This window comes from Apodemus sylvaticus, chromosome 11 (genome assembly GCF_947179515.1).
Source record: "Apodemus sylvaticus chromosome 11, mApoSyl1.1, whole genome shotgun sequence".
In the NCBI taxonomy this organism is placed as follows: domain Eukaryota; kingdom Metazoa; phylum Chordata; class Mammalia; order Rodentia; family Muridae; genus Apodemus; species Apodemus sylvaticus.
In genome coordinates, this window is record NC_067482.1 from 47,372,437 (window position 1) to 47,444,525 (window position 72,089).

A 72,089-nucleotide genomic window follows, 5' to 3' on the forward strand; every position below is an offset into this window, starting at 1 on the left:
GAATCGCCCTCATACAGGAAGAATTAAATACAAAAGCTTCCAGCTTCTCGATAAATTTTGGCTTTGCTGGATGGCAGTACTTCAGAAAGCAATGTGGAAGATCCCAGGGTGAGTTTGGAAGGTTACAGACAAGTGTTGAATAAATCCAGAAAGAAGTAGGCGCACTCCAATGCGTGAATCAATCTATGTTAATGCTGGGACTTCAAGAAGCAGGTCTGTCTTCATCAATGTAGAAGGTTAATGATTGAAGACTCGAAGGTGATGCAGATTAAATGAGATCTGAGTTCATATAGGTGTGGCAGCTATTTTGACCTTTGGCTTGTGCTTCAATCCACATTCTGGATTTCTTTTAATTCTCTACATACTATGGACATTTCCCCCTATCTAAGTGCTTTCTATCTCTTATAAAACAGAAGGGAACCATAAGGTTCTTTTTGCCTGTGTTTTCAATTATTCATTCTTATAACAATTACATGACAACATTTGTTAAATTAATAAATTGTCCTTGAGGTTTTAAAAATAGCTTAAATCTGTTAATTTAATATAGAAGATAACCTGCTACCATGAAGAGAGCCAAGAATAGAAAATTAAATTAACAGTTGAAATGTGTATTGCTTAAGTTCCCTATTCCAATTGAAAGAACATTTTTATTGAAGGTTCCAGAATATGCCTTTAACTTGGAACTGATACTATCATATAGAAGGAATGTAGTGAGGCATCAAGGACCTCTGGGTTACCATCATTTATGAGTGTGTTTGTGAGTCCACACAGCTGAAATAACACCCCTGCCCAGCATCAGGCCCATTTGATGATGATCATACTGCTGACTAAAGAGATCTTTAATGTTTGAATTTACATTTTCTATTTTTTCCAGGTAGTCAATGCCACAGAACTCAGCAGACTATTGTATAAATAGGTAATGGCAGAGGCATTTCAAATACTATGGAATCTTATTAATACAAAATGAATGAAATACATTACATTAAGAAACACTGAGTGTATCTAAGTGGCCTCAGCATTTCAGCATACCAATGTATGCTACGTTGTAAGTCATAGTCTATGTGACTTCTTTTTATTCATTTATAAAGTGCTCATAAAATACAAATTAGTTATATGTATATGTAGTTACATGTACATTTGGAGGTCAAATTGATTATTCCTTGATTGCAGCTATATCAATAATTTTGTGTCATAATATCTACTTATGTTAATCTGTTCAATAACGATAATAAACATAGCAAGATATAGAAAAAAGAATCAATGTAACATTTTCTATCATTTTTAGTTTAATGTTAACCTTCATAGGTTATTAACCTAAAAACCCCAATTTTTAAGAATCTGAAAAGGCTTATGTTGACTGTTACTTTGACTTTCCTATAAAGTATGTGAATTTTCAATCATATATGCTACATTTTGTGAAGAAAAATGATGGAAAAAGTATCCTTATACATTAAGACAATCTGACTTACATTAATAAATAGTCTGTTAGTTGATTACAAGTAGGTAAAATCAAACAGATGAAAGAGGCCAAGTGTGAAATAGGGAGCCAGAGTCACTTTCCTAGACAATGTTATATATGAGAATCTGGCCTTGATTTCCTATGTGTGAGCAATCTAAATGAAACAGAATGTCTGGACAAGAAGTGAAAAGCCACAGATCTCTGTGGAGTAGTGAACAATTCTGTTTCGCAGGGAATTTGCTGAAATCTGTGGAATGAAACTGAGCTTTGGAGCACAAACTTTTTGAAAGAATCTATACAGAATAGAGTCTATACAGAATAGAGAATGTGTTTACACTTTATCCTTTGGTATGTTGTTAAAGAAAGTATGTGATCATAGAGATGCACTTAGTAAAGTTGTTAAAGAAGTGTAAAGATTAATTTCTCAACATAGCGTGAGATGTATAGAGATTACACATAGTGGAAGTCACATTGCAATAATACCCACGGCACATATCCCACAGCATGCTCAACCAGTGTGGTGTACACAAGCAGATGAATGGAAGATGTTAGGTAGCTGAATCCTAGACAGATGATTAGATGGGAAAATGATAGAGGTAGGCCCTAAGACAACTGTGAGAGGTTATAATGCTAACTATGTTGGAAGGATCAGGAGGCTGAAAACCCAAGACAGATTCTTAAGTAAGTGATTCAAGCAGCAGTGGCTTGGAGTCGAAAACCAAATGATTCTCCCTCTCAGTAAAGACATCAATCTCTGTTAATCTTCCTTGAGGGGTGGGGCCTCTGAGATGTTTTCTCCTTTCATGTCCTGTGGTTTGTCATTAAGTAGGTACTATTTAGGTGACAGAGAAAAAAATAAAGAGAATTGTAGAAGAAACAGGATTTAGCATTTACAGACATGGCTCTTTGGTTAAGCACACTTACTGCTCTTGCAGAGGACCTGAGTGCAATCGGCAGTACTCCCATTGTAGCCCACAACAGTCAGTAATTCAAGTTCCATGGGCTCCTACACACATAGAGTACACATACATAAACTCAGCAAATACATATACATATTAAATAATAATTGTTATATTTATAACTAAAAGTAATATTTTAATATGACAGTGGATATGTTTTGCTTCTATCGTAGGCTCTAGGTTTTTAACAATGCTCGCAATTTATTTAGAGAGAGAGAGAGAGAAAGTCTTTGACATGATGAGGCAAATTGTATTTGACCCACTGTGACCAAGCTTTATTTTTTAGCTCTATAGTACAGAAAACATAAACTACACACATATCTAAAAAAAAAAGAAAATGAATAGCATATGGCAATGTTTTCAAGAGACATTGAGAAGTAAAGAATCTGGCTGAAGTGATATATGAAGTATCTATAATAGAAACCTTCACTTCAGAGAAGCAGAGAGTGTGGGGGTGTTAAAGAAATCAAGATATATATATAATATATAATAAGATGTAATATATATAACAAATATAATATATAGAAAAGAATTGGATATATATCATCATAAGATATATATCATATCATATCATATCATATCATATCATATCATATCATATCATATCATATCATATATATTGGACCACACAAACAAGGAGGAGGAAAGAACAACTCAGTGCCACATCAAGATTTTGGAGAAATATTTATTTCTGTCTTTGTGGTTCAGAGAAACCTAGACCAATTTGCAAGCTACATTAAATGGTACAAAGAGAACAGAATCAATAGATGTACACACTAAAAGTACAAGAAATAGAGAAAGGGAATCAATATAAAACTTAAAGGGACTCTTTCTAATATCATCTTTTATGTGAAAATACGTACCCAGTGCTCTCTCTCTGAGGGGGAAAGCCACTTCTGTTTTTGTCATATTCATATTTTTGGTGTTCAATCTAGATTATACCTGACATCCACTTTCTTGTGGTTTACTAATGAATTTGCTTTTGAAAACATATCTCACTGTATAGCTTTAGGATGGCCTAAGACTATTGTGTAGCCCAAGTGATAATGGAACTTAGGATCCTCCTCCCTCAGCTTCAATGTGTCCCACTTAGTTTTTAGCATTCTTCAAGAAATAAACAGTATCTCAATGAATAGATGGATAGTTGACCTTAGAAAGAATGAAAACCACGCGGTGATGTTAAAGTTAGTATAAAATGGGAAAAGCTTTTCAAGAACGTCACTTGAGAATGTAAAACTATTCTGTGGGGATTTTTGTGGTTTTGACCCCTTCTACAATCCTCTTTTCTCCTCTTCCACAGGATTCCCTGAGTGCTGCCTAATGTTTGGCTGTGGGGGTCTGCCTTTTTTCCAATCAGTTGCTGGATGAAGCATCTTTGACCATTGTTATGCTAGGCACCTGTATACAAGTATAACAGAGTGTCATTAGGAACCATTTCATTGAAAAGCCCACAGAATCCACTAAACTGTGTTCCTATAGGCTTGCAGAGGGGAGCCTACATGGGCCTAACCTAGGCCCTCTGCATGTATGTTTTGGTTGTGTAGTTTGATTTTCTTGTGGAACTCCTAAGAGTGGGATCAGAGGCCTGCTCTGACTCTTTTGGTTCCTTTTTAAGACCCTTTGCCTCCTACTTGATTGCCAGATCCAGCCTTAATATAAGTGGATCTGCCTAGTATTACTAAAACTTGATATGACTTATTTGATATCCATGGGAGTCCTACCCTTTTTTGAAGGGAAACTTAGGAGGAGTGGATTTTGGGAATAGAGGAGTTGATGAAGAGGGATTTGGAGGAGAGGAGGGAGAGCAAACTCTGGTCCAGCTCTAATATATGAGATAAGAAGAAATAAAAAACATTTACAGAATAAATAATATAAAACTAGTGGCATTTCTAATTTACCTCTATTGTGGTCTTTCATTTTGTTGTTGTTTTGATTTGTTTTTGTTCTTGTGATGGGTAAATGAATAAAACTTTAATTGACAGTGAAAATCTAAAGTCCAAATCAAAGTTCCACAACTTCAAAATACTTGCTGTGGTAATTTCAATGAGAATGGATCCTATATTCCTGTATATTTACATGTTTGGTCTTTGGTTTTCAGAACTTTTTATAAAATATTAGGAGGTATGGCTTATTGGAGGAGGTGGATCATGGGCACTGGCTTTGAGCTTTCAACAGTCCATGCCATCCCTAGTTAACTCTCTGTCCTATGCTTGGGTATCAAGATGTAAACTCTCACCTACGGCACCAGTGCCAACTCCACTGGAGTGATTTTCAACTCCAACTCTCAGAAAGTGTAAGACCCCAATAAACATTATATTTTATAATTCACTTTGGTCATGGTACCTTATCAAAACAATAAAATAGTAACAAATATAGATATTGCATAGAAGTTCTTTTACTGCTTAAAATTGTCACGTCCTCGCTAAAATGATCAGTACATGCATGATTGCATTTATTTATTTGAGACAAGGTTTCACTTTGTAGTTTGTAAAAATTACTCTTTCTATCTCTCCTTCTCTCCCTCCTTTCTATCCCCACCATGTGTGTATAGCTAGGTGCAGGCACATGTGTGTGAGTGTCATGCCCACATGTGTAGAAGCAAGAGGACAAGGTTGAATGTAATATATCACTTGCCAGCTTGTTAGAGATTATTGGATCCTCTTGCTGTTGTTTGCAAGGGTATCTCCCCCTAGAGTTTCTAGAGCTTTTTCTGTCTTGACTCCATCTGACTGTAGGAGTTCAGGCATTACAAAATCATTCTCCTGTGTCTGGCTTTACATGGGATCTGAGAACCCAAGTCTTTTTTTTTTCTTTTTTTTTTAATTTTTTTATTCAATATAATTTATTTACATTTCAAATGATTTCCCCTTTTCTAGCCCCCCCCTCCCCGAAAGTCCCGTAAGCCCCCTTCTCTTCCCCTGTCCTCCCTCCCACCCCTTCCCACTTCCCCGTTCTGGTTTTGCCGAATACTGTTTCACTGAGTCTTTCCAGAACCAGGAGCCACTCCTCCTTTCTTCTTGTATCTCATTTGATGTGTGGATTATGTTTTGGGTATTCCAGTTTTCTAGGTTAATAACCACTTATTAGTGAGTGCATACCATGATTCACCTTTTGAGTCGGGGTTACCTCACTTAGTATGATGTTCTCTAGCTCCATCCATTTGCCTAAGAATTTCATGAATTCATTGTTTCTAATGGCTGAATAGTACTCCATTGTGTAGATATACCACATTTTTTGCATCCACTCTTCTGTTGAGGGATACCTGGGTTCTTTCCAGCATCTGGCAATTATAAATAGGGCTGCTATGAACATAGTAGAGCATGTATCCTTATTACATGGTGGGGAATCCTCTGGATATATGCCCAGGAGTGGTATAGCAGGATCTTCTGGAAGTGAGGTGCCCAGTTTTCGGAGGAACCGCCAGACTGATTTCCAGAGTGGTTGTACCAATTTGCAACCCCACCAGCAGTGGAGGAGTGTTCCTCTTTCTCCACACCCTCTCCAACACCTGCTTTCTCCTGAATTTTTAATCTTAGCCATTCTGACTGGTGTAAGATGAAATCTTAGGGTTGTTTTGATTTGCATTTCCCTAATGACTAATGAAGTTGAGCATTTTTTAAGATGCTTCTCCGCCATCCGAAGTTCTTCAGGTGAGAATTCTTTGTTTAACTCTGTACCCCATCTTGTGCTTGTGTGGCAAGCACTTTGCCCAGTAATCTTTTTCCCATAGCCAGTAACTTAATATCTTAAGCCTGGCTTTCTGTCTGAGAGTATTTGGTGATCTGAGGGCTTATACTAGCTATTTTCTTTGGCTCAAGTTGGACAGAAGCAAAGATCTTGTGTCTCATCACAACTGTACCTGACCCTTGGTTCTTGCTATAGACCCTTTGGGGCTTTTGTTCTGTATCACCATATTCTTGAAGAGATTAGACATATCTTGCTGTCACAAAGTGGGATGTTTTCTCTATGTTAATATAATATGTGTCATAAGATTGTAACAATCATTCACACAAAGCTTTTCTAATTTCCATGTGTCCTTCTGCAAAGTGTAGATACCCCTGTTTGGAGGAACACTGACTTGATGAGGGTCAAAAGTTTCACAGACATGCCTCTAAATAAGCCAAATGGAGTTATCAATGAAAATAGGAGCGATGGGAGAAACCATGTGAATTAACAAGAAATGCAGCATAAAACTCAGAATTAGACATGATAAGATGATAGTATCTTTACAAAAGCAAAACAAACAAGCAACCAAACAAAACAAAACAAAAATGGAAGAACCATGAAGTGAACTAAAGTAAAAGCATTTTTAAATTTCTGACTACACATAAGAACATACAACATGGAACTACACCAAGGGACAAGATAGAGCATGACGTTCACTTCGCAAACCTTCCAAAGTCTGCTCTATAGTCATTTTCTTTTTTTTAATTTTTTATTTATTTTCTATATTCTTTGTTTACATTCTAAAAACTTTCCCCTTTCCCAGTCCTCCCCCCACCCAATATGTCCCATAAGTCCTCTCCATCCATTCTCTTATCTTTCCCCCTCCCTTTTCTCTGTCCTGGTACTCTCCTACAATGCTGGATCAAGTCTTTCCAGGATTAGGGCCCTCTTCTTCCTTCTTCATGGGAATCATTTGATATGCTAATTGTATCTTCAGTGTTCAGAGCTTCAGGGCTAATTAATATCCACATATCAATGATTGCATTCCATGTGTATTCTTTGTGATTGTGTTACCTCACTTAGGATGATATTTTCCAGTTCCATGCTGGTGGGATTGTAAGATGGTACAACCACTCTGGAAATCAGTCTGGCGGTTCCTAAGAAAACTGGGCATGACACTTCTGGAGGACCCTGCTATACCTCTCCTGGGCATATACCCAGAGGATTCCCTAGCATGCAATAAGGACACATGCTCCACTATGTTCATAGCAGCCTTATTTATAATAGCCAGAAGCTGGAAAGAACCCAGATCCCTCAATGGATCTGGGAGGAATGGATACAGAAAATGTGGTATATATACACAATGAAGTACTATTCGGCAATTAAAAACAATGAATTCATGAATTTTTTAGGCAAATCTATAGTCATTTTCTTTTTTTTTGATTTTTTAATATTTTTATTTTCTATATTCTTTGTTTACATTCCAAATGATTTCTCCTTTCCCAGATCTCCCCTCCCCATATGTCCCATAAACCTTCTTCTCTCCATCCCTTCTCCACTCACCTCCCTTCTTTTTCTCTGTCCTTATATTCCCCTCCAATGCTAGATCAATCCTTTCCAGGATCAGGACCCTCTCCATACTTCTTCATGGGTGTCATTTGTTATGCGATTTGTGCCTTGGGTATTCAGGGCTTCTGGGCAAATTAATATCCACTTATCAGACTTATAGTCATTTTCAATGCAAGCAATCATTTAGATAATATTCTTATCACAGGTTCATTTAGAACTTCATATAAATGGATTTGTGTAGTTTTGTCTTTTTTGGTTATCTTATTCAGTATTGTGTTTATAATTTTATATGTAGTTTGCTATGCTTTAACAATTTGTTCTGTTTTAGTAGTGAGTAACCTCAATTTTGTATGGTTAGAATTGAGCTTCCCAAATGATAACTGTGGCCTAGTGTAGAATCTGGGAATGTTAGTTACCTTATATTCAAAGGGACATTAAGCTATGAATGAAGTTAAGGATTCCGGAATGAGAATTCATTTTCAATTATCATTGCAGATCCAGTAAAACTGAAATAATCCTGTAAGGATAATCGATAGGTAAAAAGAAAGCAGAAAACAATCTAAGAGCGAAAAAGGAAAGATGACTGCAAAAGTCAAGGAGGCTAGAAAAAACAAGATAATGAATATTTCCCCAGGATGTCCAGACAGAACCAGGTCCAAGAATGACTGGATTTTAGCTCCCTAAAACTTAATCCAGTCCTCCACTCTTACAGAACTATACAAAAAAATGTTTAATGTTGCCTTAATTTACTGAGGTCATGGTACATTTTTAAGGAATAATCTAGTACTAATACATATTTGTGGCTCTGCTGATGGACATTAAAGCCATTTCTAGATTGGAACAATTATAAGAAACATTTCTGCACAGTATATGTTATATGAAAAGCAGTTATTTTGTGAAGATATTAGGATAAAATCTATGGAATTTAATTTTAGAAACCACATTTTCCAAATCAAATTAACATTGTATACTACCATCGGCTGTTTTCTGCTTTATTCCTGCTTTATTATGGCTATTTATTCTTTACATATAATTTTCCAAATTCTGATGGACAGATGCTGGTACATCTTAATAAGGGTGATTTGTATTTCACAGATATCTAATATTATTTTATGTCCTTCTCATCTACAAACTGACAATTTCATGATTACTTTGAGAGTTTTATTAAATTGACAGATTGCTTTTAAAAGAGTACGTATGTATTGAAAATCATACATAATTTGGGGGATTCAGCAAACCTTAAAGCCTCTATATGTCTTAAGACTGTTGGCCAAGATTTGATCCTGTCAGCTGCCATTTTCTCCAATGATGCTCCTACCCATGCCCTGACTCTCATTTGCTCTTCTAGAATACCAAAGCCTCTATCCATAGTGCTGTTGACCATATCTTATCTCCATGCATTTGAAATGCTCTTCTACACTTAGTGTCCACTTCCTACTTTATACTTAAGTCACGGATTTCATTCATTAGAAAGTTTCCTTAAGCAACCAATGCCATCGTTTTGTTCCACTGTCTCTGTCCTATCTAATTCACCATATTGAGTGTCGCTATTTTTCTTTCTTCCCTGAGCATCTTCAAATCAATACGTCTACCTGGTAATATAAAAAAGGGGGGGAGCAAACAGGTTTAAAACTTAGGTTTCTATTTAGTAAATCTAAAGATCAATACAAAAATTTAGTACAAGTATATATACAAATATAAAAGTAAACAAATTTAGTAAAAATATAAATCAGTTGACTTAAAAAATTGTATCTCCATGTGATACTATGCAAAATGAATTTCCAGAAATCAAGATAGTTAGTATAGCCTAAAAGAAAGAATCTAGTGTCCTACATAATATAGAGTAGTAGTAGAAAGAGATTTGATTTTTGCTTTTAATTTGAAATTAAAGAATATATATCTATCTCTACCTTGGGTAAAAGTCCCTTCATATTTCTACTATAGACTGCATTCTAAAAGGCTATATTTCTTAAAACACACAATTGCCCTGGATAGCATAAACTCCTTTTGTTTTCAGATTTCTTTTTTTTCCCTTTTTTTTATTCGATATATTTTTTATTTACATTTCAAATGATTTCCCCTTTTCTGGCCCCCCACTCATTGAAAGTCCCATAATCCCTCTTCCCTCTCCCTGTTCTCCCATTCACCCCTTCCCACTTCCCTGATCTGGTTTTGCCCTATACTGCTACACTGAGTGTTTCTAGAACCAGGGCACTCCTCCGTTCTTCTTGTACATCATTTGATGTGTGGATTATGTTTTGGGAATTGCAATTTTCTAGGCTAATATCCACTTATTAGTGAGACTGGGTTACCTCACTTAGTATGATGTTCTCCAGTTCCATCCATTTGTCTAACAATTTCAGGAATTCATTGTTTCTAATGGCTGAATAGTACTCCATTGTGTATATATACTACATTTTTTGCATCCATTCTTCCGTTTAGGGATACCTGGGTTCTTTCCAGCTTCTGGCTATTATAAATAGGGCTGCCATGAACATAGTGGGGCACGTATCCTATTACCTGCTGGAGAATCCTCTGGGTATATGCCCAGGTGTGGTATAGCAGGATACTCCAGAAGTGAGGTGCCCAGTTTTCTGAGGGACAACCAGACTGATTTCCAGAGTGGTTGTACCAATTTGCAACCCCACCAGCAGTGGAGGAGTGTTCCTCTTTCTCCACATCCTCACCAACACCTGCTGTCTCCTGAGTTTTTAATCTTAGCCATTCTGACTGGTGTAAGGTGAAATCTCAGGGTTGTTTTGATTTGCATTTACCTAATGACTAATGAAGTTGAGCATTTTTTAAGATGCTTCTCAGCCATCCGAAGTTCTTCAGGTGAAAATTCTTTGTTTAGCTCTGTACCCCTTTTTAATAGGGTTATTTGGCTTTCTGGGGTCTAACTTCTTGAATTCTTTGTATATATTGGATATTAGCCCTCTATATGATGTAGGATTGGTGAAGTTCTTTTCCCAATTTGTTGGTTGCCAATTTGTCCTTTTGATGGTGTCCTTTGCCTTACAGAAACTTTGAACTAATCCCATGCCTCCTATCAGATCACTATGGAGTCAGAGTGGTCTTCAATAGCAACAAAAACAACAGAAAGCCCACATACACATGGAGGCTGAACAATACTCAGTGACACCATGGCCAAAGAAGAAATAAAGAAAGAAATCAGAGACTTTTTAGAATTTAATGAAAATGAAGGCACAACATGCCCAAATCTTTGGGACACAATGTAAGCAGTGCTAAGAGGAAAACTATAGCCCTGAGTGCCTCCAAAAAGAAACAGGAGAGAGCATACACTAGCAGCTTAAAGGCACACGTGAAAGCTCTGGAACAAAAAGAAGCTAATTCACCCAGGAGGAGTAGAAGAAAGGAAATAATCAAACTCAGGGCTGAAATCAATCAAGTGGATACAAGGAGAACCATACAAAGAATCAACGAATCCAGGAGCTGGTTCTTTGAGAAAATCAACAAGATATATAAACCCTTAGCCAGACTGACCAAAGGGCACAGAGAAAGTATCCAAATTAACAAAATTAGAAATGAAAAGGGGGATATAACATCAGAAACTGAGGAAATTCAAAAAATCATCAGATCCTACTACAAAAACCTATACTCAACACAACTGGAGAATCTGGAGGAAATGGGCAATTTCCTAGACAGGTACCAAATACCAAAATTAAATCAGGACCAAATAGATCATCTAAACAGTCCCATAACCCCTAAAGAAACAGAGGGGTCATAGAAAGTCCTCCAACCAAAAAAAGCACAGGACCAGATGGTTTCAGTGCAGAATTTTATCAGACCTTCAAAGAAGACCTAACACATAAACTCCTTAAATCAGTTTACGTAATTCTTTAATGGTACAAAGTAGTTCTTCAATAAAGCTCTGATAACTGGGATTGTTTTTCTGGTATTCTCGAAAATTTCAAAGCCGGATTACTGGCCGAGATCTAGTCTAATAAATGTCATTGTCTGACCTTAGCAGTTGGTCTAGCTCGATTTTCTTCACTACAAAAAAAAAAAGTCAATAGAGCAGCTAAAGGCAAAAGCATGCCAGGAACTAAGCTTCTAAAGAGCATAGCAGCAAGTCCACCACCAGCTGCTAAACTTCCATTTGCTCCAAGAGAAGAAAAGGTCATTCCTCAAGTGTGGTGAATGTCATGTTCTCCTTCATGGGGGAACACAGGCTGCTCAACATCATGCAATGTAACCAAACTCATTTCCTCTTTGAAAAGCGAGAGTCCAGCTGGGTTCAAGCATAGGACCTCCTTGGAGAAGGCTGGCTTGCCACCCCTGTCTGCATTTACTCACGCCCTGAATTGTACATATTGAGGGCTCTAAGGAGAATCCTCCACTGAGCACTGTAACTACAGGGACTTGAAAGGAGCCCACAGCCTTTGAAACATACACTCTTATGCAAATGACTATTGTCAATTTCTCCTTTAGTCACATAAGCTTAATCTATTTATTTTAATACATTTATATTGAAAGCTAGCAATGCAGAGCTGTTTGAAATAAGAAAGCTCTAGACCTATCATTTATGTTTTCAAATATGAACTCTTTATGTTTCTCCCCCTGTGAATATCAGAACTTAGCTGCTCTATTTTCACGTGGTTGCTCCACAAGGAATTCTGTTTCTACCTTTGGCCCTTCTGGAGTGTTCTGACCCATCACCTCCTTCTGCTTCTCATTTCTTTCTTTCTTCACCTTGCTCTAACAGACTTCTTTCACTCCTAGAATAGCTCTTTATCCTACAACCTCAGAACTACCTAGCTGGCTATATCTGGAATAAATGCCTTTAAAAATACTCATTTAGTAAATCTATTTTTGCTCTTTCTAAATAACCATGACTAGAGAAAAAAAAAAGTGGGCCATCCAACAGCATCCCCTGGCCTAAGCCAACCTCCAAATATTTCTTGTTATAGAAAATGTCTTTGGAAATTAAAAAAGTGGGGAGGGTGAATAAAATATCCATGTTTCTTTAGATGTATGGCCAGCAGGAGGCCCCAAGTAGGAGCTGTCACACCCAGGAACATGGAGACAGCACTAGTTGGAATCTGTGGCTTATGATAAAGAAGAAAGGCAGGACATGAAGGCAAGAAGAGCTAGCATGCGTGGATGGTAGGAGGGAAATGAGAGGAAGATTTAAGTTGGCTATGATCAAGGTAAATTGCATACATGAATAAAATTCTTAAAGGATAAATAAAATATTTTTAAAATTAAAAAGGAAGCAGAAAAAGCATAACAATAATAAAAAGGAAAATAATTAAAATTAGAATTAAATTAAATTGCACTGTTAGTAAAGAATGAGTGCTTGCTGAGGAAGTGAAAGATGTCCATAGTTATTTTGTGCAGTTGCCAGCATGCTTGAATTAATTAAGTGTGAATTTATCTGTTTTTATTTTACTCTAGAGTAATAAGTTGAGATAGTAATATATGTAATTTTCTGGACAGATGTAAACATATGTCTATTTGTTCCAGATGGGGCATCAACTCAGAACAGAGAAAATGTTCTATTCAGTTCTAGCTTGGTGAACCACTGTGCATGTACTAGAGTAACTTAAAGCTTCTGTGAGGCAGAGGACACTGTCAATAGGACAAAATGGCAACCAACAGATTGGGAAAAGATCTTTACCAATCCTACTTCTTTTTTTGTTTTTTTGTTTGTCTTGTTTTTTTTTGTTTTTTTGGTCTCCCCCCCCCCCCCCCCCCCCGAGAGCTGAGGACCAAACCCAGGGCCTTGTGCTTGCTAGGTAAGTGCTCCACCAGTCAGCTAAATCCCCAACCCCCCAATCCTACTTCTGATTGAGGGCTAATAGCCAATATATACAAATAATTCAAGAAATTAGACTCCAGTCGATCAAATAACTCTATTAAAAATGGGGTACAGAGTTAAACAAATAATTTTCAATGGAGGAAACTGGAATGGTTGAAAAGCACCTAAAGAAATGTTCAACATCCTTAGACATCAGGGAAATGCAAATCAAAACAACCCTGAGATTCCATGCCATACCAGTCAGAATGGCTAAGATAAAAAACTCAGGTGACAGCAAAAGCTGGTGAGAATGTGGAGAAAGAGGGATACTCCTCCACTGCTGGTAGGATTGCAAGCTAGTACAACTACTCTGGAAATCAGTGTGACAGTTTCTTAGAAAATTGAACATAGTATTACCCAAGGACACAGCTATATGACTCTTGGGCATATACCCAAAAGATGCTCCAACATATAACAAGGATACATGCTATGTTCATAGCAGCCATATTTATAATAGGCAGAAGCTGGAAAGAACCTAGATATCCTTTAACAGAAGAATGAATACAGAAAATGTATTACATTTACACAATAGAGTACAACGCAGCTATTAAAAACAATGATTTCATGAAATTCTTAGGCAAATGGATGGAACTAGAAAGTGGCATCGTGAGTGATGTAACCCAATCACAAAAGAAGACACATGATATGCACTCACTCATAAGTGGATATTAGCCCAAAAGCCCAGTGTACACAGAATACAATTCACAGATCACATGAAGCTCAAGGAGAAGGAAGACCCATATATAGATACTTTGGTCCTTCTTAGAAGGGGGAACAAAATACTCACAGGGGAGAATGTAGAGACAAAGCATGGAACAGAGACTGAAGGAAAGGCCATCCAGAGACCGCCTCACCTGGGGAATCCATCCCATATACAGTTACCAAACACAGACACTGTTGTGGATGCCAAGAAGTGCATGCTGACAGGAGCCTGATATAGCTGTCTCCTTGGAGGGTTTGCCAGAGCCTGACATATATAGAGGTGGATGCTTGCAGCCAACCATTGGACTGATCATGAGGTTCCCAAGGGAGGAGTTAGAGAAAGGGACTGAAGGAACTAAAAGTGTTTGCAGTCCCATAGGAAGAACAACAACATCAACAAACCAGAGCTCCCAGAGTCTAAACCACCAACCAAGGATTACACATGCAGAGACCCATGGATCTAGCCGTATACATAGCAGAGGGTACAATGGAGAAGCATCAATGGGAGAAGAGGCCCTTGGTCCTGTGAAGGCTTGATGCACTAATGTAGGGGAATTCAAGAGCAGGGAAGCGGGAATGGGTGGGTGGGTAGGGGCACACCCTCACAGAAGCAGAAGAGGGGAGGGGATAATGAGTTTCTGAGGGGAAATTGGGAAAGGGGATAACATTTGAAATGTAAATAAATAAAATATCCAAAAAATAAAAATAAAAGAGTACATGTGAGTGGTAACTTTCAGAATGGTTAACTCAGGCTGCTGCATCACTGGAAAGCCATTAGAGCACAGATATCTTATAAAAACTATGTCACTGTGCTTCTCTATAGAACCTGAAGGGGAATCCACTGCAAAGTGTCTTCTCTGACTGAGGTGAGGCACAGTTCAAAGGAGATGAACACACTCATAAACTAGCTTTCTCTCAACATAGAATGACTTTGAAAAACATAGGGGTAATACATTATTCATGACTACCATATGCAGGGGGTACATATGGGTTTATATTATGGATTTCTACAAATTTTCCTCCTTGTCTTATTTATATTTCCTATTGATTCTGGAAGGTAGATTAAAATCTGCTAACTGAAAAAATTTCATTTTTAATGCCTGTAAAATCTCACCAACATAGCTACCTCAATGTGAGATGAACTTGGACAAGAGCAACAGACATGCACATGCAGAGAGGGGGAGGGGCATGAGACTTCAATCCTGCAAGAAGAACTACAGGTCACTAAGGAATGGTGAAAGCAAGAGACATAGGCTTCGCCAGGAAAGAGAATTCCAGTTGCTTATCCAGATGTTCAGCTCTGAAAACACACATACAAGTAACATTATACAGACTGAGTAGGTTCTATTTATATATTAAGGACTGTAAATGCATGCGTATATGTACGTAACAGCAATTAATGGGAGGAAAGGGAGACCAATTGTTTGAATAAGAGCAAGGCAGGTGTATGGGAGTGTTTGAAGAGGGAAAGGGGAGAGGGAAATGATAAAAGAATACAATGTCAAAAGCAAATATTTTTTGAAGTGCTTATATCAGTTTAGTGGAGATTTTAGCCTCATAGCAGACTTTATAGTCTTAAAAGTATTGGAAAGCCCACTCAAGCCTTTTGAAATATGAATCATACATATGAATATTCAAGCATACTAAAAATTAAGCTCATAATTTTGTCATGCAACCACTTAAAGGGAAGAGCAAATGAAAGAAGGCACAGTGTTGTTGTGCTGACAGCTTCTCACTGGTTCAAATACGAGATTATAAGTCGTAACTATAAATCCAAACTGATTTTTATTACATTCTACACAGAAAAAGGTTACTCTGGTTTTGGCACCTAATGATAGAGATACTACATGGTCCTCTCTTAGGAATGGAGTCAGGGAGATGAGTAAAAAGTAAAGAAAACTCCTGCCCTCAAAGAAAATCTGCTTCACGTCTCTGACACTTGGGTTTCCATATGTAAACTAATAAACTCAGACCTGGAATCTTAAAGTCTTATCCAAGCAATATGACACAAAAAAAATATGAACACATGGAGCCATGTTATTTAATCACATAAGCATTTTTCTCTTTTATTTTATAATTTTATTTTATAGTTGTAAGTAAAATAATATACCCTCTCAGACTTTTGTTGAATGCAGTGATTTATCTATAGACATTGTGTTCAGATTTCTAGATTTATTCATTTCCATAACTAAGACTTTATTGCTATGGATCCCAATCACCTTTTCTTTCTGTCCCTAGCCTGTGGGATCACTTGCTTCTGTGCCTGACTATATTTAATAGTACACGCAGTTAAAATTATGCATTTTCTGCCCCATCTTGACTTGCTTATTTAACCCAGCCTTAGAAATATTTGCCTGTTTGTCACTAGGTTCATAGCACTGTAGCCACATACTTCTTCTAGAGCTATGGATGTTACAATGAAACTCTAAAAGGGACACCAAAGTGAAAAGCATAGCTTGCACTCTGTCCTCTCCCTCAGGGTTCATTTTGAATACCTATATGCAATTCTGGGCTCAAAGACAACTACCTCTGAGAATACAGTGATCAGCTGTGGCAGAGAGACTATTCTCTTTGCTGCTCTGACCTACCTCTGCTCTGGTACACAGAAGTTCTTTTCTGTGGAAATATGTGGAATACATTAGGAGCATAACTCCTCTCAATTTGTCTAAAATGATGTTGAATATTTAATGTCCTGTGGATCCATCAAAGCCCACACAGATGAATAACTGCCTCACTCTGATGCTCCATATATCTTCAGTATATGACTCCCCCTTTCCTGTCACTGAAGAATGGGTAGCCACCAATGAGTTCACACCTCCTACCAGCAGTACAGACACTGTTTTCCTATGCTTTTCATGGAAAAAGAAAGAGTTCTGTTTCTAGTAGACTCAACAAACTGTTGAGATACATGTTCATCCCTAAAGAGACCATGTAGACAACAGTCTCAGGCGAAAAGCCATCTTTGAGCCAGGAGTCAATAAGGGTCCACAAAAGTGGCAGATCTTCTGGAATTCCTAAGTAGGGGAGGGAAAGATTTGAGTTTTCTGCAGTACAGTTGCAATGAGAACAAATGCTGAGGATCTGTGGGGTTCCTTTTTCTGCATCTGACACCCACAGCTTTTATTGGGTTTGTTCTTTGAAATTTTCAAACAAAAGTAATATATATATTGACTACTGTAATCCCCATCCTCTCTGATAGTCCTTTCTTTCCTCCTCCTTACAAGTACTTTTCCTATATTCTGTCTCTGTCTCTATCTTTATGTCTGTCATCTGTCTCTTCCCTTACCCCTCTCTCTCCACAGAGCTTAACTAGAATCATCTGTGTGACTATGAATTTAGACTATCCAATGGAGCCTGAAAAACTGAAAAAAAAAAAAACACAGGAAACTCTTAAGCCATTCCTGATGAGTCTCATTGACAGACTTAACCGGTATCCCATTTTAAATGGCAACTGTATCTCCAAGAAGCAAGGAGGAAACAGTTTCGTTCTAAATTGATGAGTACTTTGTGGTCAGGCATCAGTCTTCCAAGTGAGAAAATGTGCCATTCTAAGTTTGTGACTTCATAGACAAAATATCTAACCACTCTCTGCCATCCCTTATTTTCCAAGAATCATTTGTCACACTGTACTTTATGTCTTCACTATTGATGTTCTATAGTAATACCACATGAACACAATAAAAGTGACATTTATGCTTTACAATGTTTGCAACTCACATTTTAAGAACTCAAAAGAAATGGATAAATAAATTTCAACAGTACTCCTTAACTCACTATACTAAAAGTAATAACAACTTAACATGTGATTATTTTTAAAGTTTCATTCATCAACATTGCTTTATGCATGGCATAGTCTTTAGAATCCACTGGACTGCTACAATGCCAAATGCTAACCATTTGTGTCTTACCAAGAGCTACCACCTGAGACTGTAATTTCATGCTCCAGTCAGATGAAATGAGATCTTACCTCTAATGTCTTTATGTTTCCCTAACTTTGCTTTTTCATGTGAAGTTTTTTGGGTTACAGTATATCTTAGTTAGGGTTTTATTGCTATAAACAGACACTGTGATCGTGGCTACTCTTATAAAGGCAAACAGTTACCTTGGTCTGGCTTAGAGTTTTAGAGGTGCAGTCCATTATCATGGTGGAAATTGCAACATCATGTAGGCAGACTTGGTCCTGGAGAAGCTGAGAGTTCTTCATTTTGATCCAAAGTCATCCAGGAGGACAAGCAGCCAGAAGGGGACATTCTTCCACACTGGGCAGAACTTGACCATAGACCTCAAACCCTGTCTATACAGTGAAACATTCTCCCAACATCTATTCCTACAAGGCCACACCTCCTAGTTGAGCCACTTCTCTTGCACCAAGCATATTCAAACCACCACAGAGAATCTCTGTTCTCTGCATTTGTGTTCTTACATTTCTTCTAGAAATATAAGAGCATTCAGTCACTATGTACTGTTCAAGATGTCTCTAGGAGTGAATGAATTTCCTTTGTACATTTCTGCAACCATGGGTCTGCTTTCTACAATGTTTTTGCACCAGTATAGACTTCACTTCAGAAACCTATAGGGCAAAATAAAATCTCCCTCCTCAACTTGTGCTCTTCAGCTATTGTCATCTATTAATGAAAAACATAACAGATGAAATCATTAGGGGTTTTAACAAACCCAAGTATATTAGTTTATTTAGAGTGGCCCACATAGGCTCCTATATTTTTAACAAATAGTTCTGTAGTTGGTAAAATTATTTTAGGAAGGATTAGAGGTGTAGACTTGTTGAAGGAAGTGTGTCACTGGGGGTAGGCTTTGAGGTTTAAAAAAAGCCTATGCTCTCTCTCTCTCTCTCTCTCTCTCTCTCTCTCTCTCTCTCTCTCTCTCTCTCCCTCCCTCCCTCCCTTCTTCTCCCTCCCTCTTCCTCCCTCTCCTCCCCCTTCCCTTCCTCCCTCCCTCCCACTCTCTCCCTCTCTCCCAGTCTCTCTGTCTCTCTTTCTCTGACTCTCTCCCACCCTCCCTCCTTCCTGCCCTCCTTGCCTCCTTCTCTCTCTCTCTCTCTCTCTCTCTCTCTCTCTCTCTCTCTCTCTCTCTCTCTCTCTCTCTCTCTCTCTCTCTCTCTCCTCTCTCTCTCTCTGAAGTCAACTCCTAAGCTCATATGTAAACTCTTAACCACTATTCCACTATCATGCCTAGCTGCCTGCCACCACACTCACCACCATGATGGTCATGCAAGAAGGCCCTAACTAAATGCTTTCTTTTTTAACTTGTTTTTGCTATGGTGTCCTTTCAAATTAATAGACATTTAACTAAGAGGGGACATGAGATTATTGTTCTTTGAATTTATTTTCCTCTAGTGACTGGACTTAGCTTCCTTCACACTTACAAACTTTTCTTTAAGGCAATGTATGGTATATTGCTGTTCTAAGCTTCTCTTTTCCTTTTTCATGCACTTTATTGTGCCTGGCGAAGCTTTGTATCTCAGTGATCTGATGTTCTAGTGGAAGCAAGTCCATAACCCAGAAATCTCTCTAGGTCTGAGACTTTGTTATGTTCATTGTAGTATTATAATGTTCATGTATAGTATTATAACCTTCAAACTGCCCTAATATTTAGATGCCTCCCTGCAAGAGCTGTGTTTAACTGTAATTGTCTCTGTAGGCAAATTAAGAGGAGGAGCTTTTAGATGGGAAAGTGTTTGGGAACACAGAGTTAGGAATGAGAAAAGGTGTTTCTTATGCATTTGGAAATGATACTATGTTTTATTTTGGGGGTTTGAAAGAGAATGTTCTGCATAAGCTCATATGTTTGAGTATTTGGTCCCCAACAGGTGGGGAACTGTTTGGGGAGGATTGGGAGATGCGGCCTTATTGGAAGAAGTGTGTCACTCGGGGAGGACATTGAGGTTTATGAAGAGTGGTGCCATTCACAGGGTTACCGCTGCCTGCCTCCTGGTTGTGGATTCAGATGTGAATTCTCAGATGTCCATGCCACCAGTTCCTGTGACATCATGGACTCTAACCTTCTGAAACTGTACATCCAACCTTTTCCATGCCTTTGTCATGGTGTTTTCCTACAGAAATAGAGCAGTACTTAGAAGAGTTAACTAAAATTGACTTGAGATTTTTATATATTTCTTTCCCTATTTTCAGTTAATGACATTACATTTCTACCTTTGTATAAGAGGTTGTTTTCTTTTACCTAATTTATGTAAATTAAATTTGTTTTTTTTAAAACTACAACAAAGGAAATAAATAAGCCCAAAGAGCTCTGTTCTCACCAATAAGCTAAAGATCTTATTTTAAGAGTGGGTTTAGTTACTAAAGAGTAGGGTTTTGTTTAAAAAGATGAGTCTAACTTAATTCCTCCTGTTTTGCATACCTCTACTTGCCCTTCTGCCCTTTTGTGATACAGCATGGAGGTTTTGCCTGAAACCAATTATGTTCCTGGGCTTTTCCATCCTTTGAACTGCAAACCTAACAATACATAACTGTTGACTATTCTGTTATAGTAGATGAAATCATACCAAAACACTAGCCAAAACTATTCTAGCTCCTAGACACTGAAATAGGAAGAAATTCATAAGTTAGAGTTGAATCAACCTATCCAAGCCTATCAATTTGGAGCTACAGCCTTCTAAATCAATGTAGATATACTAAGCAGCCTCTGAGCTGACCTTGATGCTCAAGAAAATATGTGCATGTTAATACAAGCCTCCAAATTTAAGAAGGATCTTTATGAGATCTATTTTGTAGTAATGGTATTTTCAAGAATTAACACACATAATTCACAGGGTTATATTGAGGATGAGTGAATTTTTTAAGGCATAGAAAAATACCTGACGAGCCAAAAGTTCCATGTATATGTATTCCTTATAATCTTTAAAATGAAAGTGACTGGCTAAGAGTTGCTGGATAGTAAATGAAAGTCACAGGTTGAAATATACTGATACTGATTTTACTATATACCCGAATTATCTCAAATACAGACAGATGAACACCTGGTTTATAATATCCATAGTGCTAATTATTTTGGATAAAAATAAGTGGTGGAATAAACCACATGTACTTTTGACTCAGAATATGAAATAATTTATTAAATAAACATTATAATGCTATCTCAAAGATAATCACTGCTCGACCTGAGGGATCTGAACACGACTTGAGAAAAGGTAAATGGGGGGCGGTGAATGCAGCCCCTCTGCCATTACTATTAGGGAGATCTTGGGTAAAAGTTTTTCTGAGCCTCAATTTCCTTACTGTAAGACTGGGACAAAATTACCTCACTTTACTAGAATTTTGTGAGAGTTAAAGGAAATATTCAGTGCAACAAAGCTGATATGTGTTACAACATTCGAAAATAACGGTGTTCCTTCTTCCTTTTTCATGGGTCTTTCTTTCTTACGATTTTGTCCCCAGAGCTCTTTATGTTCTCTAATGACAGCTGAGGAAATTAAATTTCCTTACAACACCATGTAAGAGAAGAGGGTTAATTAAAATGATACTTTGAGAGAATTACCTAAGTACTCTCAATTGTAATTATGGAATCCAAGCCTCAAGTAAATAAAAACAATTTAATCAAGATTAAATTGTGTGATTGGGATCAGAAGTGGCTCCATCAAGCTCTTGGAGAGTTATTTGGGCTTCATAGTATTGCTCCCTGGGCATCTTCACTCATACATTCTTCCTTTCTAAACGCCCTGAGATGGACGATTAGCGCCCACGAACTCACTTCAGCACTTCACATGCTTTTCTCCAAATCTGCCACAGACGTGATTGGCTGGCTCACTCAATATTCATATGTAGAGTGATCTATGCTTTTCTCCACTCTAAAGGATAGCAGAAAATGCATGTTCCTTTCCTAGTTTTTCCTCCAATTTGAGCAGGTCTTGGGACATAACCTTATCAAGAAAATTGGACAGGAAGTCTGCTGAAAGGTTTTTGAAAATTAAGTAGTGTTTGAAGATGAACCATTTCTTCCTTTAGTCTTACTTGATCTCAGTCTCGATGTCTAGAGTTTATATTAAACTTAATATTAAATTAAAATGAAATGGACAGGAGTGAGTGAAGGAGAAGCCAGTTCCTTCATGAGATTGAGGTACAATGTTCTGTGGTTTATCAGCAAATCCCACATGTAATCCATCAGCCAGTTAGGAAAGAGATCAGATCATCCATCACAGTTCATCACTGCTTTCGAAATTTGCACATACACCCCGAAGTCATTGATGGGTCATAACAAATGTGGAGTTAATCATTGCAACTCTTATGCAACTTATAAACAATTGAGTTTATTGTAAAAAAAAAAATCTTCATAGAGAAAATCTATTGCCAGAATCTTCAGTGGTGTAACAACAGAAAAGAATGTTCCCAGGCCTGAAACCATCCATGTATGTAACATTATGTGACCTAAACTGAGCAGGTTGTATTTGTGTGTGTGTGTGTTTGTGTGTGTGTGTTACACATGCATGTAACAAAAATAAAGACATAGAGGCCTTGAGCTTGAGAGAAATCAAGGTGAGAACATGGGAATAGTTCATGGAAGAAAGGAAAAGGAGGTAAATAATGTGCTCATATTTTAATTTCAATAAACATATAAATATACATGCATAATACATACATGAATGCGTGTGTGTGTGTGTATGTGTGTGTGTGTGTGTGTGTGTGTAGCAAGGTAGCACTAAATGAAAAGTTGTTAGATCCAATCAGTTAACAGAATCAGACAACAAGCTTATCAAAGTAAGGCACCAACTCCCTTCTCTTTGCAGCTCAGTCACCTTCCTTTTGTAGAAAGTGCTTTATCCACCTCAGCATCTACTGCAGGGTACTAAATATCACAATCTTCATTTGCTTTGACCTTGGTTTCTGTCTCTTTAAGAAGTGAAATAAGGGTATACAAATAGCACAACTTTGAAGCAGATAGACCTAGACCCAATTCTAGAACTAGTTCATTTGATGTTTGCTTGAATATTTTGCCCACTCTCTAATTCTTCTTTCCTTACTTGTTAATCAGAGAGACCACTTCTAATAAATCTGTTTATTTTAAGGACAGAATGCTGCCTGCCACATGGAAATAACTTAGTGAATTTTTATTTCCCTACATTTGCGGTTTGAATTCTCAGTAACTTTGCATGAATTTCTACTGTATGGAACTGACTCTTGCATATCAAAGCCCAGATGATGTCAACTTTTCCATAGCATTTGGTCATCTCAATCACACAGTTCTCTTTATTCTACATAATGTGCTCATTGACAATACCTTAGGTTTGTAAACTGTTGCTTTTAGGCATATGACCTTTGTTAAAGAATAGCTGGTTTTGGAAAGATTTTTCATCTTATTCTTATCCTTATTACTTCAAACTGTGCTTTGTACAGGAAATTTAAATATCTTGACAAGATGCCCTTGGATGTAGAGACAGACTGCTGAATTCTAAACACGACAAAGCCAATTCTCTGTATGTTTCAAACAGAAAGGTTTATCCAACTGGCGCAACATGTTAAAGGTCATGTATATCTCCAATTCCCAAAAGAAAGCAGGTAACCTATCTTTTTGTACTCATAGATCTGTGTCTCTATGGTTTCAATAATAAGATTTCAGTGGGAATTCAATTTTGAAGAATAACTGTCACCTAGGAAACAAATTCTAAATTTTTCAAAGGGCTACAATTTAAAATTTCAGACATCTTTTAAAAAAAGCCACTTTTACAATAGTAATTTTTCAGTGACCTGGAGAAAATTAATCATGAAGTAATGTTTACATCTCTCCATATTTTGAAAATTGCTCATACAAACTTCTATGCAAAAATTCCATTTTGATTTTCTTTTTGATCAATACATAACTTTCACTGTGATTGGAAGGTAAAATTTCTATAGCTCCATGGAATAATAAATAATATTTTTAAAAATGTGTCTGGGTTACTGAAATTCTTGGTGTACAATGGTAACTCTTTACCAGGGGATGGACTGGATGGGTAAAGGATGGCAGAGCAACAGCAAATTCTCCTCAAAATGAAGTTGCAGGATTCTAGGAACAAGTAATATACAGAGATAACATGAATTTAAATTCTCTGAAACTCTAAAAAATGTTTATTATAGCATCATATCCAGGTCTGAAGAAACAAAATCAGCGCATACAAGCAATATGTCATTATGCTTACACAGAGATACTTAGATTTCTGTTGCTACTGTTTTATGCTGGTGATAATTTTTTCTTATTAAACAGCCTTTCTTTTTCTTTGTAGTCTCTTTATGTCTTAATTTTTTGTTTTACTTAGTATTTAAAGTAGTGGCAGGACCAATATTAAGCTTGATATTGCTTAAGAACATTATCATTATCCTTTTTCCTTTTTACATTTTCTTAAAAGTGGGTGTCTCACCCAGACAGTCGGTCAAAATATTATCAAAACATTCATTCCAAAAGCAGTTCCATTTGTCATCCTGCCCTCTCCTGACACAAACAAACTGACTGCCCAATCTAGAGACTATCCTTAGCAATATTGTTGAAATCCTTCTAGATAACAACCCACTCTAAATAGAGGAAACTGCTTAGTTACATTAAAAAATCTATTTTAAATAGTCTTTGAAACCATATGCGGACTAAAGGAGACACTGCCTGAAATCTTTGTTTATTAAGGCAACCCAATCAGAAAAGAATACACATGGTATGCAATCTCTGATAAGTGGATATTAATTAGCCCAGAAGCCCTGAATACCCAAGGCACAAATTGCATAACAAATGACGCCCATGAAGAAATATGGAGAGGGTCCTGATCCTGGAAAGGATTGATCTAGCGTTGGAGGGGAGTATCAGGACAGAGGAAAAAGGAGAGAGGTGATTGGAGAATGAGTGGAGAGAAGAAGGTTTATGGGACATATGGGGAGGGGAGAACTGGAAAAGGGGAAATCATTTGGAATGTAAACTAAGAATATACAAAATAAAAATATATAATTAAAAAAAATAAATTGAAAAAAAAAAGAAGTGAGTAAAATTCTGACAGGTGAGAGGTTGTAGTCTGAGTCAACGTTTGCTTTGTGTGATTTCCGCTCCTCCCTGTGCGCTCTCCTCTCTTTCCACCTTAGACTCTGAGTCACATTATTACATCATGGTTTCTTGCTATTTCTTCTGCCATAATGTCCTCAAAATGAATCAACTTTTTGAGGAAATAAGCATACCACTTTAGCTAGTTCTGTCCCTACTGTGTTGGCCTCTTTCTGCAAAACCCATAGATCCCCATGCTCATGAGTAGACTTCATACATGCAGCCTACCCTGGTTACACACAAGGCCACTCATAGAACTAAACAGGGTAGGAAAAGCAAGAGGCTAGCTGACAGCCAAGGAGACCAAAACATCTCAGTTCAGAATAGGATTTACTAATCGATGGGGGGGGGGGAGGTCTAGAATGTATTTATTTGACACATTCCAGCTTGGTCTATAACTTTTTATTATTCAGACATGGTATATGGCTCTGCAATGGGTTTCTCCTCTAAGCCTGGCAGATGTTTAAAAATCTGTTAAAGGACTTTCTCTAACAGAAAATCATATTGTTTTTTACTTGTTCTTTGCTCATACAATACATCCCAACTCTAGGCTTCCCTCACCCCCTCCTGTAAGCCTCGTCAATCTCTCCTCTCCTCCATTTCCCTACATTAAAGGGCAGGCCTCCAGCTATATCAACTGAACACGAGACAATAACACAAAGCATGTAACTGTATATGGGATGGATCCCCAGGTGCAGCAGTCTCGGGACGGCCTTTCCTTTAGTCTCTGCTACCCCGCCTGGGGATCCATCCCATATACAGTTACCAAACCCAGACACTATTGTGGATGCCAACATATGTTTATTGACAGGAACCTGATATAGCTGTCTCCTGCAAGGCTCTGCCAGTGCCTGACAAATACAGAAGTGGATGCTCACAGCCAACCAATGGACTGAACACAGGGTCCCCATTGGAGGAGCTAGAGAAAGGACCCAAGGAGCTGCAGGGGTTTGCAGCCCCACAGGAGGAACCATATGAACCAACCAGAACCCCCAGAGCTCCCAGGGACTAGACCACCAACTAAAGAGTATACACGGAGGGACCCATAGCTCCAGCTGCATATGTAGCAGAGGCTGGGCATCAACAAGAGGAGAGGCCCTTGGTTCTGTGAAGACTTATTGTCCTAGTGTAGGGGAATGCCAGGAGAGGGAAACGGTAGTGGGTGGGTTGGTAAGAAGGAGGATGGGGATGGGATAGGGGGTTTTTGGAGAGGAAATGAGGAAAGGGGATAACATTTGAGATTTAACTAAAGAAAATACCTTAAAAATAAAAAAAAATACTAAGCATATATCCTCATATCCAGACCTAATTAGGCAAACCAGTAGAAAGAAAAATGGTCCTGTGAGCAGGCAAAAGAGTCAGAGACACACTCACTCTCACTTTTACAAATCCAACAAAAGCCCCATGTTAAAGAATCACAGCATGGATGCTGAGGGCCTGGTACCAATTCATGTAGGCATTGTGGTTGCTCTTTCAGACTTTGTGAGTACCTATGAGCCCTACATAATTGATTCTGTGGGTAATATTCTCCTCATGCCCTTCACCCCTCTGGTTCATACAATCCTCATTTCCACATCTTCTCTGGAGGTCCCCAAACTCTACCTCATGTTTGCCTGTGGGTCTCTTCTGTGTCTGCTCCCATCAGCTGCTGGAGTAAGCCTCTCTAGTGATTATTGGCTTAGGCACTGAACTAAGTTTAGCAGAATATCATTAGGAATCACTTCAGTGTCTTTTTTTTTTGGTCAGTTACATGTCATGTCTAGTCTACTGAAGGTCTGTGAACCATCCAGCTTCCAGATTCTGGCCATCTACCTCTAATAAGCTTAGAATACTCATTGGTTGGCCACTCCCACAAGCTCTGTGCCATCATTGCCTCAGCATGTCTTGCAGGCACAACATGTTGTGAGTTTTAGATTTTATTCCTTCCTTGGTGTCCTAGTTCCACCACAGGAGCCTAGGCTGGTTACAGAAGACGGCTGTTTCAGGCACCATATCATCCATTATTTGGAGTAGTCTCTAGGGTCAGCCACAAGTTGCAGAAAGTTTCACCTTCACTAGGTTTACATATTGCTCCACAAATGCTTACCTTTTTCAGGAGTAGCTCCCAGTTCACTCTCCCTCTGTCCTTTCCTCCCCAACCTGATCCCTCCTGTTCAGATCCTCACATGCCCACAGCCCACTCACCAAATCTATTCTATTTCCCCTTTCCAGGAAGTCCCACATGTGTCCTATAGACCTATCCTCTTTGCCTAACTTTTCTGGATCTTGTAGTGTGACTATTCTTTACTTACTAGCTAATAATATCTATTTATAAGTGAGTGCATATCACATTTGTCTCTCTGGGTATGGTTGTGTTTTTTGTTATTGTATGTTTGTTTTGAGGTTTTGTGTTTTTGTTTTTTTATTTTTAGCTTCAAATTATATCTAGAGAGACCATAAAGAGCCCAAGATTTCACACTCTGAATGAATAACTCATTAAAGAGAATATGTGCAGGCTTCTCGTCCTGTCAATAAACTTCGTCTCCTTCTAAATATTATTATTTTTTTGATATTTTTATTTTCTATATTCTTTGTTTACATTCCAAATGGTTTCCCCTTTCCAAGATCCCCCCTCCCCATATGTCCCATAAACCTTCTTCTCTCCATCCATTCTCCAATCACCTCCCTCCTTTTTCTCTGTCCTTATATTCCCCTCCAATGCTCGATCAATCCTTTCCAGAATCAGGACTCTCTCCATATTTCTTCATGGGAGTCATTTGTTATGCGATTTGTGCCTTGGGTATTCAGAGCTTCTGGGCTAATTAATATCCATTTATCAGAAATTGCATTCCATGTGTATTCTTTTGTGAGTGGGTTACCTCACTTAGGATGATATTTTCCAGATCAAAACATTTGCCTAAAAATTTTGTGAATTCATTGTTTCCAATTGCTGAGTAGTATTCCATTGTGTAAATATACCACATTTTCTGTATTCATTCCTCCTTTGAGGGACATCTGGGTTCTTTCCAACTTCTGGCTATTATAAATATGGCTGCTATGAACATAATGGAGATTGTGTCTTTATTGCATGCCGGGGAATCCTTTGGGTATATGCCCAGAGAGGTATAGCAGGGTCCTCCGGAAGTGTCATGTCCAGTTTTCTGAGGAACCGCCAGACTGATTTCCAAAGTGGTTGTACCATCTTACAGCCCCACTAGCAGTGGAGGAGTGTTCCTCTTTCTCCACATCCTTGCCAACACCTGCTGTCTCCTGAGTTTTTTAACTTAGTCATTCTGACTGGTGTAAGGTGAAATCTCAGGGTTGATTTGATTTGCATTTCCCTAATGACTAATGATGTTGAGCACTTCTTAAGGTGCCTCTCAGCCATCCGAATTTCTTTAGGTGAAAATTCTTTGTTTACATCTGTACGCCATTTTAAATAGGGTTATTTGGTCCCCTGGGGTCTAACTTCTTGAGTTCTTTGTATATATTGGATATTAGACCTCTATCAGATGTAGGGTTGGTGAATATCCTTTCCCAATTTGATGGTTGCCATTTTGTCCTTTTAACAGTGTCCTTTGCCTTACAGAAACTTTGTAATTTTATGAGGTCCCATTTGTCAATTCTTGATCTTAGAGCATAAGCTATTGGTGATCTGTTCAGGAACTTTTCCCCTGTGCCCATGTCCTCAAGGGTCTTCCCCAGTTTCTTTTCTATTAGTTTCAGTGTGTCTTGTTTTACATGGAGGTCCTTGATCCACTTGGAGTGAAGTTTAGTACATGGAGATGAGAATGGATCAATTAGCATTCTTCTGCATGCTGACCTCCAATTGAAACAGCGCCATTTGTTGAAAAGGCTATCTTTTTTCCACTAGATGTTTTCGGCTCCTTTGTCAAAGATCAAGTGACCATAGGGGTGTGGATTCATTTCTGGATCTTCAATTCTATTCCATTTGTCCACTTGTCTGTCACTGTGCCAATACCATGCAGTTTTTAACACTATCACTCTGTAGTATTGCTTGAAGTCAGGGATACTGATTCCCCAACAATGTCTTTTGTTGTTGAGAATAGTTTTAGCTATCCTGGGTTTTTTGTTATTCCAGATGAATTTGAGAATTGCTTTTTCTAACTCTGTGAAGAACTGAGTTGGGATTTTGATGGGGATTGCGTTGAATCTGTAGATCGCTTTTGGCAAGATGGCCATTTTAACTATATTAATCCTGCTGATCCATGAGCATGGCAGATTTTTCCATTTTCTGAGGTCTTCTTCAATTTCCTTCTTCAGAGACCTGAAGTTCTTGTCGTATAGACCTTTCACTTGTTTCGTTAGAGTCACACCAAGATACTTTATATTGTTTGTGGCTATTGTGAAGGGTGTCATTTCCCTAACTTCTTTCTCAGCCTGCTTATCCTTTGAGTACAGGAGGGCAACTGATTTGCTTGAGTTGATTTTATAACCAGCCACATTGCTGAAGTTGTTTATCAGCTGTAGAAGTTCTCTGGTGGAGGTTTTCAGGTCACTTAAGTAGACTATCATGTCATCTGCAAATAGTGATAATTTGACTTCTTCCTTTCCAATTTGTATCCTATTGACCTCCTTATGTTGTCTAATTGCTCTAGCTAGAACTTCAAGTACTATATTGAAAAGATATGGAGACATAGGACCTCCTTGTCTAGTCCCTGATGTTAGTGGGATTGCTTCAAGTTTCTCTCCGTTTAGTTTGATGTTGGCAACCGGTTTGCTGTATATTGCTTTAACGATGTTTAGGTATGGGCCTTGAATTCCTGTTTTTTCCAAGACTTTTAGCATGAAAGGATGCTGAATTTTTCTGCATCTAATGATATGATTATATGTTTTTTTTCTTTGAGTTTGTTTATGTAGTGGAAAGCATTGATGGATTTCCTTATATTGAACCATCCCTGCATCCCTGGGATGAAGCCTACTTGATCATGGTGGATGATCGTTTTGATGTTTTCTTGGATTCGGTTGGCAAGAATTTTATTAAGTATTTTTGCATCAATATTCATAAGGGAAATTGGCCTGAAGTTCTCTTTCTTTGTTGGATCTTTGTGTTGTTTTGGTATCAGCATAATTGTGGCTTCATAGAACGAGTTGGGTAGAGTTCCTTCTGTTTCTATTTTGTGGAATAGTTTAAAGAATATTGGTGTTAGGTCTTCTATGAAGGTCTGATAGAATTCTGCACTGAAGCCATCTGGTCCCGTGCCTTTTTTGTTTGGGAGACTTTCTATCACCCTTTTTATTTTTTCAGGTGTTATAGGACTGTTTAGATGATCTATTTGATCCTGATTTAGTTTTGGTGTCGGATATCTGTGTAGGAAACTGTCCATTTCCTCCAGATTCTCCAGTTGTATTGAGTATAGGCTTTTGTAGTAGGTTCTAATGATTTTTTGAATTTCCTCAGTTTCTGTTGTTATATCTCCCTTTTCATTTCTAAGTTTGTCAATCTGGATACTGTCTCTGTGCCCTTTGGTTAGTCTGGCTAAGGGTTTATCTATCTTGTTGATTTTCTCAAAGTACCAGCTCCTGGTTTTGTTGATTCTTTGTATGGTTCTCTTTGTTTCTACTTGATTGATCTTGGCCCTGAGTTTGATGATTTCCTGTCTTCTACTCCTCCTGGGTGAAATAGCTTCTTTTTGTTCCAGGGCTTTCAGGTGTGTCATTAAGCTGTTAGTGTATGCTCTCTCCATTTTCTTTTTGGAGGCATTCAGGGCTTTGAGTTTTCCTCTTAGCACTTCTTTCATTGTGTCCCATAGATTTGGGTATGTTGTGTCTTCATTTTTATTAAGTTCTAAAAAGTCTTTAATTTCTGTCTTTATTTCTTTCTTGACCAAGGTATCATTGAGTAGAATATTGTTCAGTTTCCATGTGTATGTAGGTTTTTTGTTGTTTTTGTTGCTATTGAAGACCACTTTTATTCCATAGTGATCTGATAGGAGGCATGGGATTAGTTTGATCTTCTTATATTTGTTGAGGTCTATCATGTGACCAATTATATGATCGAGTTTGGAGAAGGTACCTTGAGGTGCTGAGAATAAGGTATAGGTATATTCTTTTGCTTTAGGATAGAATGTTATATATATATATATATATATATATATATATATATATATATATATATATTAAATCTAATTGGTCTAAAGCTTCAATTAGTTTCACTGTGTCCCTCTTCAGTTTCTGTTTTCCTGATTGGTCCATTGAGGAAAGTGCAGTTTTGAAGTCACCCACAATTATTGTGTTAGGTGCAATGTGTGCTTTGAGCTTTAGTAAAGTTTCTTTTATGAATGAGGGTGCCCTTGCATTTGGAGCATAGATGTTCAGGATTGAGAGTTCTTCTTGTTGTATTTTTCCTTTGACCAGCAAGAAGTGTCCTTCAGAGTCTCTTTTGATGACTTTGGGTTGAAAGTCAATTTTATCTGATATTAGAATGGCTACTCCAGCTTGTTTCCTGAGACCATTTGCTTGTAAAATTGTCTTCCAGCCTTTTACTCTAAGGTAGTGTTTGTCTTTGACGCTGAGGTGTGTTTCCTGTATGCAGCAAAATGTAGGGTCCTATTTACGTATCCAGTCGGTTAGTCTATGTCTTTTTATTGGGGCATTGAGCCCATTGATGTTAAGAGATATTAAGGAACAGTGATTATTACTTCCTGTCATTTTTGATGTTATTTTTTAAATTTGATTGGTTAACTTCTTTTGGGTTTGATGAAAGAAGGTTACTATCTTGCTTTTTCCAGGGTGAAGTTTCCTTCCTTATATTGGTGTTTTCCTCCTATTATCCTTTGTAGGGCTGGGATTGTGGATAGATATTGGGTAAACTTGGTTTTGTCATGGAATATCTTAGTTTCTCCATCTATGGTGACTGAGAGTTTTGCTGGGTATAGTAGTTTTGGCTGGCATTTGTGTTCTCTTAGAGTCTGCATGAGATCTGCCCAGGACCTTCTAACTTTCATAGTCTCAGGTGAGAAGTCTGGTCTGATTCTATATAGGTCTTCCTTTTTATGTTACTTGGCCTTTTTCTCTTACTGCCTTTAATATTCTTTCTCTGTTTAGTACATTGGTGTTTTGATTATTATGTGACGGGAAGTATTTCTGTTCTGGTCCAGTCTGTTTGGAGTTCTGTAGGCTTCTTGTATATTCATGGGCATCTCTCTTTAGGTTAGGGAAGTTTTCTTCCATAATTCTATTGAAGATATTTGCTGGCCCTTTAAGTTGTAAATCTTCACTCTCATCTATGCCTATAATCCTTAGGTTTGGTCTTCTCATTGTGTCCTGGATATTTGGGGTTACAAGCTTTTTACATTTTGCATTTTCTTTAACTGTTGAGTCCATGGTTTCTACGGTATCTTCAGCATCTGAGATTCTTTCTTCTATCACTTGTATTCTGTTGTTGATATTTGCATCTATGTCCCCTGATTTCTTCCCAAGGTTTTCTATCTCCAAATTTGTCTCCCTTTGAGTTTTCTTAGTTGTTTCTACTTCTGATTTTAGATCCTGGATGGTTTTGCTTAGCTCCTTCACTTGCTTGTTTGTGCTTTCCTGTAATTCTTTAAGAGATTTTTGGGTTTCCTCTTTCATGACCTCAGCCCGTTGACCAAAGTTCTCCTATATTTCTTTAAGTGATTTTTGTGTTTCCCCCTTATTGGCTTTTGTATTCTCCTGGATTTCTTTCAATGATTTTTGTGTTTCCCTTGTAAGGGCTTCTAACTTTTGATCCATTTTCTCCTGAATTTCTTTAAGTATGTCCTTCATGTGTTCCTGTACCAGCATCATAACCAGTGATTTTAAATCCAAATCTTGTATTTCTGGTGTGATGGGATAACCAGGACATGCTGTTAAAGGAGAATTGGGTTTAGATGCTGCCATATTGCCTTGATTTTTGTTAGTGATGTTCCTGCGTTTGCCTTTTGCCATCTAGTTCTCACTGGTGTTAGTTGGTCTTGTCAACGCTGGACTCTCCAGTGCAAGCTGCCTCTTCCCAGCTGGCCTCTGGTGCACAGCTGACCTCCTGCATTGCCTGGAGACAGGGTGCTGTGGCCCAGGCTGTTCACATCTGAAGCAGACACCTGAAGGCTCCTGCCTGGGGCCTGCTGGACTCACCAGAGCACACTGACTCCTCCCAGCCGGCCTCCCAGGGTGCCCCTCTGGCCTCTTGCAGAGCCTGGAGATGTGGTGTTGTAGCCCAGGCTGTTCTGGATCCCGAAGAGGATATCTGATGGCTCTTTCCAGAGGCCTCAGGACTGGAACCTAAGCTCTGTGGTGCTGACCCTTATTTTATTTTATTTTATTTTATTTTATTTTATTTTATTTTATTTTATTTTATTTTATACCAGATCTTGTATTGTGCTCCATGATAGAGGACTGAGAAATATATTACCCCATATTTACAGGTTCTTTCTGATTTTCTGTCTTCAGAATCTACTTAGAAATTTGACCTTACTTCCTTATAGTAGATATTATGTTATACTGATTTCAGAAACATAGACAATATGTACCCCTTAGAGCTCTCCTCTTTGTCTAACTTTTCTGGATTTGTGGATTGTAGTGTGATCAATCATCAGAGCTCAAAATTTTTAGCCGAGGCGAGAACACTGCCCGTGAAAGAGGAAGTGCTTCTGAAGAGCACTGACCTCCTGGTATTTATTTATGATGGCTTCAAGATTGCTTATTTAACTCATGATTCAGAGGAACAACTGGCTTACTTGGGTGAATTTAACAACCAACAGATAGATCAAGGATAGAAAAGCATAAACTACATTTAGTTCTTTAAAATTCTATCATCATTCTATATATAACTAATAGCTTGGAGGCTTTGTAATTAAATATTCCCATGTTAAAATACTAAATATAAAATATATGCATTGTTTTTATATATTAATCTATTTTATCACTTTATTAAAATGTTACATATATTATTCCCTGTACATATAAATATGTATTATTCTTTCTTATTGATGCAAGCTAATCATTATGCAGTTATCTCTCTCTCTCTCTATATATATATATATATATAGCTTGATTTTCCCCAGCTGATTTACAAAATACATTTTTCTGATCCACAGAAACATTTGTAAAATGTTACCATCATCAAGAAAAATAATGAAGCTTATAGTTATAAAAATAATTATAGTCATAGTATACTATCCTGATGATTCTGGTTCAGCATAGTGATAGGCAACACTAGAGAAACAGTGTAGATCAACATGTCAAAATATTAATTAAATACTTTTGTGAGATATAGATGTTCTTCAGATACTCTGGAGTCTCAGATGTACCAACTTGTTTGCCTATTCATTCCCAGTATCATTAGATACTTACCTTCCTCTTCACGCACTGCTGAAATGTAGCTAGCATTACAGATATTACTGACATCCACTGACCCTTTGTTTCTTGAAGGTATGATGGATAAAACACCTGAGTGTACAAAGCTGATGTCTCCAGATCTGAGGCTGCTGTAGTAGTCACCTGTAGTGCCCCCATATCTCTGTATTCAATGAGTGTCCCCAGCTACATCCACGTGTCTCACTGTTTAGCATACTGACTTGAACATGCAGGCATCAGCCTGATCCCCTCCTTATCTGTCACTGGACTCTCAGATTAGCTAAGGCCTATGGTTTCCTTTCCACATTTACAGCTTCAAACATTTAAAGGCATTATACTTAAGTTATCATTCCATGTTAGAGGCAATATCTATCTAAGCAGCAGCAAGTGTCATGGGGGAGACAAAGCAGCTGATCACCATAAGGAGCAAGCTGACCACCTGAAGCAAAAGGAATCTGGCCAGCATCTTTGGTTATTGTTAGTGGCGTTAGATTTGTTAAGTTGTTTGGCCTTCCCTTGTTTTTAAGATAATGAAAAGTTTCACAGTTTTCCATCTAGAAAGAGGAAATATCAATAATTTGAACATTGGGTTTTTTGACAAAATAGTGGTGTTGTAAAGTCAGAAGTGTCCTGAAAAACAGATACAGACAGGGTGACTGGGGAAAATGGCTGTATAGCTCTCGAATGTTCCCCAACCTCATGTGTAACTTCTGAATGAATCTGCATACAACTCAATTGCTCTGCTGCCTGCAGCAGGCTTACTTCTGAGATCTTCTAAAAGAATAGAATTTTATTCAACAAGAAAGTAATAATGATACTCTGAACTGAAGGATGCCAACCACAGACAAATAGAAAATAACACAAGAAGAGATGGAAATAAGCAAGCACACACTGAATGTGGAAAACCCTTATGGTCTTGTCCATGTAGGTTCCCAAGACTACCAGACCATCTCCCTAAACAACTAGAAGTTTCCTAAAAATAATTCTGACCCATCAGATGGGCACACTTACATGTGTATATTTCAATACACAGTTAAGCCTGTGTACTGAAGAAAGAGTGCCTCTGTATCATATAATGCTTCCCTGTGTATTCTATGTATTCATCCAGTTTCATACATATATTTGCCTTTTAACTAATCATAAATATTATTAACATTAAGTTGATATTTGTATGGATGATATAATTTGCAGTTTAAATTCATTAGCAGTTTTCATGATAGCTTTATATATTAGATATTATTTACTTAATGATTAAAAGGGGAGGGTCTTAGAAGTTAAAGTATTCATATCATGTGGCTAGTAAATAGTAAGTAATAAAAAAATCAAATATTTTTTGTTATAAATGTCACTTACAATAAAATGTTCCAAGTAAGAAAAATTAGTTTTTTTTTTTAAAAAAAACAAAGCTTGTAGCCCATCCACTCTAAGATTTCTTCCTTTTCCTGTGTTCAGATTTTATTAAGGTAAACTAGGACGAAATCTAAGAACACATGCTGGGTATTAGGTAGACGTGATATGAGTGCTATGTGATGCAGTTAAGGTAACTGGATGAAAGGCCTCTGAGAGGCTGTAGTCAGTATTGAGAGTGAGGTGAGAATTCATAAAGATGTTACAGGTCAGAGCAGCACATTACACAGATAAAATCCTGTTTATCTGTGTCATGCAATGAGATTCTACAGTGCCATTAGCTATAACATACACAAATAATATTTTATTATGTTATATAATCCTCATAAAAGTATGTCGCTATCAAACATATAAAAAGAATTTAGTATGATATGTAAAATATAACAGAAATAATTGAAAGAAAATGACTAATGACTGTGTATACTACTCTGGAAGAATATTTAAAAAATAATAAAATTCTGTCATTTTCACCTCTCCTCCCCATGCGCCCCTCCTCTGCTTTCTCTCAGACTCGTGGTTTCTGTCTGTCTGTCTGTCTTCTAAAATGAAGAAAAGGATGACATCTTTATTTTAATGAAATAAAACTTATAAAATGCAAGAGAAGGGATAAAATAAAAAAGATAGAGGAGAGAAAATACGATGGAATGGGGAAAATATCAGAATATTGAAGAATAAAGTTGAAGAAAACTGTCAGAAAGTAGAGCCAAGGCTGATGAGATAAAAAGAAGATAATGAGAGAACAAACCCAGAAAAATCCTTCGCAGTGGTGCCAGAAATAAAGAACAGGGGAGAAGAAAAAAATACAGAGAACACGAAGTCATCAAAAGAGTTGCAGGATTTTTTCCAAGAACCAGAGAACATGAAATTTTAGTTTCACAAAGCCCATAAAAATGTCCATAATAAATGGAAGAGAAACAGATCTAACCCAAAGTGCCTATAAAAATGGAAGAAATAGTTCTCAAGAGAAAGTTTTATAATCCAAAACAAAGAGAAAGTAGGAAAGAGGGAGGAAGAAGGGAGGGAGCGAGAGATGGAAGGAGAGACAGAGAGATAAAGAGAGGGGCTGCACACACCTACTCAAAGACCTTAAGAGTCTGTAGTGAGATTTTCATGTATATAACACATTCAAAGCTGCCTTCCCATGTGACCATTCGTGAGAATAAGAACAGAAGCCCTCTAAGTCAATAAATGGAAGAGGAGATATTGAATAGCTGGAAAAAAGTTCGGGATAGTGATGGAGTTGAGCAGCATGTTTACAATGGTAATCCATGCTGCCACCACAGATGAATACAGGCCAATGAATAGTCTTCAGAAGTGATAGATGAAAGGTACTACATAGAAAGAATACTTGATGAATCTAGATGTATTTCAATGTTTTGGCGAGCTATAGGAAATATCTGTTTCAGGATAGTAATGTTTCACATCAAAGTGTTTGGAAGTAAAGACTTTAGATTATGACTTAAAGCTACTTTTGTATGGCTGTATATAAATCATGGTACAAGAAATAATAGAGAATGATATACTAAGAATGACATGACATAGGACTACCAAACAATGACATCAAGAATGACATTAAACATTTTTTACCATATTTAATTCTGAAACAACATGATAACTTCCAAAAATTAAATTCATTTTGAGGTATCACCTCTGTTAAGAGACCCAAAGGAACTTTCTCCATATCTGAGTAAAGTTCAAGTGTGCCATGCATGGTTTGGGTGATGTTATTAATGGTTAGAATAGAGAAGAGACTGACAGAAAAGGTGAAATAAATTTCAACAGATTAGAATAGTTAACTTTCCTTAACAAATCATCTCAGTATCTTAACAGTTTGCATATAAAATAATGACATTCCAGAATTAGAATCCTGTTTTACTCATTAGTTGCTGGTGGCCATTATTTAAAGTATTGCCCATTTCTTCTATAATTCACTTCATACTCTGAGGAAGCCATGTAAAGGTCTTAGTTAAGACAATTATTCCCTCATTTCTTTAATATTCTCTCCTTTACGTTCATGAAAAGGGAGGATGAACACATGTTTATATTTATATTTATTTATATGCAAATGAGTCGCCACATGTGGGGCTCAGTGTTGGAGTGCACTGTTGATCATAAAGAAGACCCAAGCTTGGATCTCCGCACTCAGATCAGGCAGCTCAGAACCATTTGTGACTCTGATTTGTGGAAGATCTTAAGTCTTCATCTGGCCTCCACGGTATGACACACATGTGATACAAATTGGCATGCACACATATACACAAATAAAAATAAATGTTTCTAATTAAAAGAAAAAGATTAGCTGCCTTGGGGCTAGAGAGATGACACAATGGTTAAGAATCCTTACTGTTCTTCCAGAGGACCCAGGTTGGCTTTCAGATTCTATGTCAGACAGTCCACAACCACCAGTTATTACAGCTGCCTGTAGAAGGCAGAAAGGTGATGGATCCTCTAGGGCAGTTATAACTTTCTGTAGTCTCATACAGTGAGCACACACACACACACACACACACAGAGAGAGAGAGAGAGAGAGAGAGAGAGAGAGAGAGAAATGAAAGTGACAAAATTAAATCATTCTTGAAATGATTATCTACAAAGCAGAACAAATTGTTCAGTGGTACTAATTATATACCAATTACCCATTAAGAAGATTTCATAATACTGATGTTTTCCAATTAAAGATAAAATAAGATAGTCAGGTGTCGTTCAATAACTAGTACAATAAAGATGAAAATTTTTACCAGGAAGACACAGGATAATTAGTTCCAAATAATAGCAAAATTTGTGCATATGCATATGTAATAAAAGTAACTAGCTGGTGGCACATTTCTTTTTATAGACACAAGAGACAATTTTGTTAGTTTAAAAATAATTTTTATGTTTACCCTTTCAGTGTTTTAGAATTCTTTGTTTGCCACAAAAGCATTCAAACTTTATAATTGTCACCAAAACTTTCTACTAAGAAAGACCATGCAGATTAAAATTAATACAATCTTTTATGTTAACATAAACCTGTAAGTCGCCGTTCTAAGTTCTCTGAGTAATTGAAGAACAAATACACAAAGAAAGGGAAACTGAACACAAGTCGAATATTGTCTTTGTATACTACTTGTGGGGTTAAAAGAAGAAAGACATAGACAATACGCCATGTTTTCAAATGATAGCATTTCTTTAGATTGGGAAGTGCTACTTTGTCTTTCGTACAAAGAACACAGAACACATTAAAACAACAACCACCAAAGATATCACAGTCTTTCTGTTCCAAAGCAACAATGAAATTTGGTCAAGTGCAGAAAAACTATTTCTGAGTTCTAGAGTGCCCCCATGTGGAAGTAAGCAAGCATTACTCTCTTACAGCGTGAGTCCATTTACTTAGTCTCAAGTCTGCTACCTACAGGCTTCCAAAGATTTCTTAGTTTTATTTTGTTTTGTTTTGTATATTCATTTAGTATATTCCCATATACTAAATCCTGTCCACAGCTTTCCTCTTCCCATATTTCTCAGCCCCTCACCCCACCCCACAACCTGCCCTCTCACCTCCCCTTTTTCCCTTCAAGAGATATCAACCAAACACAGCATATCAAGTTACAGTAAGACTAAGAACTTATCCTCCTTTCATTCCCCCAGAGGGAAAACAGGGGTCCCAGGAGCAGGCATAGCAGTCAGCGACACTCATGCTGTTAGGAATGGCACAAGGACACCAAGTTACACACCATGGCATACACAAAGACAACCTAGCTCAGCCCCTACAGGTTCCCGTGGCTTCAGTCTGAGTGAGCCCCTGGGAGCCCCGCTAAGTTGATTCTGTAGCCCATGCTCTTGTGGTGTCCTCGAACCCTCTGGGTCTTTCGATCCTTCCCCCCCTTCCTCTAGATCTTCCTAATGTTCAGTCTCTAACATGGGTCTCTGGGTTTGCTTTCATCAGTTTCTGGATGAAGCCTTTCCGATGAAGACTGGGCCAGGCACCTGTGTATGAGTAAAGCAAACTACCAAGAGAAAACATTTCAGTGACTTTTTTGACAGTCATGGTTGGTTTTATCCTGGATCTCTGGGCTATCCAGCCTCTGGTTCCTTGGCCACCAGGTGCCTTCAGGTGTAAATTTCTAGTGGTGGCATGGGCCTTGAGTTGGAACAATCAATTGTTGTCTATTCCTATATGTTCTATGCCACCATAACAATACTCTAGCACCTTTGGCAGGCAGGGCCAATTGTAAGTCGGGGGTATCTCACTCAGGATGATTTTTGTGCACAGTTTCTGTTGTGTTTGTTCATTGACAACTTCATACACATAAACAGTTCTTATTTTATTTTTCTCACCTCCCTCTCTAATTTGTGTTACACCTTTGGCAAACTCCTCCTACAAGTATCTCTCCCACATCCTCTTTGCTTTGTGATCCACAACTACATAGTCATCTATGCAATCATGAATTGGACTATTAATGAAAGCAGTCCAAGTCATTACAATAGAATATTATCAGTTTATCATTCTGCTTCATTTGATTAAATTATTAATAGACAGGTACTAGCAATAAGAACAAAATGAACAATCACTGTATCCTAATCTTTACCATCATTTCTGTCGCAAAGCAGATACCTTAGTTTCTCATTTGTTGCTGTGATAAAATAGCCTGACAAATCAACCTGAGAGACAGAGGGTTTTCCTAGACTCAGCAGTCTAGGTTTCAGTCCACGATTGTGGGGAAGGCTGAAGTAGCAGGAGCCAGCCACGTTTCTCCCAGAGTGACGAAGCAAAAAAGAAGATGAATGGATGCTTGCTTTTTTCCTTATTCAATATATTCTTTATTTACATTTTAAATGATATCGCCTTTCCTGGATTCTCCCTCCCTGACCCTGCTCCCCAATCACCCTTCTGCCTTTCCCTGTTGTGGTATTCCCCTACACTGCTGCACTGAGCCTTTCCAGGACCAGGGCCTCTCCTTCCTTCTTCTTGGGCATCATTTGACATGTTAACTGTTTCTTGGGTATTCTGAGTTTCTGGGCTAATATCCACTTATCAGTGAGTGCATACCATGTGTGTTCTTTTGTGACTGGGTCGCCTCACTCAGGATGACATTCTCCAGTTCCACCCACTTGCCTAAGAATTTCATGAATTCATTGTTTTCTATAGCTAAGCAGTATTCCATACTGTAAATATACCACATTTTCATATCCATTCCTCCATTGAGGGATATCTGAGTTCTTTCCAGCTTCTGGCTATTATAAATAAGGCTGTTATGAACAGATCTTTACCAACCCTACATCTGACAGAGAACTAATATCCAATATATACAAAGAACTCAAGAAGGTAAACTCCAGAGAGCCAAATAACCCTATTAAAAATGGGGTACATGACACTTCTGGAGGACCCTGCTATACCTCTCCTGGGTATATACCCAAAGGATTCCCTGGCATGCAATAAAGACACATGCTCCATTATGTTCATAGCAGCCTTATTTATAATAGCCAGAAGCTGGAAAGAACCCAGATGCCCCTCAAAGGAGGAATGGATACAGAAAATGTGGTATATTTACACAATGGAATACTACTCAGCAATTAGAAACAATGAATTCACAAGCTGGTACAATCACTCTAGATATCAGTCTGGTGGTTCCTAAAAAAACGGACATGATACTTCCAGAGGACCCTGCTATACCACTCCTGGGCATATAGCCAGAGGATTCCCCAGCATGTAATAAGGATGCTTGCTTAAGGACACTTGTCTGCTAGGAGTGCTGCTGCCTCCTGGCAAGGCAGGCCCCTTCCCCATCTAATCTAAGGCCTCAAAAGCTACACCTGAGCCTTTGCTCTGGAACACCTAAACAAAGCTATTTGACCTAATATTTTCTCACTTCTTTATTTAAATGCTTATCTCTCTTTCTAAATGCTCATTTCACTCCCTTATTTTTCTCCCTAGCATTCGTGTTACATGCCCAAAATTTTCAACTTATTTACAAATTTCTTTTAAGGTCCTAAAGCCATCTAATATACTTTGACAGGTCAAATTAACTATGTTAAATAACAGTCAGTTTTCTTTTACAGGCCTAACATAATATTTTCTTCCTCAACCCTCCCAAAGCAGACTTAAAGATGCCTTCCAAGACTGTTACAGGCTCAACATTAGCTATCCACCCTATGCAGACATCCCCTGCTGGGGTTCTGCTCCTCTGCTGTTCCTCTACAGGTTTATCCCTACACCTTGCCCACTGCCACAGCTCCAACAGAGACAGTGCCACCTCCTGAGACCTGCAAGAGACACTTTCTCCAGGCACTTCATCTGACTGAAGACTCCCAGGATGCACACTGAGTTCCAGAGACTTGGTACCTTCCAGCTGCAGATGAACTCTCTTGCCAAGGCCAAATGACTCTTGAACTTAGGGGAAATTATGTGATAGTGAGAAAAACATTATGTCTATCTAGATTAATTAATTTCTGTTTAAAACTGATGTTATTACCCTAAATTGTACTACTCATTGATTCGAACATCCCTTGTCTTTCCCTTCTCAACCCTCCTTACCACTGTGCCTTTCTTCTGATACCTCCACCCCACCCAAAATTTTTGCTACAAGTGACACAGCCGCTCCAATGACCCCTCTCCTTTCAAAAAAAAAAAAAAACAGTAAAAGTAAAAGGGAGAGATGTAGGGCCGTGGCATGAGACAGTCTGTAGCCTGGTTGAGAAGGCCACTCTGGAGACCCAGTAGAACATTCTCCAAGGGGCAGAACCCATGAGATAGGCTCCCAGACTGCTGACTCCTCAACTCCATAATCTTGTGGCCATCAGTCACAGTATGGCCTTGCCCTAGGACCCTAGATTTCTGGCTGGACTCCACCCCTACAGTCACCTGGCTACAGCCAGGCTTTCCTGCCCCTCTGTTACCTGGTTGTTGCCAGGTAACCCATCCTACTATAAAAGAAGACTTCTTGCCCCTCTTTGCTCCCTCTTGCCTCTCTGGCCTCCTTATCTCCGTCTGTCCTCTCTTGCTCCTCTCTCTGTTGCCTTCCTCTCTGTTCTCCCTCTCCACTCTTTTTTCTCTTTCCACATGCTCATGGCCTTCCCTCATCTATCTTCTCTTTCCTCTTTACTTCTCTATCTCCTTTTTTCTCTCCCTACCTTTCTATAATAAAATATTAACACTGTGAACTGTCTCTTCTTATCAAAACCGGCTGCTTAGAAGCATGGAGCGGGCCTCAGCGTTTCTAGCCACCAGGAAGGATCCAGCCTCCTCTCAGCCAAGCAGCTTCCTCAGGAGGTACAGGGGAGGCCAGTGCCAGAACAGGCACCCTTCTGAGCAGGGACCTCCCTCCCTAAAAGCCAGCAGTCTCAAGCTCAACAATTACTCGGTGCCCAAGGTCCCTATTGCAGTGCAGTGCGGGGTCCTGCCAGTGTCCCCCTAACCCCCTAGGCGGGCTCTGCCTGCCTGAATTCTCATATGTGAGACCCGCCGCCGCCCGCCCTCCTTTTTTTCTCCACAGCTCCCCTTTTTTACTGACACAGCCCAGAATCCATACTAGGAAATACTATGAACAATAGTGTTTGCTCATGCTGATCAAGCATTCAGTGTTAGCAGAGGTTGTCTAAGACAGAAAGTCTACAAACATTTGTCTTCCAGACAGAAGAAATGGGCTGGGAGAGAAAAGGAGAGAGGAGGTATTACGAAAAAATAGAATTTCTAATTTGGTGTAATAGGATGTTTGCAAAATTCTCTTCCACATTCTCGTGTAGCTGAAATTGCAGAAAATATTTAGGGCTGCTAAGAATCCGTGAGTAGCAGTGAGCTAAAACAGTTTTTTCAGGGTTGTCAATGAGTCATGCTTAACTATGAACTCTGGTGTTCATTACAATAATCAATAACAGCACTGTGCCAAACTAAAATTTCAAACGCAAGTACCAATTTTTAAACTTTGCTAATCCTAATGTATTTGCTCAGGTTTTTGTTGTTGCTGTTGTTGTTGTTCTTGTTGTTGTTTTCGGTTTTTTGGGTTTTTTGAGACAGGGTTTCTCTGTGTAGCCCTGGCTGTCCTGGAACTCACTCTGTAGACCAGGCTGGCCTCGAACTCAGAAATCCACCTGCCTCTGCCTCCCAAGTTCCGGGATTAAAGGCACGCACCACCACTGCCCGGCTCAGGGTTTTTTGTTTTTTGTTTTTATCAGATATTACTTTGACATTTTTAACACATGAATATTTTGATGATTTTGTGTTGCTAATACAATAAAAAGAACCAAACTTATTTCCAGTAGTAAAAGCTAGGATCAGCAAAGTCAAGCTTTTGCCTGTTTCTCAGGAGTCTATTGCCATCGAAATGAATTAAATCAAGGACAACTTTAACTAGAATTTCACAACACTCATTAAACTTATTCATGAAGAAAAGAAAGAGGCTTAGCTATTTAACATTGAGAATTGAAAGTACATATCTCATGAGGAATTATGTTTTATACTTATTACTTTACCAAAATTATTAATAGTTTAAATTATGTGGTACAGATTAAGAATTGAACAATAAGGAAAAAGAAGTGTTTCCATTGGAATAATATAATAATAACAACTTCTTACAATTTTACTTTTTATGTTCTATAACATGTTCCCTAGTTAATTTATAATTATCATGCAAACAATGAAATAAAATTATATTCAACAAAATAGGGCCATAGTTTTGCTATTATATAGTTTAACAAAAATATATTTTATAAATTCTCATATTAATCTGCCAGTCCTGAATTTTAGATGTGCATAGTATACCATTAGCTGTAGTATTTTCTAGTTATTTCCACAAGAACATAAAATCAAGTTGTCTCTATATGTGCTTTCTACTTAAATATAAAAATTATCATCTAGCAAATTATTTTGTGTTTGCTTAGAAAAAAATCAATCTTGTTAATTATTAAAGTCATTTTTAAGAAAAATGTATATATGTGCATTTAAATATGTACTCCATAAAAATACTAGTTGGCATAGTCAATATAGGAATCCAATTCTTTTCTTACCATGTCTGCCTCAAAATGCAGGTCTATGGAAGAAGTGCATGTGTGAAAGCCATGAAGTTATTGGTTTTTGCATCACCAGCCAAAAATGCGACTCCAGTGGAAAGAAGCCTTAGATGGTTCCTTGGCCATCCTCCCTTTGTGTAGGTTCTGATCCCCATCTGGTGGCCAGATCTTCGTCTTAGTTCCCTAGGCCATCAGATACATACAAACATGAATACAGCCATTCCTCTTCACTTCACAAGGTTCTACTGACCTTAGAATATATCCAGAGTCAATTTTCTTTGATGTCTCAAGAGAGAATCCTGTCTCCTTCCGCATCACTCTTCCATCAGTGAGGAGTGCTTCTTGCAAGTGTCTAGGCTTCAGGGCTCTGCGAGGCCCACCGGTTCTTTGTCCTAATTCTGTGATGCTCACTGTACTCTTCTTTACCTTCCTTTCACTATACCTGGAATATTAGTTTATTAGTACATAGGTCCCACATGGAGGAGGGGTAACTTCCCATTCCGGGAGACTCTACCAAGCGGCACTATTGTGTACTACTAGTGTCTTCTCCATAGTTCCATTACTTCTCTCACAGCTGATGCATTTGGTTAGGCTTCTGCATTTCAAGACAGCGACAAACCCACAGAGATAAGGAACAACACAACCATCATTTAGCAAACATCCTGAGATATGTTGGGCTCTAAAAACATACTGAGTGAAAGAGAAAAAGTCTAAGACTTTAGAAGAGGAGAGAATCCCTCTGAGGTTTCCATGTAGAAACTAATCAGGACTCAGTTCTTGTGGAGTCGACTACTTAAACAATAAGGGCAGTGGTGGTGCACGCCTTTAATCCCAGCCCTAGGGAGGCAGAAGCAGGTGGATTTCTGAGTTCGAGGCCAGCCTGGTCTACAGAGTGAGTTCCAGGACAGCCAGGGCTGCACAGAGAAACCCTGTCTTGAAACAAAAAACAAATAAAAAAGAACAATAAGGACACATAATAACATAATATGAGGAGAGGATGGATACCTAATCCTGGAAACTCAAGAGGCTACATATGATTATTCGATATAGGACATTTCCCACCTGTATGCTCAATACTTTAATTATGACTTTTTAGTGCCTTTGCTATATTTGACTAGTTTAAATCCGTAATATTTTCATATTACATATGCTTAAATTAACTCACATTTTCATTGCACTTACTATAATAAGAACTTTGTATCATTACTGTTTAGAGAGCAATTAGTATTGTGCCCCAAGAACACAAATCACACTTAAAGTATAATGGGAGGTTGGTTCTAGTTAATGGCACAGTAGTTAATTAGGGCTAATCCTCCCATCAAGATCAACTAGGAAAGCTAAACAAGATATTTTTAAAATAGGTGGGGTTTTTTTTTGTTCTGTTTTTTTAAAAAAAAAAACCACATTAGAGATCTTTCAAGGCTAGGCAAAGTTAAAAAGCTAAATCTTAGAGAATGCAGGAAAATAATGAATTTAGTCTCTCACCAGACTGTCTCCTACCTTGTTCCCTGCAAAGTAAAGTTCTGATATGAAGGAAATGAAATTTATCTGGGCCGAACTGAAAACTAAACTTTGAGCCTTGATCAGAACAAAGGAAAAGAAAAGAAGAACAGTAAAGAAAAGAAAAGAACTTTATCCTAAACCTGCCAATATATTTCCATTGTGATAAAGAACGTGGCCAAAAGAAACCTGTTGGAAATGGTATATTTCAGTGCACATGTTCATATCACTGTTCAGCATTGCAGGAAAGCAGGGAATGAACTCAAGGCAGGAGGAGCCTGGAGACAGGAAGTGAAGAAGCAGCATGGACAAGTGCTTCTTATTGCCTGGAGCCTCTGGCTTGCTCAGTTAATTTTTTGAACTATCCAAGATAACCTGCACATTGTGTGGCACTGCCTCTGGTGATTTGGACCCATTGACATCAATCAGTAATCAAGAAAATTTTCCAAGGACTTGGCTACAGGCAAGCTGATGGGGGCACTCCCTGGGTTAAGGTTTCCTCCTCTCAGGTAACTCCAGCTTGTGTCAAGTTGAAAGGGGTAGGTGGGGGACATAAAGGCAGTACACAGGCGTGTAATAATAGGGTCTTGTGGCAACTTCAAGCTTTTACAGTGAAATCTCTGCCAGTAGGGAAATTGCCCACAGCCGCCCCAGTTATGGCCCAGCCTTATTTGGCAATGGGGCTCTCTTCCTTCGTCAGCATATACTCAGTCACAGCTAAGCCTCCACTGCCTGTTTCTCATATTTTCTATTTTGTGCACACAGTTACAACAGTTTCTGGGTCTTGTAGACCAGAGCGAGAGTTCATCAGTACAAATTTAGAATCCCAGACGTCTGATAGAGACAGTTTTATTTCGAGCAGGTCTATGTCTCTGCAGAACACAAAGAGAAACAACATTCTCTTTTTACTACAGTATCAATCCCTGGGTTATGTGAACTCTGGAAGTGTCTCACTAGAATGAATCTAAAATAAAGGAGGAGAGAAATAATGAGTGACTTCAGAGCTCTTAACATTCTGAGGAGCATGCATGGTAACCGGCTTGCAGAGATTAAAAGATTGCCCATACCCACGCTTACCTCATCAAGTGTTTCGGCAATGTTTTCCTCTAGCATTTTCTAAGATTCAGCTCTTACATTAAGATCTCTTATTGATTTTCCATTTATCTTTATTCACGGTGAGGAAAATATGACCTAGTTTCAGTCCTTTGCATGTAAAAATGCAGGATTCCAGCATCCTTTGTAAAAGAAGTGTCTTATCCTCCAATGTATGAGGTTTTTTGTTTGTTTGTTTGTTTGTTTTTGTATCATGACTGAAAATTTAGTGTTCCCAACCATGTGGACTTATTTCTAGATGAGATTTTTGTGCCAGTAGCCTACAGTTTTGTTACACTGGCTCTGTAGTGTAATTTTCAGTGAGGTGCCATGATGCTCCCAAGTTGCCCTTTCTGCTTAGGATTCTTCCAGCTATTTGTGGTTATTTGCAGACCCATATGAGTCCCTTGTTTTCTAGTTGTGTGAAGAATGCAACTGAAATTTTGGTAGGTCATGTCATAAATCTGCAGATTACTTTTAAGTTACACCTATTTTTTAAAAGTGAATTTTGTTAATACATAAAAAAGGGAGATACTGTCTTCTCCCTGTGTCTTCTTTATTTATCATCTTAATTTTTAATAGTATGCAGCTGTTTTATCTCTTTGATAAAGTTTATTCCTAGGTATTTTTGTTAGCTTTATAGCTTTTATGGATGAGATTTTTGTAACATTGTTTTTTCTCTTCAAGCTTCTTATTATATGGGATGGCTATGGATTTTTGAATGTTAATTATATAACCTGCTCCTATGCTGAAAGTGTTTATCAACTGTAAAACTTTTCTAGTGGAGCTTTTCTGGACTTTTATGGAATTTATTGTGTCCTCTAACTAGGAATAATGGATCTTTTATGTCTTTTTTAAATTCATTTTTTAATTTATTTTTTTACACTCCATATTTTATTACCCTCCCTGTCCACCCTCCAACTGTTCCACACCCCATACCCCCTCATCTCCTGCTGTTTCAGATGTTCAGATGTGGGGGCTGTTTCAGTCCCCAACAGCCACCCCACCTGACCTTTAAACTCCCTGGGCCTCCAGTCTCTTGAGGGTTAAGTGTACCGTCTCTGAATGATCACACACCTGGCAGTCTTCTACTGTATGTGTGTTGGAGACCTCATATCAGCTGGTATATGTTGCCTGCTTGGTGTTCCAGTGTTTGAGAGATCTCAGGAATCCAGAGTAATTGAGACTGCTGGTCCTCCTACAGGATTGCCCTTCTCCTCAGCTTCTTTCATCCTTCTCTAATCCAACAACAGGGGTCAGCTGCTTCTTTCCATGGTTTGGGTGCAAATAGCATCTGACTCTTTCAAATGCTTGCTGGGTCTTCCAGAGGGATCATGCTGGGTCCCTTTTAGTGAGCACTCCATAGCCTCAGGAATAGTGTCAGGCCTTGGGACCTCCCCTTGAGCTGGATTCTACTTTGGACCTGTCTCTGGGACTTCTTTTCCTCAGGCTTCATTTTCATCCCTATAATTCTTTCAGACAGGAACAATTATGGATCAGACTCGTGACTGTGGGATGGTCCCCCCTCTCCTTCATTTGATGCCCTGTCTCCCTGCTGGATGTGGGCTCTATAATTTCCCTCTCCCTACTGTCAGGCATTTCATCTAAGGTCCCTCCCTTTGAGTCCTGAGAATCTCACCTCCCAGGACTCTGGTGTATTCTGGAGGGCTCCACCCTACCTCTATCTCCCAAGGCTTCCTGTTTCCATTCTTTCTGCTGGCCCTTGGGGCTTCCATCATTTTCCCTCACCCAATATCAGATCAAGTTTCCCCTCTTCCCCCTATTCCCTCCCACCTTCCACTTTCCCTCCCAAATCCCTCCCTCCCTCCCTACTTGTGATTGCTTTGTTCTTCCCACCAAGGGGTACTGAGATATCCTCACTTAGGTACTTCAACTCTCAAGAAAGAAATCAAAGATCTCAGAAAATGCAGAGATCTGCCATACTCATGGATTGGCAGAATTAACATAGTAAAAATGGACATCCTACCAAAGGCAAGCACTAGATTCAATGCAATCCTCATCAAAATCCCAAAACAATTCTTCAAAGTTATGGAAAGAGCAATTCTCAAATTTATCTAGAAAGGCAAAAAATCCAAAATAGTGAAAACAAGTCTTAACAATAAAAGAACTTCAGGGGGAATCACCATCCTTGACCTCAAGCTTTATTACAGAACAATAGTGATTAAAAACTGCATGGTATTGGTATAGAGATAGGCACATTGATCAATGGAATAGATCCAGATCAATGGAATTGAAGACCCAGAAATAAAACCACACACTTACAGACACTTGATCTTTGACAAAGAAGCCAAAAATATACAATAGAAAATAGAAAACATCTTCAAATAAGTGGTGCTGGACTAACTGGCTGTCTGTATATAGAAAAAAAAACATATTTGTCCCCTTGCACAAAGCTCAAGTCCAAGTGGATCAAGGACCTCAACATAAAACTAGATATACTGAATCTAATAGAAGAGAAAGTGGGAAAGTCCTTGAACTCATTGGTGCAGGAGGAAATTTCCTAAACAGAACTCCAATGCCTCATGTTCTAAGACCAAGAATTGATACATGGGACTCCATGAAACTCGAAAATTTCTGTAAAGCAAAAGACAGAGTCAATAAGACAGACTGACAACCTACAGATTGGGATCTTTTACTTCTTAATTGTAGCACGTGTTACTAAACCATATCAGAAGTAAAAAAAAAAAGTGTTCATTTTAACAGAAATGAGAAATTATATAAAAATGAAAAATATAATATATAATAGTTGCATGATTATAGGAAAAATTTATAGCTATAAGAAAGAAAGACTAGTGTTTAACTCTCCATATTGCACTCAGGATAGGAAAGCACATTTTGTTCTTATTCCTAGAGAACTTGTTTCATAAGTGCCTGACATAGCATTTGTGTTCTTCTTTTTACTGGTCTTTTAGGGTATTTTTCACTTGTTTATGTGCTTGTTTTGCTATTGTTAAATAAAGCATCAAGAATTCAAATAGATCTAGAATTTTTAGTGTCTGTTATGTTAACCTTGATCCATTTGTTTTAAGTTGCCTATAAAGGAGCCAACCAAACATTCATTGGGTGTCTAATATGTTTTTTGATGCTGCCTTTCCTAGTTCTAGTCCCACATTCATTGAAACAAAACTACAAAATTATCTTTTAAATGTCAACCATGACTTGTGTTTCTCTGAAGTCTTCTGGATAATTATAAAATCAGTTCATTTGAAGATTAGAAATGGGTGTTTTTATTTCATAATTTTTAATGCAAGATAATTTCAAACTCTTATGTATGTGAAAAATACATAATTTTTCATTGTTCTTTATTCAATTAAATATCTTATTTAATTATATTCCAAAGGTTGCATCTGCTCTCAGTGACCTGGGAACTCCCAGAAATTAAGCCACCAACCAAAAAATCGGTAATTTTAAAATCATATTACTAACCAACATAGTTGAGCCTTCTAGAAATATTACATGGAAGTAGCTAGCATGTACATATTTGGTAACTTTGTTCTTTCCAGATCGAAATAGGACTCTTCATACTCACACATGAAGACTGATACTAGACACAAAATTAGATTGTATGTATAAAAAACATTTTTAGTCTTTGACTGCCTTACAACAGTCACATAACTTATGCATGTAGGAATAGTTCCTCTTCTAAGAGGCAAGGGATGACATGAAATAAGGGATCCTTGCTGTAGCTTTTGGGAGCTTCCCTTGTTTTTCCTTGTGATCTTAATTTTCCCCAGTTTCTCACATTTCTATAATAACAGATTCTGTTTCACTGTTGATAATGAAAAGAAGAAAAAGGCAATTTATTCAATGTAGACATATTGTGAAGAAGGAACAAAGAAATCCAATGACTCCCTTTAAGATCATCTTTGGGTTCCTAACATGAAATGTTAAGTAGAGAAGCAATGAATATCAAACCAGCCATCGCAAAGACACTGCTCTGTTCATCCATGCATCCCTGTCTCTCCAGCAAGGCGATCTAACAGGCTGTAAATCTCCTTACTAGAGAAGCTCTCCCTCTGGCTAGCCCTAGTCTAAAGACCTCCTCTTCTCCCCTCATGATATCCTTAAGAAGAAGATTCTGATTACTTGACTTCCATTGTTTAGGAGTCTTGTAGATAAAATGAAAGGCACAAGGTTTCCTCAAAATATGTGTGTCCATTTCTAAAACTGTTCCATTTCCCCACTTTCTGTTTCAGCCCTTCAGACTTGAGTTGGAAAGACTGAAAAAACATTGTTAGAAAGGTGCCAAGGTTAGAACAATGTTAATATGAGATATCAATATTACAGAACCATTTTCTATAACCACTTGGATTTTCTTTACTTTTGAAAAGGCTGGCACAAACAGTTCCATCGTGGTTTGAGATAAGCTAGTATCAACTGTAGGATCCACCAGCTTCAATTTCCAAAGTAAATTCTGGGATTACGGACAAGTATGACTCAGCATGATTTCAATATACTTCTGACAACTTCACAACTTGTTTCTGATTAATATTTCCAAATATATTGATGATTATCCAGTTGTCACTTTGTTCCTTATTGTCTCTAACTATAAGGATAAAATTTGTCATTTTGTTCTAATTTTAATCAATATGGGTATATGCATGACAAGTATAAAGGATGTGATTCAATAAACCTTTTATGGACAAATTTAAGCAGGTAAGAATTAGAGAAGGAATAGAATTAGAGAAGGGATAGAATAGATAGTTCCTAGGTAAGGTCTATGTGGTGTTCATTTCATTTGTCCTGTAGTATTCTTTGAAAAATGTTATTCTGGTTCCTTTGTAAAGATCTGTATCTGTGCAGAATATTAATCATTAATGGATGTTTTGAAAAGAGATAAAAATAAGGAAAACTAAGGAGTTTCTTTCATTTTTTTAAATAATTTAAGATTAGTTGTAGGTCTTATGTGAAAATCTGGGAAACCTGTGTGCTATTAATATATATGGGCCTGTTATATTTTCTGCCGGAAGTTTTTTTTCACTTAAAACTAATTTAACAATTAAGTATTGCTTTCAGAGTTACCAAAGTTTAATACCATTTAATTATCAAGAGTCAGAGCTTAAGGTCCCAGGTGTTAAAGAATGTCTAGTTCTCAGCTAGTGATGGGAATAATCATAAGTCTATTAGGAACACAGAAACATAATACCTGGAGAAGGTTAGCAACATGAATACTTCCAAGTTAAAAGATACAGTGTCTGTAGAGTTTTTAAGCTTTGTATAACACAGAGATTATATAATACATATCACAAAAGAGCCAGCAATAATTAACCTCAGTACACAGGTGAGATACACTGATTTGCATGAGCGTAATAAGCTTTTGAAGAACACCTTAGAATCTTTCTTTTTAAGATTTTAAAATATTTCAAAGAAATTTTAGGAGTTGTTGGGGAACTTCGTATATGAGTACTCTACTTATGTCATCTTTACTTTCCACTCTTCCCTCCTACCCCCTTGTCCCCACCTGTTCTACTTCACAAATGCATAGCATATATTTGTGTGTGTCTGTGTCTATGTATGTGCCTGTATGTGAATCATTCTGTCTGTAACTAAATAAAACCTACTGAGCCCATTTCTTATTATTTGCAGTATTATTTGCAGTTTTTAGTGCTGGCCTCTTAGTATTGGACAACCAATTAGAGGGCCCAACCCTGGGGCAGACTGATTCTCTGTCAGAAGAATCAGAAAATGCAAAACTCAAATGTTTTAGCATCTCTTTCAGATTGATGCAACAGTGTTAGATCGCATACAGATAATAACAAGATAATTATTTATCAGGCCAAGTATATATATATATATATATATATATATATATATATATATATATATATACATACATACATATTTCAAATAACAAATTTGTCTAAATCTCAGATTATTTTCACAGGTAATTTATCTCTGGAATATACAAAGAGGACATCATTTTATCACACATGTAATAAAACCTTCCTAAATAGGGTAGATAGCATCTCTGAAGGTCCATGATTTCAAGAGTCAATAGCTAAGGAAACTACAGAAGAATGTTTTCAAGGTCTAATATGACATAGAAATAGTTCATTACTTGTCTCAATTGTATCTTTAAAAATCAAAGTCTGGTCTAATTCTCTAGACACAACTCTGTCAGTGAGAGGTTTTCTCTGTTAGTCCCTAATAAGTTCCCAAGAGTCCTCTCTCCTTATCAACAGTGCTGCCACTGGGCTGGTTTACATTTCTCTACTCTCAGTAGGGATAGGTTCAAGATATCCATTGAGGCCCAGGGCTAAGGGGAATCAGGACTACACTGGAGTCTTATGTGCCTATTGATCAGGCTCAGTCTGTAGCCACCGTTATTGATGCTTCCTTAGTCAGACTTGGCTGTTCTGAAGGACTTGTTATAAACAACAGCAGCTACCAGGGATTTTCCAGGTTTTAACCTTATATGCCTCTAAATTAATAAATATTTTTATGATATATAAAATTCAGAAACTGAGATATTTATGGGTATTTATGGTATGACTTTAAAATGGTTTCTTAGAAATATTTTAAATATATTTAAAAAGATATTAACACAAACAGATAGATGAATAAACATTGACTATGTTAAGGTAATTTTTCCTAGTCCAGTTCTGAATGTAAACAGCAGAAATTGTCAAACATTTTCTCATAACAAAATATAAAATCTTGTCCTTTGGTTATAAAATATTATAAAGAGAATAGCAATGTCCTTCCTCAAGTTTAAAATGTCAAAAGATAGGGTACAGTTATTTATGAATACAGACAGTCTTACATCTTCTCCCAGTTGCCAATAGGCAATTATTATACAAAGCATAGAAATTATTTTGCACATAACCATCCATTTCTACCCACTTTATGTTTCAAGAGTCAAGAAATGAACCATCAACTCTTAGCATCCTTTTGTTTCTGAACTTCTGATGTCATACTTAACAGATGACTAGGGGGAGACTGTCTCGAAAGTGAAAATGAGAACTAAATGTTCATTTCTCTGCTAAATAGAGATAACAGGCAATGGATGCCAGAGGAAGCTGGAGAATAGGAACACGTGCATGGGCTAAAGTGACTCCAGAAGCTTCTGAGCCCTTCCGATCTTTCTTCCGCTGGCATCACATTCCTGCAGGTGGAACATATCAACAATGTGATTTATTTAGTCCTGATCTGGTCATCATGATTGATTCAGGACTATGATGATAGCCTGCATCTCTGTAAGTCAAGCATGCATCATCTATAAGACAATTAAAACAAGTAAGTTAACAGTGAAAACAGAAAGGGGAGATTTACTCTTTATGGGGGCCTTGGGAAGAGAGACACGACCCCATAAGCCTATCTTCCTCTGTAATACTTTTCAGTAAAGTCTTATCTAACTTGGTATATTCCCAAAAGAATCCTCACATTAATTTTTCATTGGCATAGGACAATGAATGTAAAACTGCTCTCGCAAGTTGATCCTTGATGAGTGTATCTGGTATGTTATGCCCTTCTGTGATATGAATGGTTTCATTATTCTTAGAAGTAAAATCAGCAAACACTGTGTACAATACAGTTCAAAGAATTGCTTTACGTCACCATCAGAGTCAAATGAGAAAGATCACACTTTGCACTTTGTTGTCCAGGTTACCAGAAGGGGCAGCCAAGAATACTTTGGTTCATGCCTAAATTGCTGTCTACTTGTGTATCTTCTTTTTCATGTTTTCTTTTTCTTTTTTTCTTTTCTTTTTTTTTTTTGTTTTGTTTTTTTTGGATTTGGTTTTTTTCTCTGTGTAGCCCTGGCTGTCCTGGAACTCACTCTGTAGACCAGGCTGACCTTAAACTCCAAAATCTGCCTGCCTCTGCCTCCCAGAGTGCTGGGATTACAGGCGTGCGCCACCACCACCCGGTTTTTATCATGTTTTCTAATGCCTCTCAGCAGATTGATTTGGGCCTGCTCACATCATCAAAACTCCCTAGATAACTTGAATTCAATTAATTATGACAGCAGTGGCATCTGCAAAGTATCCTTAAAGCAGCATCTGCATTTATATTTGCAACCTACTCAAGCTCAGGTATCAGTTGACTAGCCTATAAAAGCTTTCAAGTTTGAGCAGACACCATTCTTACAATTGAAATAAACAGAGTAGATACAATATACAATGGCACAGTACCATTGTCTAGACTATAATCTGATCTATTTTCCTTCCCTAATGGCCTTCATTCACATTTGGTTCATTCACTACATGCTTAAACTTTTAAAAACTGTAGTGTAGCATGCATAACAGTTCCTTAGGAGAAGTTGGAACTCAAATATTTTTCAAAAAATGCCTTTTCCTAAATTGATAGATTGCACTCTGAGAATATTTCCTTTGAAGTCCCAGGAGTTATATCTTCTTTTATACATCAAAGTAATCAGCTTGAATCCTAATATTTGGTTGACTAAAAAGTGTGCCCTGACTGATCAATAATATAAAAACACATTTAAAAAAATTAAAGGGATGCTCTCTCTACCTCCATGCCCAGAACAATATAGGGATAACCCAGTTCTGCACAGCATGATATTTCAACAGTCTTTTTGCTAGAAGAGACTATTTCCACAGTAAATCAATTGTGTTAACGGCAAAAATGTGAAGTTCCTTTAACATATTTTATATCAATTCATTTTGCTCTATAATCTTGTTTGGTCTTTGTCATGTTCCAAATAGTTCAACAGAAAGATTTTAAACCATTTTCCCTATTCACAGTGATTCATTTTTCCAGGAAATCTCTGTTCTGTCTCTTTTCATTATGAAAGAAATGACTAGCTATTCAACCAGCAATTTTCAGTGTCCCTAGAAACAAGCTAGGGTGATTTCTTTTCAATAAAGAACCAAAGAAAGTCACATGTGCTCTGAAAACCAATTCATCTAAATTATTTTTTTTAAAAGGAAAATATGCCAGTCTCCTGGTTTAATCATATTGTATAGAAACCTGTCAAAAATATAATAGAAGCAAACTGTATTTAAATGAATAAATAATTTAAAATTGTGTGTGTGGGGGGGAAATCCTACACAGCAAGTAAGATAAAGGACACACGTCTTTTTATTCAGTAATTATTACACAGGAAGCATTTCCTTCTACTCCCAACATTGTAGGCTGCTCCTGTATTATATTTTTTTGTTATCATCATTGACAAAAATTAAATGGGAAAATTTCCTTGTGTAAAATTGGTTCCTAAGAATCACTGATTTAAATGGACCATTATATACTTGACCTCAAAGTAGTTGTGGGAGGAAACTGTATGTACTCAATTGGAGTGTTTGTTTTCTGTGTTTGAAAGAACTGGGTGGAATTTCCTGTCTCTCAAAGAGACTGATGAGATGCTTGCTAGAGTCACTAAGGGGGCACTACATTTATCTTTGTCTCTAAAATGACAATTCCCAGGATGGGTGAGGTTAACCAAGATGTCTATGAAATTTTTTACAGTCTGGTTAACCAAGATGTTTATGCAGCTTCTTACAGTCTGCAAATATTTCCCTTGCTTTATTTTACCATTTAAATGCATAATCTTGATTTTGGTTCTACTATTGCTCATGATTTTATAGTGGTTGAAGATTTTAAAAACTGACTCCTATGCCCTAGAGCATTTAGCTACATTTCTGACTTTGAATATTATAGATCTTTATATGAATGGAATTATATCACAACTTATATATCACATTTCAGAAAGATAATAATATATATATTTAGGGCAGATGACTTTGGATTGGAAGCTGAGAGAGACCAGAATTAGCCACAGACAAAACATACTCTAAGGCCATGCTGTTGGAATTGCTTTTCTCCACCAAGGCTCCTCCTCTGCTAGTTCAACAACCTAAGAACTCTTCAGTGGATCATACATTGTTGAAGTTATAAATGTTATGTTTCAGTGACCTCTCAGTGGTCTCTTACCTTTGCACACTGCTGCTTTCACGGGCACCAAGCATTCAGCACACCACCAGCTTCTTGTGTGATTCAAACCATCACATGTCATTAGACACCAATCTGAATGTCTTGGTCTTAGATAGCCCAGACTCTAGATTATGAGATGTAAATTTTTATTATTATAATATGAACACATTATCAAAGTAATTCTTTAATAAATAATAGCTAAAGAAGATTAAGGTATGAATAAAATGGCTTTTAAAGCAGTATTAACAATTCCAATTATTCCAGGAAAAAAAATTCTCATTTTCTTCTCCTAGTAGATCCAGAGTTCATAAAGACTAGACAGCTGTTTGCTATCCAGTGCTTAAATTAAGAAAACACAATTAACTATAGTGCTCTTAAAGAAAATAACAGTAAAGATAATATTAACATTGCGATTTAAATGTTAATGGAGAACAAATAATCATGTTCCTTTAATGATAATATGGCAGAATACAGGACACAAAGCAACATCAACAAATATTATTGGATTGAAGGAGATAGGAGATAGCTTTAGCCCAAAGCTCAGTACTATCCTACTGTACCTGTAGGCTATCAAGCCAAGCCTTCTTCCGTGGTCCTCACAATGATGGAATAAGTGACAATGTCAGATACGTTGTCACAATGCTAGGAATTTGAATAATATTCCCAAAAGAGAAGGCAATATATCTTTGTAAGCCACATATAATATGGTAATTTCTTTATTTTATTATATATATTCTTTGTTTACATTTCAAATGATTTCCCCTTTCCTAATCCCGCCTCTCTGAATGTCCCATAAGCCCTCTTCCCTCCCCCTGTCACCCAATCAATGCCCTCCCACTTCCCTGTCCTGGTATTCCCCTATACTGCTGCATTCAGCCTTTCCAGGACCAGGGGCCTCTCCTTCCTTCTTCTTGGACATCAATTGATATGTAAATTGTGTCTTGGATATTCTGAGCTTCTGGGCTAATATCCACTTATCAGGTAATTTCTTATATTAGCTCTAGCATGCAGGCATTCATGCAAGCACACACACACACACACACACACACACACACACTTACACAGCATAGTAGAGAAGCCTGGTGTCATGGTTTGAATAAGAATTGTCCCTCTAGGGACATATATTTGAATGAATGGTCTCTGGGGAGTGTCACTGTTTAGAAGGATTAGGAGATATGACCTTGTTAGAGAAAGCATGTCACTGGAGGTATGCTTTGACAATTCAAAAACTCAAGTTGCCCTTTCATTCTCTCTTCCTGCCCTACATATACTGATGGAAAACTCTCAGTTACTTCTCCAGCATCATTCTGCCTGCATGCCACCATGCTTCCAGTCATGATTCCAATGGGCTAGACCTCTGAAGCTATAAATAAGCCCCAATTAAACATTTTCATTTATAATAGTTGCCATGGTCACAGTAGCTCTTTACAGCAATAGAATATTTATTAAAATAACTGCCAAACACTTCTCAGTCAGACTATCAGGGTAATTGCAATATGGATGTAACCAACATAGAGCATGTGCTCTTTATATGAGGTAGTAACAGAGGAGTTTAGCTGCAGTTGTCTATAGATATTTCAAACTTGAGGTACAGGTAAAAGGCTTATAAGATTCATAAAGCTAATGAAATTTACAGACTAGGGAGGCTTATGAGATCACAAGATTCATAAGCCATTTCCCAAAATATCTGCAAATAGTAATGATTGATGAAAAGATGAGATACCCCCATTGAGCTGAGTTTAAGTTCTACAGCCAGCTCCAGGTTTACTACTTTTGAGGGACCTCTTCATGAGGAGGTAGGCCTTTTAGTGATACATCTGTCTTTAATTCAGCCATGTTCTTATTAGTACTCCCTCACATATATCATGTAAGTAGCTTCTCTCCCATATTCATGTAAATAATGTCTTATGCATCCTGTAAAAAAAAGTCCATTACCATGGTCATATTAGTAAGCCAAATATACCCACTAGATAACTAGAGATCGATGGAATTATTTCTTTGGTCTGTTGTCAATGTCCTATCTGGGATGATTAGACATTTATCTTTAAAAAAATCATGCAACAGGTTGACCTCACAAATGCCACTATACAATATTTGTTAGGAGAACAGTACCAGACAAATCAGAGTTGAAGAACTTCTTAAAAATACTTGATCAGTATTTCCTACAACTGTAAGTCATGAAAATGAAGAGAAGTCCGGGCAACTAGTGGAGCCCTAAGGAGTTGTGGTCATAGAAAATATAAAACAAGATTTTGTTCTAACTAGAATTTAAGAATAAAAACAGTTAGTTTAAAAGTCATTAAATCTCAGTAAAGTGCAGAACACAGCTAATAATATGTCAGTATTGATTAATTAATGTATCATGCTAATATAATACATTAGTAATGGAAAAACTAGGTGTGTAATACATAGAAAGTCTCTGGTTTATCTTCTCAAAGTTTATGTAAATCTAAATCTATTTTCCAATAATAACTTACTTTAACATGTTCTAAAATGTGTGAGGTGTACATGAATCATATATTTAAAATGCATAAGACAGACTATTTCAAATTTAAATATATTTTATATGAAATACACTTTGCAAAAATCCCTATGTGCTCATTAAAGTTAATGTGTACATTAAATAAAAATAATATGATCATAAATAACTTATTTAAATCATGATATTTGGAGAAGCTGAATGTATATTTTTATCCTTTTGAAACCACAATGAGGGCATTTTCTAGAAACCTAACAATCTTTGACATATTATCCTTATACAGCTAAGTAAACAACTTGTGCTTCATTAATTTTAATTGACCAATATTTTATGTTCTACAGTAATGCCTGAAAATATAATGCATCAAAACTTTATCACTAGGTTTTATTATCTGTATTAAATACAAAATAAAAGTTTCCTGAGGGTCTGATACTAAGTTACCCTGGCATACCGACCCTTAGACATGTCAGACTATCACATCTTAGATCAACTGAAGCCAATGTAGATGACTTGCAGACACATTTGAGAAATAAAGTTTCCAAGTCATGTCTGACATATATCAGTAAGTGTGATTGCTATTCCTGGTTGTCAACTTGACTACATCTGGAATTATCTAAAACTTAAAAATTGAGAGCTAACTTGTGAGGAATTTTTGCTTAATTTTAAGTAAGAAGATCCCCTTGAAGACTTGTCTTTAGTCTTGATCATTTGAGCTTGAAAATCTCACCTCTAATTTAGGCTACACCTTCTGCTGGAAGTGTATATTAAGCACATGGAAGAATGAAGCTTTTGTTCTTTGTCAGCTTGCTCTTACCTGGTCAGCATGTCAATTTCTTCACTAGCACTGCAGCCTACTTTGAGATTTCAGCATGTACTGAAGGCAGCTGAGAAACTCACCCTCGTGGACAGAGCAACTACTGAATTCTTAGATGTTTCATCACAGCCAACCATGGTTGGATAGCTGGACCACAGCCTGTAAGTCATTGTCAGAGGCTAGACTTAGCCTCTCAGAAGACAGCTGTGCTAAGTTCCTGTTTGCAAGCACAACAAAGAATCAATAAAAGTCTCTGCTGCATCTTTATCTCTTTACATCTTGGACCAGGTCAAATTTGGGGTCAAAGATTTTTCCAGTGGGAAGGTCTCTCTTCCCTACACTGGAGTCCTGCCTGACAACATGAGGTGGGCATCTCAGTCTCTATATCCTCAGCTGCTAGGAGTCTCAACTAGGGCCACCCCCACAGACTCCCAGAAGCCTCCCAGATCACAGTTCTCTGGCTTGGCCCAGAAAGGCCCCTGCCCTGCACACCAATTTCTGTTTATTATCCAGCACTCTTCTGTCCCTTCAACCCCACTCTCCCCATATGTGCTCCACGCCCGTTTCCTCCCTCTATCTACCTCAGATGTCTATTTTATGTCCCCTTGTGTGTGAGATTCAACCACTCTCCCTTTGGGTCTGCACTATTACATTCTTTGGGTCTATGGACTGTAGCATGGTCATCCTGTACTTTACGCTAATATCCACTTATAACTGAGTACACACCCTATATATCTGGGTTCCCTCACTGAGGATCATATTACCTAGTTTGCCTTAGAGTCCTCAGAGTCTCCCCTATCCCAAGTCTCAGTCTTGTTCCTGAGATGCTTTTCCCCCAAACAATTTTATTTCCATTCTCTCTGCAGTCATCTCTGAGACCCAGCTCTCCCTACATACACCTCATTCACACCCCATTTCCCTCCACACCCTCTCTGCCACTGAGTTCCCTCCATTTATCTACCTCTCATGTTGTCTTCTGTGCCAATGTGTTCAAAGCAGTTCAAAGCACTCTCTTCTATTAGATTTAGTGTATCCTGCTTAAAGTTGATGGTTTTCATCCACTTGGCCTTGAGTTTTATACGGGGGAGGGTAAATGTGGATCTATTTGCATTATTCTATATGCCGACACCCAGTTAGAATTTGTTGAAGATTCTCTCCTTTTTTTCCGTTGTATGGTTTTTAATCAAAATCAAATTACTGTTGTTCTGTAAAACAGCTTGAAATCAGAGATGGTGACACCTCCAGAACTTTCTTTTAATTTACAATATTGTTTTAGCTATCATGGGTTTTTTTTGTTGTTCCATATGAAGGTGAGAATTGCTATTTCAAAGTCTGTAAAGAATAGAGTTAAAATTTTGAGGGGAATTGCATTGGTTTCTTTTGACAAACTGTACATATTTACTGTGTTAATTTTATTGATCCATGAGCTTGAGAAATCTTTCCATCTTCTGATAGCTTCCTTATTTTCTTTTTTCATAGACTTTAAGTTCTTGTGATACACATCTTGCCACAAATAATATAAAACATCTTGCTTGATTAGAATTACAGCAAGATGTTTTATATTATTTGTGGCTTTGTGAAGGAAGTTGTTTCCCTAATTTCAGTCTCTGCCCATTTATCATTTGGATAAAGGAAGGCCACTGATTTTCATTTAGTTAATTTTGAATCTGACCACATTTCTGAAAGTGATTATCAGCTATAGGAGCTCTCTGGTAAAACTTGTGGGGTCACTTATGTATACTATAGTTTTATCTGTGAAGAGTGATACTTTGAATTCTTTCTTTCAGTTTGTAACCACTTGATCTTCTTTAGTCGTCTTATTATTCTAGCTGAAACTTCAAATACTATATTGAATAGATACAGAATGGGCAGCCTTGTCTTGTCCTTGGTTTTAGTGGAATTGGGTTAAGGTTATCTCCATTTAATTTGATGTGGGTTATCACATTGCATTACATTGCCTTTGTTGTCTTTAGTTATGAACCGTTTATCCTTGATCACTCCAAGACCATTATCATGAAGAGTGTTGGAGTTTGTCAAAGACCTTTATAGCATCAATGAGATGTTATGTTTTCTTTATCCAGTTTGTTTATATGGTATATTATATTGATAGATATTTTTACGCTGAAACATCACTCCATCCCTGGGATAAAGCCTACTTGATTATGATAGATGATATTTTTGATGAGTTCTTGGATTTTATTTACAAGGATTTTATTATGTAATTTTTAACAATATTTATAACAGAAAATTGTAATTATTTTTCATTGTTAACTCTTTTTGTGGTTTAGGTATCAGGGTGACTGTGGTCTCATAGAATGTGTTTAGCAATATTCCTTCTGTTTCTATTTTGTGGAATAGTTTGAGGAGTATTGTTGTTAGATCACCTTTGTAAGTGTGGTAAAAGTCTGCATTAAATCATGTGGCCTTTTATTTTTTAAAATTGGGAATCCTTTAATAACTGCTTTTACTTCCTTATGGGTTAGAGGACTATTTAAATTATTTATCTGATCTTGATTTAACTTTTGTAAGTGGAATCTGCCCAGAAAAATCATCCATTTCATTTAGATTTTCAAATTTCTGGAAGCTTTTGAAGAAAGATCTAAAGATTCCTTGGATTTCCTCACTGTCTATTGTTATGTTGCCCTTTTTATTTCTGATTTTGTTAATGTGGATACTGTCTCTCTGCCTTTTAATTAGTTTGGCTAAGGGTTTATATAGCTTGTGGATTTTCTCTAAGATCCAGCACGTGGTTCCATAGATTTTTTTTGCATTGTTATCTTTGTTTCTAATTCATTGCTTTCAACTCTGAGTTTGATTATTTCCTGATGTCTACTCCTTTTGGGTATGTTTACTTCATTTCTTTCTAGAGTTTTCAGGTGTACTTTTTTATTGCCAGTATGAGATAATTTTAAATTTCTTTATGAACTTTCCTTAGCACTGCTCTCAGATTGCTTCTCAGATTTCTTCACTTGGAAAAACTTTTTCCAGCTTTTTATACTAAGGTAATGTCTATGTTGTTAAAGTGTGTTTCTTATGTACAGGAGAATAATGGATCCTATTTTTTGCATCCATTCTGTTAGCCTGTCTCTTCTTATTGGTGAATTGGGTCCATTGATGTTGAGAGATATTAATGAACAATGGTTGTTGATTCCTATAATTTTGATGTTGGTGCTGGGATGGTGTGTGTGTTTGTGTGTGTTTGTGTGTGTCTGTGTGTGTATGTGTGTGTAAAACAGAGAGAGAAAGAGAGAGATAGAGATGTTCTTTTCTATAGTTCCTATTCCCTTTCATAGATTTTCCACCCAGGACTGCCTCTTTTTGTGTTTTTTTCTTTGTTTGTTTGTTTTATTGCTTCTATTTCCTTTTCCAGGCCTTGAACAGTTTTATTCATTCTCTTCACCTTTTCAACTGTGTTTTCCACTATATCTTTATACTTGTTTCTTCTTTATCAGCCTCTACCTGTTTGATTCTATTCCCTGCATTTCTTTGAGAGATTTATTTCCTCTTTAAGGGCTGCTATCATCTTCGTGAGATAAGGCTTGCGGCCATTTGCTTGCGCTTCAAGTGTGGTAGGATAGCCTGGGCTTGCTGTAGTAGGAAAGCTGAGTTCTAGTTGTCCCCTGTTGCCCAGTCTTTACTGATTGTTTGTTACATTGGATTTTAGCCATCTGGTTGTCTCTTGTGTTAGCAGGCCTGGTAATCCCTTATGACAGCAGGCATGTGGAATTGCAGATAGAACTGGTAGTTCAGAGTGTCAGCAGGCCTCTAGGGATGCAGGCAGAGCTGTGGCCTATGGAATGGAGTACAGAGAGGACAGGGTGGCTGCTGGGTTTGCTGGCACGAACTGTAGGCAGGCAAAAAATTAGGGTAGGTGTCTCACCTGTGTGCTGATTGCAATAAGTACCGACCCCCTCAGTCTCAGACCACAGCCTGCAACTTAAAATACATTTTTTTCAATAAAGAAGGCTAATGAGAAAATTTCATAAAGTGTGATAAGCTCTGAAAGCAGAAAAAATTACATAAATTAATCACTATTAATAAAATAAACATTCAGAAATGGACCCATTTAAGGGAAAATGTGAAGACAAATATTTTATTGTGTAATAATAATAACTACAAAGTAATAGTGAGAATACAGTAAAATGAGACATGATTTTCAATTAATAGTTCAAGTACATAATTTAGCAGTAATTATTTGATGTGACTATTTAAAATAATAAAGCATTTAGTTCTTCGATGAGCACATATAAAATTCACTAGGACACGTAATTGAACATACACACCACCAATATTCATACTTAGACTGTGATAACTGAATGTTGATATGGACCTTGGACTTAGAAATTTTAGAAAACCTCACAGCAATAGGTTTTGCATTTGTATGTTAATGTTTACTTGTGCTTTTGTGCACCTGCTAATTGTTATTGAAGACAGCCAATCAAATATCTATAAAGTCTGAAAATTCTTCTAATGTTAACTTTTTCCATACTTTTTCTTCAGACAGAAATAAGAACACAAGAAAAGAAAGCTTTATCTACTATACTCAAACTAGTCTTTTGAACAAATTAAATGATTTATTGCCGACAGGTAATTGGGTGCTGACATTTCACATATACATATTCATATATATATATATATATATATATATATATATATATGAATAAAATTGTGCCCTGTATGATATTTATAACAGATATTGTAACATTCAGTTATTTGTTGGTTCTATCAGTCACCCCAAATACCCTTCCATCAAAATATTTTCTTTTGACTTTCCAGTACTCTAGAGCTCTCAACAGCTTGAGGATAGCCCTGGGAATCAGTTGTCTCTAAGATGCTCTTTTGAAACAGCACGTTTAACCCACAAAATTCTCAGTGAATGCCTATTTAAAGGCTGTTTGTTTGTTTGTTTGTTTGTTTTGTTTTGTTTTTTCGAGAAAGGGTTTCTCTGTGTAGCCCTGGCTGTCCTGGAACTCACTCTGTAGACCAGGCTGGCCTCGAACTCAGAAATCTGCCAGTCTCTGCCTCCCAAGTGCTGGGATTAAAGGTGTGCGCCACCACTGCTCAGATTATTTAAAGGCTTTCAGTAATTTCTTTTGTTTTCTTATTTCTGACCTTGCACTTTACCATAACTATATATAAGAAAATGCTGTACTTCTCCAGAATTACTTTGAAATACTAAAAGTCATATGTCAATTGTGTCTTATATTTTTCTTTTAGCTTCTAAGAGTAGCAAATCCCCTTGTTGTTTCATGTAACCTTTTCAGTATCTTGCATACCAAGTGGGGGGTATAAAATGTGTTCTTTTAAAAGATAAGTCATCTCTAAATTCTAGGGTGAATGTCAACACCTCTCTTCATTTCTCTGGGAGGCATTGTCTGCCATATTGACATAATAAATTGAGCAAATGAAAATGCACAGACGTCAGACCAAGCTGTTCAGAATTTTATTTTATTTTTTATCACATAAGAGGATCTATTAAGTGAGGTGAGTTTGTCTTTTGCAAAGATTTTGTTGTTAAATATATTAATAATTTTTGTAGATGAGAGGATGTGATGAAGGTAAATAAAAAGAAAAAGTGACTTCACATCAAATACAGAATCAAGTCCTTAAAGTAAAAGTTCAGAAAGTATAAAAGATATATTCTGTAGTCAGAGAACTCAATTTAATGAGTATGTCCAACATGTGAGAGATAGAAATGTTATCACCCACTTTTCCTTTTTCTACATCATAATTTTCTTTCTTTTCAGGAGATATATCCCAGAACTCAATGATTAGGATAGATAGATAGATAGATAGATAGATAGATAGATAGATATAGATATCTATAGATAGATAAATAGATATAAATATAGATATATAGATAGATATAGATATAGGTATAGGTATAGGTATAGGTATAGAGATAGAGATAGAGATAGAGATAGAGATAGAGATAGAGATAGAGATAGATAGATATAGAGATAGAGAGAGAGAGATAGAGATAAAATCTTGGATAATTACTATTAGTTACATAGCATTGGAATTTATGTTTTGTTGTTATTGTTGTTGTTGTTGTTGTTGTTCTTCTTCTTCTTCTTCTTCTTCTTCTTCTTCTTCTTCTTCTTCTCTGACACATCTATAATGGCAAAAGACATTTCAGAAAAGAAATTTTTGACAAACCAGTTAGAACAAATGTTTAAATAAGAGAATAAAGAATACAGGAAGAAACCAGTAGAATAACATGGTAATTAGAGGTCAAAGTTCAAATGTTTAAATGAAACAAAACCAAAGGAAACAGAAACACTACCAAATGTTGGCTATATTCACACCTCACAGTGCTTCAGTAATCACCATAGGAAGAACCCAAAGAAACAGTAGGTTAAAAGGCAGAGTGGAGCTCACTCTGAATTCTCCTTGAAGACACGAAGTAAAAGGACTGTACATGCTGCAATTTGTTTTGTTTTGTAAATGAATGAGGAATGCCACAAGTTTCAATCAAGGACTAAATTATGTTTTCTAACTCAAAATATCTCAAAGCATTCTCTATTAGTGAAGGTGATGGGCCAATCATTCCATCTGTCCTACGCAAGGCTTTCACTTTTGCTGCTTCCCTTTAATTTCTAAATCATTATTGTTGCAGGATATTTGATTGTGTTGTTTACTGGGAAAACACCTGTTTCTAGCTATGGTGTGTTTTGGTCTTAGCACACACCTTTAATCCCTCTAGTTGAAATACAGAAAAATCTTCAGTATATTCCTCTTATCCCAAACAATGAAGGTAAAGTCAGTTGAAGAAAAGCACCCCTGTTTGAAAGTAATGCCTAATTGAGAGTAGACAAAGGGACAAATCAGAGAAAAATTTGACAGAATAGTATATGCCCAACTCTCACAAGAAGAGAGAAAAAAAAGAAGCTACTTAAGAGATAGAAATCCTGAGAGAAATAAGGAGAGGGGGCACTTTTATCAGGAGAATTTTACAGAGAAAATTTGAAGAGAGAACAAACTGATACAAGTGAAGACATAAGGAGTCAGGGAATGAGAAGGAGCCTGAAGATTTGGACAGTTGCTAGAATTAGTTTGAGATTAAGCAAAGCAATTCAGTCAGAGGCCGAGAGAGAAGCCAGATTGATTCAGTCAGCTTTGAGAGGAGTTTAAACTAGTGTAGCTGAGTTGAACCAGCCAGAGTTCAGGAAGAATAAGAAAGGGTGAGCTTATTCAACAATAAGTCTCAGAGGCTTAAACCATTCGAGGCCTAGATAAGATTGTAAGGAAGCTAGTAGTTCTCAGGACTAGGTTGGTAGACTGAGAGAGCAAGCCTCAAAGCTGAAAATTACATCAGGTGAATAAAAGTTACTTCAAATCATCATTTTTTTTTTAGTATTCCCCCTAATAACATACAAATATGATGCTGCTTTTCTCCGATATTCAGAAACTTTCCATACTACTGTGATGGTTTATCTTGTATTTCCAATTTACCTGATCAAAATGAACTCCGAAAAGAGGTTTTATGTTTTTTCCTGATCTGACTAGTTGATGTGAGAAGGCCCTCCTATAAATGTGGGCAGTACCGTCCAGTGGCAGCCCAGATAAAAGGGAGATAGATGAAAGAAAAAAATGTTTTTTGCCTGCTTGCCTTCACCCTTACTGCAGAGTTTAGCCATCCTGTTTTTACCACGGCTCTATTCCTTCAGAGATCTTTGCCATCTTCTTTGAGTTTCCATCAGAGACTGAAAACCAATAACTCTCCACTCTCCCCATCCCCTGCTCTGCCCTTAGGCTTTCATTACTAGTTCCAAACTGCTGTGACATCCAACCTCATGGACTGAGCAACTACATAAGGAGAGAGGAGAGGGGGAGAGGAGAGGGGAGGAGGCCGAAGGAGAGGAAATTTTAATACTCCAAAGTTCATGGTTCTAATAAACCATCAAATAGAAAATCATCATCATACGTCTCCAACTTCTCATTAACTTTCCTTTGCATGAAATATAAGCAAAGATATATTTTCAATAGTTCCTGACTCTTTCGTCATTTTCATTTCCTCTCCAAATACGTGTTTCTTATTCAACTTTGCATCACTCATGGTGGACACATTGTTCTATTATTCTGTCCTCCTGCTACCTAGATCATCCTACATCTAGACTCACAAGGCTAGCTCACAGATTTTCTACGGCTTGTCAAAAGCATGAAAATAGAAACCACATTAGGCATTTCACAGAACAAGATTCGATGTGAAACTGGCTGCTAAAGGATGTTGACAGGAGGTGTTGAGAGATAACAGTCCTAGGAAGCATGAAAATGAACATGAAATAGTAAATGTAGAAAGCAACTACCACCTTTCTGACTGGTAGAAACAACAGGAAAAAAAAAACTGATTTAGACATCTAAATCTGAGCCCTGCCCACCTGGTAGAAGAATTTGGGGAACTTGGAGGAAATGCACCACGAGATTTGCTGTCATGCCCAGAAGAAGTTTATGTTATGAAACCATTATCTCTCAAAATGCACACATCAGAACTCCTAATGTGACTCTATTTCAAGATGGGAGAATTGGAAAGGCAACTAAGGATAAATTAAATAAGGCATGTGAGTTGGTCTCTCACACAATATGATAGGCAGCAGAGCACCAGCTCTGAGGTAGCAATAGATGATGGCTATTGCAAGCTGCCACCAAGACAGCCCTCCAAATATTCCTCAGTTTTGCACTTCTAGCTTCCACAATGATTGCAAAGTTACCTAACCTATTATGTTCTATTAGGACAGCCAGAGCTATTTAGTAAGTTCACTACCAATCAATGCCAGTACCCTGGGATAAAAATGAGGAGTTTGTAGGCATTAAATTCATTGGGAGACCCCCATTAATTCAGAAGTACTAACAAAAGCTCAAAGCTAACATTATGTCTTCCAGAGTGAAAGGATCATCTCTAAAGTGATGCCAACAGAAACAAAAAGTAGACTAAGGGAAAGGCCTTCTTTACTCTATGTATTTTTTGTCTCCATCTGGTTAATTCTCCTCAAAGCAATCTAACAAAACAAGAGGACAAAAAGAAAATGTGAACTCAAAAATCCCATTAATTAATAGGCAAAATACTGCATTAGAACCTCTTGATTCATGGACTCTTTGAGAGAAAAATTAGTCTAAAAAGTCTTAGGGGCGTACCATGCATAGGTGTTTTTAGGGTGTTCAGTTGATTCTGGAGATCATCTGGTAGAAAAACCTATGACCTAAAAATAAAGCCCCCATTTTGTAATGCAGTAAAGTGACTAATGCTACCTAATTCTAAAGTTCTCAATAAATGTCAGAAAACACAGTAAATCTTAACATCCTAAACATTTGACATTCACTACCTCTATCTGTTTAGCAAGGTTCATTTGTACTTCCATAATTCTTTACTCACCAACTGTGTGATTCAAACCAGATATAAACTACTGTTTTTCAATAGATTTATTAAAGAGCCACTGTCAGGTATTAGATGAAAATGATGGGCTGTGCTTTGTTCAGAAACTCAATGGCTGTAGGTGGGCATCACAAAAGCCCAGCATTGAGTCTGGTGATGTTTAGTAAGATGGTTGAAACCTCCAAAAGACACATGATTGCACTGATATAATATATGGACGACATAAAGATTGAGCAGGATGGAGTTGGCAGCAAAGGGCAAGATAGTATATTACTTATATAAAGTGAACAAACTGTTTCAATGCAAAAAACACTTAATCTCAATATATCATAATGTATTTTATCCAGTAAGATAGACATGATCAGGTTGAGATTGTGGTTTCCTATTCCGTTGAAGAAGCCATTCATTAGCAAGCAAGTTTAGTGGTGAATAATAATGATTTTTCACTGTGAGCTTAGGTGTGTCAGCACTCCTGTAAGACAAGCTATCTCCAGGCAGAACTGGTATGTGGAAAGCTGTGGCACATGGTCAACTCCTGGATACACATGGAAAAGAAAAGGTTCACAGTCCCCTGCTGCACCGTGGTTCCTAAGTCTCTGGGTCCCAGGTGGGTTCCACTTGGGCCAGGTATTGGAACAGTAGTGGTGGTCTCACCTGTGAGCGTAGGTGTGACAGCACTCCTGAGCGATGAGCTTCCTCCATGCAGGATTGGGAAGTGGAGAGCTCTGTCTAAGGCATTGAATCATAAATCTTTATGAATTAATTTAATAAATGATCTAAACAATTTATCAAATGACCAGACTAGTGTCAATAAAAGAGGATCTAAATGTTCCCTGCCCTGTGCAATTTGTAACAGCATGAATACTAAACAATGAGGTGCTACTATGGGGAAAAATCAGAGATGATGAAATTTAAAACTAAGATACAATCTTGGCCATGTTTACTTACTTGCCCCCTGTATAAAATTATAAACTAACTTTTGTTAGGCTTGTGATTTATTTGAAGTGATAAAGCTAGTGTTTTGATGTAAAGATCCTGTGAGAATTTTCCCCTGAATTTCATACATAGCTCTCCTGATAACAACAGCAGAGACGGAATCCATGTATTGGACTTCACATGACACCTGGTGGTTAAGCGTGTACATGGTACAAAAGCTCATTTTTCTTTTCTTCAAATACATAAAAATAGCTTCTCCAAGTCCCCCCGTGTAAGGGCAGTTCCACAAAAGCTTACTTTTACTCAGAGTCCCACAGGTCCAGTCTTTCCACAAGATTTCATTTTGCATAAGTAAGCATTAACAAAGTTTAGAAGCAATGATGGCCCACCTGAGCCATTTGAACCTTCTCCTGTCCTGTATCTAACTAGTCTTGGAGCTCTGAAGTGTGACTACAAATTTTGATACAGCTTGAAATGGGAGTGGCTTCAAAGTTTTTGATTGATGGAAAGCAGAAGTAAATTTAATAACATGGAAGGTCAGTGCTAGGTTTAGCAGTTTGTAAAAATTCTTAGTCATCTTAGAGGAAAATTTCATCAGCCAAAAAGATATCATCCTTTTTTCTTAAAATTCAAATTATAAGACTATGTCTTAATTTAGACAGCTCCCTTTATTTACATTAAATATTGAAATATTGAAGCATATCCATTTGAAGCATTATTTGAATATGTTTCACGTTGAAAACTCCTGTATGTCCTCTATCTAGAGTTGTCATCTGCTTTCCTCTGACGCCAAAGTTGACCTGGGCAACCCCAGTTCTCTTATGGGCTGATTTCAAGTGGGAATGTCCAATATGAAGTGATGTAGGAAGCAGGCGGCTGGAAGACTGAGATACCATATTGGTCTTGTTCATGTCTATCTTGCTCAATGCCATGTCTCTCAAAGGAGCCAAGTGCCTTCATGAATAAAATTCCTATCAAAATTCTAGACCTAACCATTCCTTATGCTCTAGAATGACCTCTACTTAGATCTAGCACTAGAACTTCCTTCTCTGTCAAGGAATTCTTTGCTATT